The sequence below is a fragment of the Clytia hemisphaerica genome, unplaced genomic scaffold (assembly GCF_902728285.1).
Source record: "Clytia hemisphaerica strain Z4C2 unplaced genomic scaffold, Clytia hemisphaerica genome assembly, whole genome shotgun sequence".
Classification (NCBI taxonomy): domain Eukaryota; kingdom Metazoa; phylum Cnidaria; class Hydrozoa; order Leptothecata; family Clytiidae; genus Clytia; species Clytia hemisphaerica.
Window position 1 is genome coordinate 64,604 of NW_027103602.1, and position 71,521 is coordinate 136,124.

At 34.9% G+C, this 71,521-nt stretch overlaps 6 protein-coding genes across 10 annotated transcripts in view; 4 read left to right on the top strand and 2 right to left on the bottom strand.

The window, feature by feature from the left end:
* The first annotated feature begins 2,902 nt into the window (after positions 1-2,902).
* LOC136802036 (flagellar attachment zone protein 1-like) lies at positions 2,903-14,170 on the top strand. 3 transcript variants are annotated; one of them, XM_067058737.1, is made up of 8 exons: positions 2,903-2,960; positions 7,996-8,191; positions 8,389-8,772; positions 8,993-9,715; positions 11,000-11,215; positions 11,491-11,706; positions 11,959-12,076; positions 13,223-14,170. In XM_067058737.1, exons 2-8 carry the CDS (start codon positions 8,012-8,014, stop codon positions 13,426-13,428), a joined length of 2,043 nt encoding a protein of 680 aa, XP_066914838.1. In that variant the 5' UTR covers positions 2,903-2,960; positions 7,996-8,011; the 3' UTR covers positions 13,429-14,170. The 3 variants fall into 3 exon arrangements, with proteins under 3 accessions (XP_066914838.1, XP_066914839.1, XP_066914840.1); XM_067058738.1 differs by lacking the exon at positions 2,903-2,960 and adding an exon at positions 2,967-3,224; XM_067058739.1 differs by lacking the exon at positions 2,903-2,960 and adding an exon at positions 3,148-3,228.
* A 2,920-nt stretch (positions 14,171-17,090) lies between these two features.
* LOC136802035 (flagellar attachment zone protein 1-like) lies at positions 17,091-31,060 on the top strand. 2 transcript variants are annotated; one of them, XM_067058736.1, is made up of 8 exons: positions 17,091-17,294; positions 19,651-19,810; positions 20,364-20,563; positions 20,810-21,511; positions 22,145-22,360; positions 29,020-29,235; positions 29,430-29,547; positions 30,337-31,060. In XM_067058736.1, exons 1-8 carry the CDS (start codon positions 17,130-17,132, stop codon positions 30,534-30,536), a joined length of 1,977 nt encoding a protein of 658 aa, XP_066914837.1. In that variant the 5' UTR covers positions 17,091-17,129; the 3' UTR covers positions 30,537-31,060. The 2 variants fall into 2 exon arrangements, with proteins under 2 accessions (XP_066914837.1, XP_066914836.1); XM_067058735.1 differs by lacking the exon at positions 17,091-17,294 and adding an exon at positions 18,628-19,102.
* A 4,323-nt stretch (positions 31,061-35,383) lies between these two features.
* LOC136802034 (uncharacterized) lies at positions 35,384-55,011 on the top strand. 2 transcript variants are annotated; one of them, XM_067058734.1, is made up of 15 exons: positions 35,384-35,494; positions 35,882-36,091; positions 39,879-39,995; positions 40,833-40,961; positions 41,381-41,489; positions 46,218-46,255; positions 46,437-46,510; positions 47,096-47,184; positions 47,376-47,548; positions 47,852-48,073; positions 48,379-48,479; positions 49,261-49,482; positions 49,807-50,023; positions 50,991-52,701; positions 52,941-55,011. In XM_067058734.1, exons 2-15 carry the CDS (start codon positions 35,909-35,911, stop codon positions 54,932-54,934), a joined length of 5,379 nt encoding a protein of 1,792 aa, XP_066914835.1. In that variant the 5' UTR covers positions 35,384-35,494; positions 35,882-35,908; the 3' UTR covers positions 54,935-55,011. The 2 variants fall into 2 exon arrangements, with proteins under 2 accessions (XP_066914835.1, XP_066914834.1); XM_067058733.1 differs by having other exon boundaries at positions 35,384-35,489.
* LOC136802038 (clytin-like) lies at positions 37,440-38,827 on the bottom strand. Its single transcript, XM_067058740.1, has 2 exons — positions 38,744-38,827; positions 37,440-38,249 (listed from the first exon to the last, which is right to left on the bottom strand). Exon 2 carries the CDS (start codon positions 38,236-38,238, stop codon positions 37,531-37,533), a length of 708 nt encoding a protein of 235 aa, XP_066914841.1. The 5' UTR covers positions 38,239-38,249; positions 38,744-38,827; the 3' UTR covers positions 37,440-37,530.
* On the bottom strand, positions 42,561-44,433 carry LOC136802040 (uncharacterized). Its single transcript, XM_067058742.1, has 2 exons — positions 44,309-44,433; positions 42,561-43,681 (listed from the first exon to the last, which is right to left on the bottom strand). The coding sequence occupies exons 1-2, from the start codon at positions 44,313-44,315 to the stop codon at positions 42,939-42,941; spliced, it is 750 nt and encodes a 249-aa protein (XP_066914843.1). The 5' UTR covers positions 44,316-44,433; the 3' UTR covers positions 42,561-42,938.
* A 12,205-nt stretch (positions 55,012-67,216) lies between the features above and the next one.
* Positions 67,217-71,521, top strand: part of LOC136802039 (uncharacterized skeletal organic matrix protein 7-like) — a 6,707-nt gene continuing 2,402 nt past the window's right edge. The window contains exons 1-2 of the mRNA XM_067058741.1: positions 67,217-67,379; positions 67,760-68,015. Of these exons, the coding sequence (XP_066914842.1) occupies positions 67,292-67,379; positions 67,760-68,015 (344 nt within the window). The 5' untranslated portion in view covers positions 67,217-67,291. The remainder of the gene's footprint in view (positions 67,380-67,759; positions 68,016-71,521) is intronic.

The window sequence follows — 71,521 nt, forward strand, 5'->3', positions numbered from 1 at the left end:
ACTGGACCCTTTTTAAACTTTTGGATCATCAGATCCTAAGGTCTAAGGTCTAAAGGTTCTAAAGTCTTAAGTCTAGCGTTAAAACTCTACCTTTCGAACCTACTTTAGAGCACTTACAAATCGATTGTGGTTTCAAAACACCCCGGTGAATTTCCCTTTTGTGCCAAGTATTTTGTCCCTGATTGTAACTCAAAAAAAGGTTTTGTGAAAAAAAATCCGAGTTAGCCAACTCGAGAATTTTTTTTGCGAAAAAAAAGATTCCAGTTAATTCTAACTCGAAAAATCTTTTTTGGAAAAGAAAAATCCAGTTAGAATTGAGTATACGTCATAATTTTCATTTTTATGACGTCATAATTTAGCTAACTCGAAAATTGCTAACTCGAACTTTTCTAACTCGAATATACGGGCCTCCCTTCAGAGCTTTACCGTGTCGGAAGAGAATTTCTGCATCTGGGAGCCAGATAAGGGCAAACCGTAGGCTACGATTTTATGTGAAATATACTTTGGTACAGGGTAATGTACAAACTGTCGACCATCTACAATGTCGAACAACTGGGCTGTCGATTATGTGAACGATCACTTGTTCGACGCCCACTTGTTCGACAATTAATGTCGAACAAGTGGGCGTCGAACAAGTGGGTGTCGAACAACTATAGATTGTCGAACAAGTGGGTTGTCGATCAAGTGGGTTGTCGATCAAGTGGGCGCCCATTTGTTCGACAACCCACTTGTTCGACAATTTTACGAATTTGTCGAACAAGTGAGTTGTCGAACAAATGGGTTGTCGAACATGTACTACTGATGGTGATAAATGCAACGTCAGAGAGCCATCTGGATCAAACGAAAGCTGAAGCCTACGCTGACGATTTTTCTGCTGCAGGCAAGATCAGTGGTATCAGATGTTGGTGGAATAATCTGTGCAGACTCGGTCCATTGTTCGGATACTATCCCGAAGAAAAGAAATCTTGGCTGATCGTCAAACCAGGTCAACGTTCGAAAGCTGAAGTCGAATTTCGTGATACCAACATCAACATTACTACAGAAGGCAAACGTCACCTTGGTGCTGCTCTCGGGCCAAATTCATTCCGAGATACATACGTTGACGAAAAGATCAAAACTCTATGTGATGAGCTCCTTATACTTTCGAAAATAGCTCTCATAGAACCACAATGTGCGTACGCCTGTTTTGTAAGTGGATTCAAGAGCAAGCTTACATTCTTGATGAGAACAATACCAGACATATCTGATAACATGGTTCCGCTGGACAACATAATCACAACAAAATTCATTCCAGCAATCACTGGTGGCATTTCAGTCAACGAGGAAGAGAGATTACTGCTATCGTTGCCAGCGAGAGATGGGGGTCTTGCGATTCCGATCTTCAGTGAACTGTGTTAGCATGAATATAAGAACTCTAAACTCATCACATCCAATCTATCCGAGACAATCATAAGCCAAGAATATGCGTATAAACTTGATCCTCGACTGCCTACAAAGAAAAACGAAATCAAGAAAGAAAAGAGGGAACGAAATAGCAACATCGTTCTTCACCTCACAACGACCCTCCAAAGAAATCAAGTCCAGCTGATGGAGCTCAATCGACAACACGGAGCCTCAGCATGGCTCACGACTTTACCTGTTCAAAACGAAGGATACACTCTCAACAAGCAATGTTTCGTTGACTTAATTCGAATCCGTTACGGGTGGGCACTACAACGTACGCCTTCCCATTGCGAATGTGGAACTCCGTTCTCGCTCGAACATGCCATGACGTGCAAAAAAGGGGGTTTCGTATCAATGAGGCACAACGAGATCCGCGACTTCATAGCAAACCAGCTATCAAAGGTTTGTCGAGATGTCCAGAAAGAACCAACCCTACAGCCGTTAGTAGGTACTGAAACTCTACCGAAATCTACCAACACATCTCGTGAAGCCAGACTCGATGTATCAGCAAGAGGATTTTGGGTGACCGGCCAGAAAGCATTTTTTGATGTAAGGGTTTTCAACCCATTAGCGAAGAGGTACGCCACTCAAGATCCGACGCGAAGTTACGTCGTAAATGAAAATGACAAAAAACGAGAGTACAACGAACGAGTTCTTCAAATTGAGCACGGCTCATTCACTCCCCTCGTATTTGCAGCAACCGGTGGAACTGGTCGAGAATGTCTAAAATTTATTAAGAGACTCTCAGATATGATTTCAAACAAAGAACGATCACGATATTCAGAGACTGTTTCGTGGTTTTTTCGCAAACTGAACTTTATGCTCATTAGAGCAATACATACGTGTTTTCGTGGTAGTAGAACCACACAGAACTTTTCTTCGGCGATTTATGATGTCGGTGTCACTGAGGCATTGACAAATATTCGTCAATAATTTTGAACATTTTCTATATGACTAATTGATTTATTTATATATATATAAAAAAAAAAAAAATAGGGCAACCTAGATTTGTTTTATAGCGTGCCGGGAAAGCCTCCGGAGTTATTTGATTGTAATAGGCTAATGCTACATTTGAAAAATAACGTATACTTTACAAAAATAAAAAAAAATTTTAAGCAAACATGGTGGGAAAATTCAAAAGATAGCCGGTACTGGTATAAGCGCTAAAACTGCTGAATCAGCTAAAATAAAAAATTGCTTCTGCATGCATGCAAAAAGTGCAAAAATGGCAAAAAGACACAGTGATCTTATTCTTTGCTATGCATCTTGAAAGTAGGATTTTTTCTAAACTATAGGATATTCAGGTTGAAAACGAAATAAAAAGCAAAATTACAAAATCTGATTAAATTTTATAAACCGCCCATCCACCCGTTTACCGCCTAAATTTGGCGCGAAAATCATCCATGCGTTGAAAGCTTAACACCACGTGGTCAATAAAGCTGCAATTTCCGTATAAAATCGAAAGTGAAAGAACACCACCTCTAAAAGTTTCCTCTCGTCAAGAAAAAAGCAAAAGGGTAAGCAGTTGATTTCTAAACTGAGTAAATTGATTTGATGACTTTGATTGGTATTGCCTTCCAAGCCAAAAAGGAATTCAATTAAAAATACATTTCTCTTGTTGCATAATTGGAAAGAAAAAATTAAAATTCATGGTCTTCCTCGATGAGATGTAATATAAACAAAACCACACGTCAGATCGTCAGATAATCTAAAGTGATCAAATTCGTTTTGTCATTATTATCATTGTCAAGGTCATAGACGGATGTGTTTTGCATATAAATGTAGGTGTGTTTCATATCATATTTCTCTTATTTGAAGAGGAAAGTCAAATCAGTTACATATAGACATTATAGCTACCAAATCAAAACAAAATGGAAAAAAATGATAGCTATAAGTATTTTATAGGGTCCAGTGAAAAGCAAATATGCTTTTACAACTTTGTTAACTTTAACTAGTTTGATATCCCTATATATAAAGAAATGTTGAAACAATTGATTTATAAAAAGGAATGTAGATTTATTATTACTTAAAGAAAGGGAAAAGCGAGAAGGCGAATAAGGAAGTTTGATGGTGCTAGATGAATTGAGTTATATGAGTTATATTTCAAATCGAGAGATAAAATTCCAAAATGCTCTCAAAAAAGAAAGTTGTGAAGAAAACAATAAGATGACATTTTCATTAAAACATTTCCACTGGAGTAATTAGTTATTCAAAAGATCGTTCTCCCAAACAACTATTATCAACATGACATTGTGTCTTGCAAAAGGTCTATGAATATATGTTAAGTGGGAAGGTTTTAATGAAAATGTCATCTTATTGTTTTCTTTACAACACAGCAACCTAGGAACAAGATAATTTATCCCGTTTGTACTAGCTTAGGGAAAGTAATGTATCTGGAGTAATTTGTTATTCAATAGACTGTTGCTTAAAAGACTATTAAAAACTCCATCATTAAAGGGGTTGGTCTAAGAAGCAGGGTAGCAAATTCGCTAGCCCCTTTATTACCCAAATATTTGAAGTCTAATATTTTAATTTGTGAAAGTATATACAATATTAGAACCTTTAACAGTCATTTAAAGAAATCGGGTTTAAATTGACTCCGTAACTTTAGCTATATACTGTAGTCATTTTTGTAAAAAGTGAGAAATAAAACCTACTTCTGTTCTAGTTCTAATTCTAGTTTTATTAAGTGATCACATAATACGCTAACGTACATTATCATGATATTGAAAATAAAAAGTTATTAAAAATACCTAATAAAATGAAAACAACTAAAGCTAAAATTGGCTGCAAGAAGAAGTAGTGAGATAGCGAAGTAGCGAGATATGACTGAAGCTGAAAGACCACCACAAGGGTTTAGAATAGTACACTGGTTTAGTGAGTCGCAATCTTGTCTTCCTTCCTCTCACACTTTGAAGAATTGCAGACCAGACCATTTTTATTGTTAAAAGTATATACAGAATATATTTAGATCCCCAATATTCTAATGATAATTTACCTTACACCTATGGTCAGTTAGGGATTCACACCTTCTGAGGAAATTACATTTCATAGTTATTTGTAATCTAAGTTCAAATAGTGGAGAAAACAAGCTCTGACCATGTGTTAAGGTAAATCTTTGAATATCTTCTGCATCATAAATGAATATATAATTTTAATAATGTTGTGATTAGCTAAATTAGATATTGAAAAAAGGGTTAAAACAAGAAAAAAAAGACTGATTTTGCTTGAAACACAATGCATTACATGCAAAACTAGTATAAAATTGTAGCAAAATGGTTACAAAAATAGTAAAGTATAATATGTAAAAAAAATTTTGGGCTATTTTGAAATTTTTTTGCGCGTATTTGATTTTGCGTACCTGTGCGTACTAGAAAGATTAAGCAAAAAAAATGACTTTTAGCTTTTTAATAATTTCTGCTGACGTCATCATTAAATGGTCGAATTGAATGAGATACTGAAAGTTTGAAGACAATTGGATAAACAATTCATGAGAAATTCAATTTTTATTTTTTATGACATAATCAGTTTTTGCAGTTTTTCGCAAAAATTGACAAAAAAACATTAGGTTACATATCAAGTTAGAAACTAGATCATAGTACCCTTCATGTTCAGTCATTTGTTTTGTCATTTTCTGTCTGCTAATGCGATTTAAAAAATCATGGTAATTCTAAGACCTGCCATAATTTACCTGAGAAAATTAAGTATATTCACACAAAAATTTAGTACCCTGCAAAAATATATATACTTGCTTTTAATTACTCACATTTTTTCCAATTTTTTTTTTTTCTCAATAAATTTGTTACTTTCTTTTTACTTGTATGATAACTGATGATGGCGTAAGCCGAAAAGCTTTTTATTCAATTTTTCAAATATATTTTACTTCACAACTTAACATGGCGAAAATTCACTTATATACACTTGAGTTATATAATGAAAAATCCTTAAAACTCATGATCTTCATCTCTCTTAGAATGAGTGAAATAAGATTGAAATTCTCTTTTCAATCAATAGATATGCAAGATGATTGAGTAGATTTTTAAGATTGAATCATTAAAACGTAGTCGTCTCAGCCCTGTGAATCCAGGTCGGCATTCGGCAATGCCGACCTGAAAGCCGACGTAACTTGGGCTGAAGTCGGCTTTTATTTGCCGACGTAATTTACACTCTAGGTCGGCGTGCAGACAAAAGAATTGTTTTGGGTCGGCAAAGCTGACCTAAAGAGGAAAAATATTATTTGTTATGTTAATCTAATTGTGTTATCATTTGATAACACATGATAATCGAGCCTCATTCCATTCTCTTTATAAAACATAAAACTTATTAACACAATTATTAAGGATAGTTAAACTAACTGTAGGAAATTTATTGTCTTTGCCGACCTAAACAAGCTGCTTAGGACGGCTTTGCCGACCTAAAATGACCTCTAGGTCGGCAAAATTTTGCCGGCCTACGGCCCGTTTTGGTCGGCACTTCCGTGCCGATATAATTTTGTTTGAATTCACAGGGCTGTCGTCTAAAAAAACGGCTATTCTTTTTTAGAATCAACCTTACAATCTAGTTTTTATATTTATAAAAACTAGATTGCTGACGTGTGGAAAGGAATGTCGGCGTGACTGATCCCTTTGTTTCGATAATAAAATCAAAGCGGGAACTAATTTTCTTCTCGTTTCTTTCTTTCCTTTTTCTTTCTAATAAATTCAAGCTTTCCCTCGTACTCTCCAAGCGTGGTTAGCTCAAGCGGTTAGAGCGTCTGTCTCGAAAGCATGGGTTTCCGAGTTCGATCCCGCTGGGTGTCAAATTTTTCAATTCTTCAAATTTCTTCTTTTAATTCTCTTTCTATTATAATGAAGGTCAATCAAACAAGTAACTAGTATATATTACCTCCGCTCTCTGTGTAAGGTTTAGATAAGCTATGATAGCATCACTTAATAAGAACTTCTTTAAGTTTTTTTTTTCTTCAATCTTACCACAAGCGATTATTCAAGGCTGAGATATAGAAGAACGGGTATAGGCATTTGCGCCTGCGTTTGCTGACTGACAATTTCAGTTTCACTTTCACTACTTTCACTACTTTCACTTTCACTTTCAGCTAGCGGTGAGCGAGCGATTCTTTGTAAGAGAACGGTCCCCAAATAACTTCTTTCAGAATCATTATCGTTTTATACTTTAAAGACAGAATGATAATTGATTTCCGGGTCAAAATGTTTGACACTTGATACAATCGTTTGCTTATCTTTCTTGCGTGGTCGTCATTTGAATTTCAGTATTCAATGCTTATAAAATACGGTTGTTATAAGGATATTAAACTCCTCACTAGGAAGGAACAGATCGTAGATTCGAATTGAACGTGTAATTACTAATAGCAATTAACATTACATAACGCGTCAATATTTCTTCACTCTCATGAAATGTGATTCAAAATTAAAGTGATGAGCACAAAAACAAAATCAAGAATTGGAAAATTTGTCACCCAGCGGGATCGAACTCGGAAACCCATGCTTATGAGACAGACGCTCTAACCGCTTGAGCTAACCACGCTTGGAGAGTACGAGGGAAAGGGTGAAGTTACGAGAAAGAAAAAGGAAAGAAAGAAACGAGAAGAAAATTAGTTTCCGCTTTGATGTTATTATCGAAACAAAAGGATCAGTCACGCCGACATTCCTTTCCACACGTCAGCAATCTAGTTTTTATAAATATAAAAACTAGATTGTAAGGTTGATTCTAAAAAAGAATAGCCGTTTTTTTAGACGACTACGTTTTAAGTAAACAAGTCAAAAGATAAAAATGTGTCTGCTTTTTACATGAAACAAAGCATATTCAAATGCATATCGACCTGATTGCTGTGTAGAAACAGATTTTTGACACTCAAAAAGTTATTAAATCAAAACCTGCTATTTGATAAAAAATAAAGACCTTTTTAAGTTAAAACTGATATTCCACTTTAACTTGATTGATTTTAATTTTTGGACATCTGCTCCCTATAATTTAGAGCTATTGTCTTTATTAGGTCATTGTCCTGACACATTTACTGTGCAAGTGAAATTTTTAATTATCTTTGAACTTGGGAATTGAGAATCAAAAAGTTTTTATGTAGATTAATTTTGCGAGGCATCCTCTATTTCACCCGATTTTGGGATTTTTTAAGTTTTCAGGATGATTACTTTTTGCAGAAATAACCGATTTTTGTAAAAATATGAAAATTCAATCATTTTGAGTCAAATTATTTGGAAGAAAAAAATTTAGATAGCAATCAATATTGTTGACATTGTTGGCAGGAAACAGAAATACTCTTAGGTTCTAATGAATTCATACATCTTCTAAACTTTTCTCAGTTTAAAACTTTTCACCAAATGAAGAATTTCTTTCTATTTCTTTTAGTTAAACACTGATTTTTTAAAGAACAATTTAAAACTAATAAAGGCTCAAATTTTTCTCATTGTTTACTCAGTTTGCCAGGCTGCTTTGTAGAAACACTTTTCCTTTTTTATAGCCATTCTTTTTTACAAAGATTGTGGTAAAAAATCCATTACTTTATATTGTCTTTTTCAGGCTCCTTTAGAATGATATGCAAAAACAGACTCTGCTGAATATTGCAAAAGGACCTCCACCCACTTCATCAACAACTGAATCAAACTTATCTTCTACCAACAAATCAATAAACCAGATTCCTTCTGAAGATAACAACACTAAACCACAAGTTGTATCAGAAGTTGATAAGAATACAGTCTCCTCTAGCAAAGACGAGGTGAGTTATTTTTCTTTCTTTTCTCTTGTTGAGGTATCAAGGTTAGTCATCTTTTCATATGTTGATCAGTAGGTCAATTAGGTCATCTATCCTGTGAGTGCAATATATTTTTGCCAGACAAATCATTGTAAAGTTTTAATTGGCTGGTTCTAATTCGTGTCTTGTTTCATTTTCCTTTCATCATGGCTTGTATAAAGGCTCCTTTCACAAGATCATCCTACAAAAAGAAATCAAAACAACAATCAAACAGTGATATTGATCTAGCACAACCAGCAATAATGGGTTCAGGTGGCAAACTTAAAGTTAAAGTGTTGAACGGACGAAAGCTACAAAACAAGGAAACCTTCCAAACAAGTGATCCCTACTGTATGTTGGAGATTGGTGAGAAGAGTGCCAAAACAAAACATGTCTCAAGTAATTTGAACCCTGATTGGAATGAAGATTTTGAATTTGACGTCACCCCAAATAATGATTTTTTGACACTTTCGATTTGGGATAAGAATACCATAAAGAAGGATGTCTTCATGGGCTATGCTTTCGTATCTGTTCATGATTGCAAAACAGGAGAAAACACACCAAAGGTATATTAATCTACAAGATTTTTTATCAGAATTTTAAAAATATTGCTGTCAGCTATTGCAAGGTACAAAATTAAACTAGAGCTGTACGAAGACAGATCTATTGGTCTCAACATTTTGCGGTCGTTTAATTATCAAGAAAATGCTCTTCTTTAAGTAAATTGTCTTCTTTTAAAAATATTATAATTCAATATTGCATCTGTCTCTTACTCTTCTCTTTCAGAGTGCAGATATGCTTGGAGGATGTTCCGGTACCATAAATTTGATTGTCTCTCCACAATATGAAACATCAGCTTCACAAATTGAAAGACTCCAAAACCAACTCAAACAACTAGAAGGACAAAATCAACAAAGCATGGCTGATAATGCTAAAGGTCAAGGTGAGATTGCACGTCTCAACTCAGAAGTCAACAGAATGGGTGCAGAAAATGACCGCTTCTCTGCCAATAACCAAAAACTCGAGGAAGAAAACAAGAAATTTGAGGAAAACAATAACCGTTTAGAAGCATCTGTCAATAAATTAGAAGGAGAAAATAAGAAATTCGAAGAAAATAACAACCGACTTGAATCCTCTGTCAACAAGTTAGAAGGTGAAAATCAAAAGTTTGAAGAAAACAATAAGAAGCTTGAAGAAGAAAACAATAAATTCCAGGAAAACAATGCCAAATTAGAAGCTGAAGTGAACCGCCTTGGAACTGAAGTAAACCGAATGACCGAAGAGAATAACAAATTTGCTGAAAACAACAAGAAACTTGAAGAAAATGTCGGACGCCTGGAAGGAGAAGTAGACAAAATGGAGCAACTCAACAAAGAGTTTGAAGAAAACAATAATCAATTGAAGGAAAATGTCAACAAACTTGAAGGAGAAGTCAACAAGATGACTGAAGAAAACAACAAATTCGCTGAAAACAACAAAGCTCTCGAAACACAAGTTAATGGACTTAAGGTAAGGAGTTATATTTGAAATAAATAAGGTTGCTAATTTGCTAGAAATAGGTATTCTTGAAAATGGCCTAAAAATGTTAATACTTTATATCTGAACCCGATGTAATTCATTTAGAATAATTTTAAAGACATCATATAATATGAGTGTGGCTTAGGCCCATGTGCAATGCAGAATTGTGCATGCCTCGGAACAGGCTCCATTTTCCAAATTACCTATTTAAAAAATTGCTCTGACATGACATATTATACAGTCAGGAACTATTGCAAATTAGGCTATGTTCGCCGATTCTGGCCTAACTTGGATACGATGGCTTAATTAAGCCAGAAATTGTAGCCTAATTAGGCTGGAAGGAACAAAATTCCAATTTTTGACTTGGATTTCAAAATCTGCGTCAATATTTAGCATAAAATGTCAAATTCTTATTCATTTGAATGAGTTCCAAATGTTTTTTGGGTAAAATTTGGGTGGACTGAGAAAATATTCACTTTTTAAATATTATGCTGTTTCAGCAAAATTATGTTTACATATATACAGCAGTACAGTCGAAATTATTTCAAGATTAATGTAAACAAACGCAATCCAAACTTTGCTTTAGAAACATGTCTTATCTATCTATTTTTTATCTTCATAATAAACTTGTTTTGTACACTTTTAGATTTTATGAACAAGCTCAGCTATAATATATAGAAAAACGTAAAAAAGACCTTCCTCAATTTAAATATTTAATCAATCTATCAAGTGTAAATTTAATATCTTATAACATATCTTTAAGATCAGCAAAACCAAAAAACTATACTTTTAAAGCCCACGATAACAACAATATATTATGATCTACTAAAGTATTTTTCATTTTTCAGACAAAAAATGGCGCGCTGCATGTAGAACTTAAATCGGCTTAATTTGGCTATCATGGCCAAATTAAGCTAAATTTTAATAAGATAATCACATCTTTTCACTCCGCTCTAAAAAGAGAAATGTTTTTCGCTTTAAATACTCTTCTTAGTACAAGTAACAAGTCCATGTAGTAAGATTGACGCGGATTTTACTTGTTCTCAAGATATTTAGGTTTGAATATTTCATATATCCAAATTAAGCCATTAATATCCTAACTAGGATATAAATTCTAGCCTAATTAGGCGAACATCCTAGTTTGGCCATAGCCTAATTTGCAATAGTTCCTGACTGTTATATTTTGTTCTAAAATGATTGAGATTTCGTCACTTACAAGTTTCAAGAATTAAATTTCAAAAATAAATTTATCTGTATAATTTCTTGGAATTTTAGGATGAAGTTAACAAGATGAGTGAAGAGAACAACAAATTTTCCGCAAACAACGAAAAATTGAGCCAAGAAGTTTCCAAAATGGGAGAGGAAAACAACAAACTGGCTGAAAATAATCAAAATTTGGCAGATGAGATCAATCGATTGAAAGCTGAAATTGACAGAATGGCAGCAGAAAATGCCAAATTTGCTGAAAACAATGAAAATCTTAAGAAAGAGGTAATTAGGTTAAAGTCTGATGATTTTTGAACCATTAGAAAAGATCTTATTTTTCAATTTTGAAAAATCTTTTTTATTCATTCTTCTTGGAAATTTTCCAATAATGTAAAAGATTAAATGATAAATAGCATTAATACATGCTGAGAAATTGGTCGAAAAAGTAAAGTGCCTATTCATGATATGCACCATTGCATTGTCTTCCACGGACCCAGATTCACATAGAAGTTTTTCATGGGACATCCTGTAGTAAGTCTTTCTTGAAATTCACGTTGCAGGTTGACCGAATCACTGGTGAAAATGAGAAATTTGCAGAAAACAACAAGGTCTTGCAAGAACAGAACACCATATTCATTGAGAATAACAAACAACTTACGAATACTGTCACCGAACTCAAAGAACAAGCTGACAAATTCAGAGAAATCTATCAAAAATTGTTAGCAGAAAATGAGAAGTTGGCAAGAATCAGAGATGGTCTACAAGAACAACTTGACGTAAGATATTTAGAATTTCTTTATAAGGTAAGAGAGTCAAAGGATCCTAGATAAGAACTTCATAGACTCTTAAGATTTCGATCTAGATATTTTAAATGAAAATGCCTGAAATAATTTGGAATTGAAGATTCTATTGTATTGGTGGAAGACCCGATTCATTCATTTATATGAATCTTAGATATTACATCTTTTCCTCTTTAGATTTAAAAAGAAGTGTTTCTCAAACTTTGTACTTTTCTTAATCATTTCCAGGGTTTCGCGAAATTACAAGAGATGATTTTCAAACAATTGAATGAAAAAATGCGAGCTATGGATCGTTCATTGTTGGAAAAAGTTGCTGCTGATATTGAAATGCTGGATCAAGATCAAGGTGAGAAAAAACGCTATTTCTTTTGAGAAGCTTAGTTACACTAATATAAAAAGAGTTTTCGAGGATTTTTTTGCATTTTGCATACTACCACCTGGTGTTTTGACAGAGTGACTATCCTACTCTTAACATTTCAGAAAATTTGTCTCTTCGGAACCATTTTCTCTCAAAAGTAGCAATAATGAGTAGTCTGAATAAAAGACCTTTTTGGTATTGGACTTTTCCAGAAAAAAACCGTACACCCCCTGTTGAGGAGCTCCAACCTTTTGTGAACTACCCCCTTGGAATTCCAGGCAATTTTAGGATCATACCCCCTCTGGAATTCCGAATTTTTACAGATTTTCATTCATTACCCGCCCCATAGAATTCCACTTATTTTTGACGGATTTTTGTCTACTGCTATGGAATTCCACTGCATTTCAAACCATACCCCCTTGGAATGGAAATGGACTCCTCAACAGGGGGTGCACGGTTTTTTCTGGAAAAGCCCATTTTAGTACTCTATGATACTAAAAGGATTTTCAAGTTTTTCGTGGGTTTATATGATGTTAGATTTCAGTTCCGACCCTCCCCTCCCCCGTTGATTAAAACATAAAATAAAAAACATTTTTTTCTCAGTCTATATACCACCTTATCTGTTAACTTGTGGTTTTAAATCTGACTCCGTGATACTTTTATATTGCGGCTGTATTAAAATAATTCAATTGTATATCTTAAAGTTTTATCAGTGTGCAGGGGTGTTTTAAGGGTCTTGAATTATAATTTGTAATTTAAGTTTAGTAATATCTGTGCTGATATGCCAGGAACCTCTGGGGTTAAGGGTTTTATTGTCTCATTAGAGAATTTGTGTCTGTTCTCCTGATTTTAACAATTTGTTATCTTTTGTATCCTTCGATAAAACAAGAATTAACTTTCACTTTTATATCCAGGGCCAGGAGCACCTAAAATTATCTAATTTTGAAAATTTGCACAACTTATTTTGAGTGAATAATCTAAGGTTTTATTTTTTCCTTGAGTCATTTTTTTTGTGTTTGTAATTTTTTGCAAGATCTAAAATGGAGCGTCTGGCTATCAACTGAAATTGAATGCGGTTTGCAACATCGATAGCACATATAATATAACATATTTAATCTTTTTTTTTATTTTCAGGTCTTTCTCAAGACGAATGGGGCAAATTCATGAAACGCGTTCCGACTCATCTCAAAGAGAAGTTTGAAGGCATTAAGGATGACTTTACCTCATTCGACGAAAATAAAGACAATGTGATTGATTCAGATGAATTCGGTAAAATGTTGGATGAGGTCATGAAGGAGACAGAGCCATCAGCATCCAGCTCTGGTGATGAGCAACGTTAGATTCTGGAAATCGAAACTATTCGTATTGACCATCTACTTGACAAGTGACTTTTCCAGAAGGTAGACGATTTAAAAGACTTTGTTTTTAGAATATGGTTTTGATATACTCAAATGAACTTCAGAACGTTGGATTGAGTTAAATATTCAACTATCAAAAGATGAAGTCTGTCATGTCAACGACGAAATGACTACTAATTGGATTTTGTTTAAATTCTGTTGAGACATGACAATTTTTAATGTGTTTTAAGGTTCAATAAATCTCCAATAAAAAAATGATATTTTTATTTTATTTTGAAAACTATGAAAGAGCTTTTCTATTACAGTATGAATAATATTTTGTCCGAAGCCTTCTGTTAAATATAAATTTCTTTGTTAATATTTTTCGTATCAAAGTTATCGTCGTGGTGATTTTAAAATTCTGATTCGGCACCTAAATTATATACTCTAATCATTATGGACCTAATTTGGGGTTGGGGAATTGGGATGAGTCTTGTATGTATTTAACTGTCATATTATTTTCATAATCTTAAATTATTTTTGTACTACAATTCTTATATTTTTGCTAAATATTTCTTACAATTTCTATATTTCTGTTTTATCCATATACATTCAAATTTTGATAAAAAATTTAAAATGATCTTCTTTTTTATAAGTGGTAACTTTTTTGTATATTTCATAACTACCTTTTTGTTGATAATACGTTTTTCTTTACTTTTAAAATATTTTTCCATAAAATTTTAAATGATTGAAATTTCTCTAAATATATGCCATGTTCCCTTGAGTTGAAATTGACAAAAAGTTACCTTATTCATGATATGCACCACTGGCACCACTGCAATGACTTCACGAAATTATGCAGCTTTTCTGTTTTTGTTCCACCCAATACGTCACTTTTTCTATTGTTTAAGTGATGTATTGGGTGGAAATATTTAAAAGTTCTCAGAAGACTCTCCAGTGGTGCATATCATGAATATGTATTAAAGAAATTACCTCTTAGTCAATCACAAAGTCTACCAGCAAATCTTGATAAAAAATCTCAGTTATGTATTCCCATCAGTGCACCTCGAAAACTTCTGTGTAGAGAAAAGTGATCGAACTTTAGACTTCTATGAAACCCAACACTATTTGTAGGACTTTCGATTGATACTGCAGAGATGTCTTTGATGAAGAGATTTCTTTTACTTAGTCAAATCAAATACGACAAACTTCACCTCACTTTTAATGCCTACTTAATCTTTGCAGCTTGCACGAAAAACCTCAAAACTTGCAAGACAAAACTACTTATATAGCAGGACACAAAATACAAACAATAACTCTTTATGTAATAAGCTGTTTTCTAGAGTGACAAAAATGATACAAACCTCTTTTTTTGCAGTTAAAGACATTTTACTAAAGTAGTATATAAGGAATCAACACAAAGTTGAAAAGAAAGGTCGACAGAATACTTGTAAATTAATAACATAGTCTTGTAATAATAAGTTTTGATGCTTTTCGATTATTGAAATGTCTGTTCAAAAACGACTCAAAATAAGTGGTTCTATTTTATTAGCTCAGTCGTAAGGTATTAGAATGTTTTAATATACGTTTCTTAGGTTACAAATATGAAGCATTTTGTGTTTAAACAGCGCTTATTAAAAGGTTTTCCTCTTTCCTCTTTTAAAGAGCGAAATACCTGAATTATTGCATTTTTTATTGGGTATGTGGGGTGATATTTTGTAGTTGAGTTCAGAGAGAAATATTTTTGATGTTATTGACAAGGGTATTTGCTATGGGGAGGTGTAGTTTTACATGTTATAAAGAAAACTTGCTGACAGCATTTTTTGTTGTAATATGACGAAATATAATATCTCCCATTTGTTGAATCGTCTCATACGAGTTTACAGTAAAAAAAAATTTTCTTGTTAGAAGGTAATGACGTTGTGTGAAATGCTGTTGTTTTGCTATGATTTTGACACAAGAAATGGGTTTAAATGTTTGTTTAGATTTACTTTAGGACCATAACGTTTCCTTCTGATAATTTTTGTGCTTTTGGTAAAACGAATATTAAAAAAAAAAGTTCATTTCGTTTCATTTGATTGATAGAAAAGAGGATAATTGAGATTCAAAAAGTGGGTGTGGCAAAAAAGGTCATATTCAGACAGTCAGAATATTGATATTGCATATCTTTACATTCCTATCAACATAAAAATGATACAAGATTTTTCGGTTATTTATCTGGGATAAACTCTTAATAAAGCACCTTTTTCACACCATTTTAAGTTTTTTTATTTGAAGCTGTTACGTTTTATGAAACTGGCATTGAAGTGTGAAATCGAAAATTGTAATGAATTTGAAGATTTGATAAAAAAATAAGAAGTTTTGTATTTTGTTGTTGAAAATCAATGGAAAGGGTGTATGCAAGAAGTGTACAAAACATGTTTAGAAACAGTCCCCCGGGGAAATAGTCTTCCGATCCATTCGTTGTCTTTATTACACCCCTGTCTCACAGCCCTGGTGGAACTTTTTCCTCAGTGGGGATATTTTTCCTCAGTGGGGATAAAAATTCCTATTGAAATCTCAATGGGGATAGAAATTTATTGTTCCAAGGTTAAAAAATCCAGTGGGGATGGTTTTTGAGTGCAATTTTTAAACATTGGATCTCAAATGGGGATGAAATCTAAGCGGGTCTGTGACACATGGGTGTTTTATTATTTTCGAAGTATCACGATAAGGACTACTCGGCTTGTTTATAACGCTGTTAGAACGACCATTTAGCGTACATATCAAACGTACAACGCTAGTAGGGTTAGAGATTTATGTCACATTGCTTATCAGCTAGAAACCACAAAAGATTGATAACTGGACCTTATTTGAATTTCCTGCATCTAAAACATGGTACAATCATGGTCAAAATCTATCGAAAATTATTTCCTCGGTTTTCGAAATTTGGAGTTCGGGCGAGAAAGTCGCTTTTGGGCTAATTTATAAATTTATTCGAGTAATTCAATTCGGGAGGGGTTTATTGACTTTCAGGCTATATTCTGAGCCCTATTGGACCATTTTTGAACTTTTTTTCCTTAGATCTTAAGTCTAGCGTTAAAACTCAGAATTTAAACTCTACCCTTCCGACCTAATTTAGAGCGCTTCCAAATCGTTTGTGGTTATAAGATTTCGTAGCGGATTTCCCTTTATATTTCTCAAATATTACGACCATGATTGTAGATCAAGGTTAATTATTTGGCAAATTTTAACTTCGAAAGAGATACTGTATTTATAAGCATTGCACTCATAATCATAGCTAGGCTCAGATATGGCAAAATATAGTATATGCTAAGCATTGAGCCTGCATTTCCCGATCTAGGCTGTTTTTGGCTGAGACTTTACGGATTTTCGGAATTTCCCTTAATTTTTGCTTATCATAAGTATCCTTCAAGCGTCTTTTAGCCATCTCTCAATCTAAGCATCTCCGAGCCAGTTTTTGGATTTTTGTAATGCTTATAAAAAACATGTATGTAGGAACGGTGATGAAAATGTGTAATTTCACCTAAACTTTCTAAGATTTACTTTTCTCAGCTTATCTATGAAAAAAGTTATATTCGTCCACTAAAATGATTCGTCGGTTTTCGCACTTTATGCCAACAAATTTTCTACCCCTAAGTGTTTCTTGCTTCTAACCGCCTTTTTTAGAGCTTCCAAAATAAAACGAGTTATGTTGTCTTACAATGCCAGCGCCAACATTGCTTAGTTTAGTAAAAGGACCTCCACAACAACAACGAGCAACAGAAGATACAACAATCCAGCAACAAGATACAACAGACAACAGACAAACATTAGCTGCAGCACCAGAACAAATAGCTCCTCACACTGAACAAGCAGTTGCATCTACAGTAAGTTTTTCTTAGTCACTCTTTGAACCAACAAGCACACCCCTGTCTCAGTAACTGCCGAAGGGATTTCATTTTCTTCAAAAATCCAGTTGAGATTATAAAGACAACGTCTTTTCAAGTACCTTATCGGCTAAAACTTAGTCGGCCCTAATTGACTAAATTTTGGCTTGATGACTAAAATTAGTGCCGACTAAAATTAAGGCCGACTCAAAATTTGGGCCAAATTAAAAGTTTATAAATAAACTTTCCTTATTTTCCAGTATTTTAAGCTTTCTCCTATTTTCCATCTGCTTGTAAATTTAGAAATGGCCCAAATTTTTAGTCGGTCTTAATTATTAGTCGGCACTTAGTGACTAAATTTTGACAAGGTGACTAAAATTAGGGCCGACTAATAATTGAGGCCGACTAACTTTTGGCCGATAAGGTATAGCGATGACCCGGGGGGGGGTACTTAGGCAAATGGAGCGTACGGTATGTGCCGCCCTTAAGGGTATCTTTTTTGGACTTCCAAAGTCCCGCTAAGGGTCGGAAAAATCAGAAAATCAAAGTTCAGTCCCACTAAGGGTCGGAAAAATAGGAAAATTTCAACTTTTTACCCCCTGAACGATCGAAATTTGGTCAAAATTGGTCAAATTTGTCCCGCTAAGGGTCGCAAAATTCGCAAAATTTTCCTTTATTTTCTCCTTTTTAGTCCCGGTAAGGGTCCAAAGTTCGAAAGTCGGGCGGCACCCCCCCCCGTCAGCTCGGAACCCTATACCCCCCCCCCCCGGCGACGATGAAAGCTCGATGTAGTTTTCTAACAGGATTTGTAGCACTAAGGGTTGAGGATTTGGGCCTACCCTGTCTCTTCACTTCTAACTTTCACCACCAGTGCTATAGCCCCAAAGCTTACCAAAGAATTCTACCGAAACTGGAGTCAGGAATCATACCCCGAATTCAACAGAGATGGAGTTTTTATAAGATACTTTATAATAATCGGTCATTTGAAGTAATAAAAATGACGCGTTCTTTTGAAACAGTAACAAAATTGGTTTATTACTGGTTAACGACCGACCAAATAAAAAAGAGCTTGTAAAAACTCCATCTCGTTTCCCGAATTTAATAGAACCAAAGACTTAAAGTTTTGATATGCTTTTGCGATCGCAAAGATGTTCACTCAGAAGAGAATTTAGCACTTGACAAAGGAAACCGCAATCATGTTTTATTACAAAATCACCAAAATCAATCAAAAAGTGCATCATGCCACTAATTATGCACATCTCGCCCATTAAAATGAATCCCTTGACAACAAAAACAATTCCAAAAGCCTTGCATATGAAACGAAAATATCAACAGATAATTCAGTGACTGTTTTAAGAGATCGTACAAGAAAACTATAAACGTAAGTGGGCGAAGTGAATTGTGTATGAAAATCAATATTGAAAGTTTGACGCAGATTTTGTGGTGATTTGTGGTAGTTTTAAACTGGAAAACCGTGAAAAAGACGTTTTGACTTTTTGAGTTGAGTTATATATCACGTTGTTAAGATGGAAGTGGCTCTCGTTGGATGTCTTTATAAAGGGTTAGGTCGTTCTGGTGGTAAGAAACAACACACAATTTCACCAACAAAAACAATGGCACACGAGGATGAAATTTTAACAGAGGAAATTATAAGTGTTGAACATTCAAATGATTCTTTTAACAGAGGATCACCTGTGAAATTGAATAAGAGACAAATTGTTGAAGAAGATTTAGTTGAGACTTTGGATGATAATGTTTTGAATTGCGAATGTCCGCCTGTTCCTGATTGGAGCCCAGATGGGGAGAAAGTATGGTGATTGTTTCATTTCAGATGTCAGATGAAAGATTGAGAAATATTAGGAAATTTAAGGAAAATAACTTTCACTTTCGAATCGAGTGATTGTTTTCTTTCTGTCCAACAAGGGTGACACATTTTAAGCCATGAGACCAGCTACTCCCATTCCGTAACTTCATGTAATGCCGACATACCTTGTCTAATTCCGTCATAGCAACTATCTGGTCTTGAAAATGTTTATAGATAAACCTTCTGAATTTAAGCTGTTTAAAATACCACTCTAATTACTTGTAACTACTTTACAGACCAGATAGTTGCTATGGCGGAGTTAGACAAGGCATGTCGACATTACACGAAGCTACAGTACGTGTCAGAGTCAGAACAGTGTTTAAATTTTAAACCAACAACTAGTCGCAGCTAGTTTCTCGGCGAAATTGCTTCAAAAGTTCCATCAGACATGTCCATTTCCAGTAAAATCAAAAAGCGTTAGGTTTGCTCTAGATAGGGTCTGGATTGAATTTTATACGCTTTTTAATTCCAATCTTGTTACATCTCTTTCAGCCTCAGTCCACATACAACAATAACTCACCACCTCCAAAAGACATCACAAAGACTTCAAAAATGGGCGGCGGAAAATTAAACGTCAAAATTGTTAATGGAAGGGGACTTCAGAATAAAGATACGTTTAGCAAGAGCGATCCTTACTGTATGGTCGAATTAGGTAAGATATTAGGTTATACATCTAACAGATAGCGCTATTTCTTGAATCAAACGTCATATGAATGTTTTGTACCACATATGATAGTCTAAATTGCAGATATGTACTTCCAAAATATAAAAACTCTTCAGAGGATGAGTAAAAACCTACACACATGGTGTTGTATTTTAATTGCTTGAATCAAAGACCCAGCGTCAAATTATTTTATCGGAGTATTATCGCGTCAAGGGTTAAAGTGGACACCTAGATGAGCTAAAATCTTAAGCTAATTTGGGGATTGGACTAGTTATTAATTAACACTCTTCTCGTATTCACCACTTTGGTTGACAGTACAATGGAATCTCCATAACTCGAAACTCGAATGTCTACTTAACTTATAACATATACAAAACACAAATTTTCATCACTCGAAAAAATTTGTGTTCCCATGGGATTTCGAGCTAGGGAGACTGTAGTGATACTTTGAAACTGCGGACCGAAAAGATTGCGGGGGAGGTAAGGAAGAATATGGGAGATTCTGCTTTTCATACCTATTTCAACTTATTTTCCACTACAGGCAACAAATCGTTCAGCACGAAACATATGAGTGACAATTTGGATCCTGATTGGAACGAACAGTTCAGTTTTGACGTAACCGAAGGACAAGATGTTTTAGCATTATCTGTCTGGGATAAAAACAAGATCTCCAAAGATGTTTTTATGGGATACAGTTTTGTTTCTTTTGATAACTGCAAGAAGGACCAACCCACAACTAAGGTAAGTCTAAGTCAAATACCAGAAAAGAAAAAATAACTCGGAGAAAAACTCCAGTATGGCAAGAATTAATGATTTAAGAAATAGGAATAGTTGTCTTTCGACAACTTTAAAAGTTTAAGCTATTTCAATATCATGGATATGGGAGACGGGACATGGGTTTATCGAATCCGAGACTTCTTAACGAACAAATGAATGGCACAATTAATCGAAACGTATATACTAGAATCCTCATTTTCTTTATCTTAGAGTGCACAAATGATGGGTGGTTGCAAAGGAACAATCAATCTTATCATCACAGCATCATTCGAGACAAGTGCAAGTGCTATTGATCGATTAGGTGGACAACTTCAACAAACAACAGCTGATGCTGATAAATACAAGTGTGATTCTGAACGTCTTGGAGCTGAAGTAAACCTTATGTCAGCCGAAAATGATCGATTCTCTGCCAATAACAAAAAACTCGAGGAAGAAAATAAGAAATTTGAGGAAAACAATAACCGTTTAGAAGCATCTGTCAATAAATTGGAAGGAGAGAATAAGAAGTTTGAAGAAAATAACAACCGCCTTGAATCCTCTGTCAACAAATTAGAAGGCGAAAATCAAAAGTTTGAAGAAAACAATAAGAAGCTTGAAGAAGAAAACAATAAATTTCAGGAAAACAATGCCAAATTAGAAGCTGAAGTGAACCGCCTTGGAACTGAAGTAAACCGAATGACCGAGGAGAATAACAAATTTGCTGAAAACAACAAGAAACTTGAGGAAAATGTTGGACGTCTGGAAGGAGAAGTAGACAAAATGGGGCAACTCAACAAAGAGTTTGAGGAAAACAATAATCAATTGAAGGAAAATGTCAACAAACTTGAAGGAGAAGTCAACAAGATGACTGAAGAAAACAACAAATTCGCTGAAAACAACAAAGCTCTCGAAACACAAGTTAATGGACTTAAGGTGAGCTCTGATTATTGATTCTTAGGCTACCATGCAAGCATTTGAGAGACTCCAGCAGAGCTATTTGAGAGTAAGATGCTGGCCTAAAGCCCCCTCCCTCCTAAAGCCAACGAGATGGATTCAGGGTTCTTACGAAGGTCAAAACGAAGTTAAAATTAAGGGAGAAGGATGCATTATTAGGGTCTCGATTAGGGTGATTTTAAAGAGGGCTTTTAAAGTATTGCTAAATGTAAGCAATGCAAATTTTATGCCGTTAAGAGGATACACCCCCTTCTAACAGACCCGGTAGGATTTTTTCAGCAATTTGGGGTAAAAATAACGGACTGAAACTCGATGTGGATTGATATTCCCATATCATCTATGGCTGGGGAGTTAAATTCCATTTTTTTCAAGTCAGAAAATTCAGAGGGGATCAGGAAAATAGTATAATGTTTTGCAGTGATGGTTAGTTTATTTGATTACTGCCAGTGGGGATGAAAATTGAAGTATAATTTTCCACTGGGAGGATATTTTTGCCAATTTTTCTAGTGGGAAGCGAACCCAGTGGGTCTGTGAGAATAAAGGCCCCGTATGAACAATACCACATCCAATAAGATTGATCAAAATCTAAATTACACTTTCTTGGAATTTTAGGATGAGGTTAACAAGATGAGTGAAGAGAACAACAAATTTTCTGCAAACAACGAAAAACTGAGCCAAGAAGTTTCCAAAATGGGAGAGGAAAACAACAAACTGGCCGAAAATAATCAAAATTTGGCAGATGAGATCAATCGATTGAAAGCTGAAATTGACAGAATGGCTGCAGAAAATGCCAAATTTGCTGAAAACAACGAGAATCTGAAGAAAGAGGTGATGTTCATAAAAAGGGGATCTCCATTTGAAACACAGCGTGAAAAGGTCGAATATCCTGTAGTATTTAAATATGGATATTTTTGCGTATGCATGAATATCCGTAAAAATATCCATTAATAAGTATCCGTTACAGTAGATACGTACGGATATTACCATTATTATTCCCTGAGATACGCACGATACTAGTATGTATTAGAATCTTTAGAATGTATTGTTTACATCGAGGATCTTATGTACTTTATGAATATCCGTCAGAATACCTGGATACGTTTAAGAAAATATCCAATTCACATTCTGCATATTCGCGATCAACCCCTGCTTCGGAGAAGTGCTTCTGGAGAAATTGCCTCGGGCAGATACCTTCTTCGGGAGAAGTGCTTTGGAGACTTCTGGAGAAAGTTGCCGGAGAAACTTTTTCGGGGCGTTTGCTTCGGGAGAATGTTTATTGTTAATGGAGAAAGTGCATTGGGAGGTCTTGGTTTCGGGAGGATATTTGCGGAGAAATGCGCTTTCCATTTTCAACCTTGATTTCAAGGGAGGGAAGTTCTTTTTCAGATTGCTTATACTACTCAATATTATTTACTAGCCCCCTTTTCAAAACTTTCACTTCCAGAGGGTCTGCCCCTGATTTCCAGGGATAATGGTATTCATAATTTCCGGGGCGTGTGAAAAAGTTCGTCATACCCATGTTAAAAAGTTTTTCGAAGCCCCTTGAGGTTGGCTCGAAAGATGTTGTTGTTTACACGTTTTTTTTATAAGAACCGTATAAGGAACTCGAGCTGAGAATGGTTCAAAAATAGGAATGTAAGGACTGTCAGGCGAGATAAGTTTGAAGACATGTCCTTATCGGGACTATTGACCAAATTTGATCTTTCAAGGGTGCAAAATTCAAATTCCTATGTATAGGAACTCGTAAGGAACTTGAGGCTGAATTCTCTGGAAAATTAGAAACTCCAGAGCAAGTTAAGGTCTTATAAAAAAAAAAACGTGATTAGAATACTGCTTCTGATACAGAATTTTGCCTGGGAATGTTGCATCGCGCGGCGTGACTCGGAGTATTTTGTTGTAAATCGAATGGGTTTTCGGATAAAGTTGCTTCTAAGGAGGTACTAGAGAAAAAATGCTATAATTTAGCAGAAGAATTCCATAATAATATCAAACGGAACTTTTAAACCGCTTGTAATGTTTGAAGATCGACACCTTCCGTATTGCAGCACACGATTTGTTGAAATGCTAATAGAAAAGGGTGTAAGTAGCAATAATTGGGTCTATGACTAAACTTCGAAAAATGTCAGCCGCTTCACGCCCCTGTAGAATTTCATCGACTTATCCTCGCTTAAAATTTTGCCCGATTTTTCATACTCACCCAAAACCCGATATTTTAGCCCCATCTGCCTGATTTTTGTTAATCTCAAATTGAGTCTTTATATCGACGTTGTTTATGATAATCATCACTAATTGACAGCATGATCGACAGTATCAACAGTGTCTAATATTATAAGGCAAGTCCTTACTTTTTAAAAAGAATTTCGTGGATCGAAATTTCCTTGCTAAAAATAGCGCACATACAGAATCTATGTAGAACAAAACAAGCGGTTTTTAGCCATTTGTTAAAAGTCAAAATCGAAATTTTCTCTCGTGGTGCAAAACCATGTTCGCGCACATCCTCCGATGGAAAGGAAAAGACTTTTTGGGTGAATTCGCGGTGAAAATGGCATTTTTACACCCTTTTTTGTAGAGCGTGGAAATTCACGGATTGTTTTCACGGATCATTTCATAAAAGGGGAAACTGCACTGATAGTTTTCATGGAAAATTTTATGACGTACTTCACGGAGAAATCGAAATAATGCACTGGTAGCTTTTACGGTTCAATATTTGAAATAATGCGGATAGTTCTTACCAGGTAAATTAAATGAAAATTGCAGCTTACCGGGGGTCACCTAGTCTCACTTTCTTGCTAACTACACCGGGAATATAATGGTGCCAGAGTGCAAATCGCCCCGGCTTTTCAAGATCAAAATTAGTAATGGTACGGGGGAAATTCAAATCACGCGAAAAAAACGCGAGTTTTGGGCCACGTAGATCACGCGTTAGCTATTGTAAAAACGCCTAATTCGGCTTAAATTTTCATTGTATGCATGATCACTGCCGAGGGGTAAATTACTCGAAAAAATCTCGTACACTTCTTAGAAAAATCACAAAAAAAATCAAAAATCACAAAAAAATCAAAAAAATCACACAAATCACAAAAAAATCACAAAAAAAAAAAACAAAAAAAAACAAATCAAACAAAAAAAAAGATCACAAAAAAATACACAAAAAGAAAAAAAAAAAAAAAAAAAGCAAAAAAAAATCACAAAAAAAAAAAATCACACAAAAGCACAAAAAAATCACATCATAAAAACAAAAAAACAAAAAAATCAAAAAAAACAAAAAAAACAACAAAAAAAAAAAAAAAAAGAAAAAAAAGAACAAAAAAAATCAAAAAATCAAAAAATATCAAAAAATCACAAAAAAAATCAAAAAAAATCAAAAAAAAAACAGAAAAACAGAAAAATAAAAAACTCAAAAAAAAAAAAAATCACAAAAAATCCACAAAAAAATCACAAAAAAATCAAAAAATCACAGAAAAAATCACAAAAAATCAAAAAATCACAAAAAAATCACAAAAAAATCAAAAAATCACAGAAAAAAAAATCAAAAATCAAAAAAAAAAAAATCAAAAAATCATTCTACGCTTTTTCGAAGTGATTTACCCCTCATCACTGCATATAATTTTGCAAAGACCCAACACTCAACAACTATATAGTGGTTGCATTTGAGTGATGTATATCAATATCATATGAAAAAGCATTGTCAGCTAAAAACCTTGAAAATTTCTCGCTTCCTGCCCATTGAGTTTCAAGCCCGAAGGGCTAGAGGTCAATCTCTTTGGTAGGATTTGAAGCCAACAAATCCTACCAAAGTTGCGCGGCCTTGAGCGACCCGCCTGGTTTTTACACAAATGACAGATTGAAACTAAAATTTACCGCTTAATTTCGAAAAATATATCACTCGAAAACAAAGGAAATGCTAGATTCAATCCGTCATCAAAAATACGGCGCATATTTTAAGGCTTCAATTTTTCTTGCCTGAGAAAGGTTAGAGATTGACCTCTAGCCCTTCGGGCTTGAAACTCAATGTTCCTGCCCCTCTTCAACCGACTTAAACCAGTCGAGCCTTTTGCATTGGAGGACCTTGGAGTGATCTACGAGGTATAGGACTAATGCAAGTAAACCCATTAAATAAGCTTCCAGTACAGCCTTTTAGGTTTTTAATGTATTAAACCCCTTCGGTTTTTGAGACATAACCCCGTATATCATCCAAGATCCCAGTGACTTTCATCCTGAGTATCAGAGGCCTAGTTTTCAAAAAATATAGCATTTTTCCATTTTGTAATGTCGAAAAAGATGCTTCCAGAGGAAGAAAGTTCAAACTCCAACGCCCCTTACTTGCTTTTTTATAATTCTTCCGGCGGGGGGGCCCTAGTCTTTTCGTCAAAGGCCATGAGCGGGACCGCAGGTTGGCGTCTTGATAATTCAAACGAAGTTGCTGGCGTTTGGAGCATTTCTTTGTATGATGGGGTTTGGGGTAAGTGAAAAAATGTCAGACTTCAAAACACTGTCGGCTGAACTTACAACATCAGTGCTTTCTAGAATTCTATAAATTCGCACAATTAGGATGAATAATTATTTGAGATGAATCCTAATGACTTAATCATAGAAGTGATTTCAAGATTTACTGTGTTGATACAAAGATATTTTCGATTTGGTGTGGAATTTGGGCTACAGAGTTTTGAGATTTTTATTTTTAGACGAATCCACTCGATCAGTTATGCAATTCAAGTGAGATATTTTTTTAGGCTTATTTTGTAGAAATCTTGTATTTTCAATTTATAATATCTGTTGCAAATTGAACTTAGTGCTCCTGACATAGTGTGAAGTGGATTTGTACATTTTTATTTTTTGAAGCAGGCTGTGATAGGCGATAGATACAATTTTCATTTCATCTTCTGACTTGGTTCAGTGTGGACTGTAAATTATAATATTGCCATTGGATGTATTTTTATTTAAGAGATTGGGTGCCTTTCAATCTTAAATCTACCTTCTTTTTAGGAGATCACAAGTATGTAATTGATTTCAAGATTGGAGAAGAAGCGATAAAGCCAAAGACACCAAGACACCCACCTGGACACACATGGTACGTTGAATTTTCCGATAAAGTTTTGATTACAGCTTTTAAAAAGTCTAAGTTTGACAAAGATCTAAACTTCCACCATCTTGAAATTATGATTTTGCATGATTTTTTACTATCCAATGACACCATGTATTTACCGGCGATTCACCGTTTGACAAGTAACTTCCAAAAAATGATCGCATGTGAAACATATTCTTACCTTTGGTTTTCTTGAAATCATGATTTTGCAAGATTTTTTACTATCCAATGACACTATTTATTTACTGGCGATTCACCGTTTGACAAGTAACTTGCCAAAAATGATCGCATGTGAAAGTATTCTTAAATCTTACATTTGGTTTTCTTGAAATATCATGATTTTGCAAGATTTTTTACTATCCAATGACACTATTTATTTACTGGCGATTCACCGTTTGACAAGTAACTTGCCAAAAATGATTGCATGTGAAAAGTATCCTTACATTTGGTTTTCTTGAAATATCATGATTTTGCAAGAGTTTTTACTATCCAATGACACTTATCGGCAATTCACCGGTTGACAAGTAACTTGCCAAAAACGATCGCACGTCCTGGCACGTCAAACATATTCTTACATTTGGTTTTGAAATTTTGCTGCTTTAGTCAGGCCAGGCACTTCAGAGTTTCCCTCCACTGTAAGTTACCAGTTCTGATGGTACATAATCAGAAAATTATAACAAACTTCGCACATTTTCAGGTGCAGCAGGACCGAGGACAGAGTAGACATCACAAACAAAGTTAACCGAATCGTCTAGAAAAACTTCACCCATCAAATGAAATTCCATACATGCAACATGACATAGGTTTGTATGTTATATTTGTTTTATTCTTATGTTTTCATTTAAATATTGTTGCATTGATCCTGGTGAACCTGTCAGACTATGTTATCTTTCAAACATTCAGTTTTCGGGCATAGAGGTTGTCAAGAATCTGGTGTGTCCTTCTTTTCCTTCCAGAGGATACTTCCCTACTTTTCCAATGGCCTTTTCATATGAATAATTTATGCTTGGCCTACTTCTCCAGCAGTTCCAAGTTTTTCCATTATGTCACTCTTAAAGATTTAAAAGGAGCTAGTTCCAAGATTGCAAGTCAAATTGATTTTCTGTATTTTTTAGCATTGTAATGACCAACAGAAGGATGGAACATAAGTGCCAAGAGAATCTGGTCAATGAAATGAAACGTTTGCCCGAACATACAATCAGATTTATACGATCAACAAAACTAGTTATGTCAACGGCATCAGACAAAAAGTATACCAGTTAGAGGAAAGGAACTTTTTTCATGGAATATCTTAAAGTCTGTAATGAAGTCACAAGGACTACCGCTTTTGATCAAGATAGAGATGAGTTTGGATTTTATTTGCCGTACAAGTATTACCAGATTCCAACCGAGAATCAAGCGATTTATATTGTTTTAAATGTTTGAGCAGAATTTTAAACCTTTAAATAACTTTTCTAATTTTATCTTGAAAGTCTGTAAAGAATTATAAAGAGTATTTTTTTGTAAAGAGTTTTGTCCACTTTTATTTTTGGAAATATTTTTGTCATAAAAAACATCGGATTTTTTATCATATTTATTGTTTCAATTTTTTTCCAATGTTATTTTTCTAAATTTTTGTTTTTATTTTTTCCCAAGCATAAGTTGAAATTTTGTAGTACACATTTATTCTTAAAAATAACATAACTATGAATATGCATTTTGTTCTCTTTTTACTTTCAAACGACAAAAAGCCTAAGAAATTTTAGAAGCATTTCTTTCGACCAGTCTTTCCACAATTATGAGAAAAAACAACTAGTGTCAAATTAAAAGATATTTTGGATTCTCGAGTAGACAAGTTCGGATATTTTCTATTTTTCCTTTCAGAATTTCCCCTAAATATCCTCCAATATGTACTGTCAAATACTCGTTATATTGGTGTGTAGTTGTGAATATTGACGGATATTTTTCTCAATATTCGTAAGAATCCGACCCTTCATATAGGAATCCTCGGGATTTACTACACGGATATTGATATCGTATGCATACGAATACAAAACGTGCATACGGGTATGCATCTGTCTGTATACGTATGTATTCGTATTCTGTAGTATCCTAACCTGTATTTTTCCCAAAATCCAGTATCCTCGGCATAGGATATTAATATGCGTTACTCAAGGATACGCAAGGATATTTCCCAATATCCTTGCGTATCCGAAGCTTTAAAGTACACGGATATTCGACCTTTTCACGCTGTGAAAAGTATATAGTTTCGAATAATCAACGAATGCAAACATGACCTTTGACCAGAGAATTTTTTCATAATTACTTGCAATACATCTAATTCTCGAATTAGCTTTAAAACCCAGAACTCTTAAGAATCCAAAGCCTTCTAGGTTAACAGTTTCTCACCTTTTTGCCAAAGGTTGACCGCATCACTGGCGAAAACGAGAAATTTGCAGAAAACAACAAAGTCTTGCAAGAACAAAACACAGTCTTCAGTGAAAACAATGCTAAACTGAGCACCAGCTTGAAGGAGTTGGAGGAGCAAGCCAGCCGCTTCAAAGAAATTTATCAAAAATTGTTGAAAGAAAATGAGAAATTGGCAAGAATCAGAGACGGTCTACAAGAACAACTCGATGTAAGTAATCTAATATAGAAGGCGATCAAACTTTTCTATAAAAGATGTACATACATTTTGTGGATGTCAATTCTTTTAAAGCTAACTCATTGTGAAAAACGGGATTCCCCTGCATATTCCCACCTTTTTGGCATCTTTAAAAATCTGTTGTGTTTTTTGAATTACTGGTAACGCATTCTTTTTTTCCTTTCCAGGGTTTCTCGAAATTACAAGAGATGATTTTTAAACAATTGAATGAAAAGATGCGAGCTATGGATCGTTCATTGTTGGAAAAAGTTGCTGCTGATATTGAAATGCTGGATCAAGATCAAGGTAAGAAAGAAAAGCACAAGTGTAGAAGATTTTGAAATATTTTGATTATCCAAGCACATTATGATTGATGAAATTCAAATAAGAATTTGATTGCTATTTAATTAAATTTTTATTTGAACTTCATCAATCAAAAGTTATAGTTTTTGTCTCCACTGCAGGTTATGTTAAGCGGGTACTTAGTCAATAGCTTTTTCATACGTGCTGTACAGCGTAAATAGCCAGAGGGTCATATGGCTTTTAGCCCGGTTATTAGGTAATAAAAGTTGGTCGATTAGTAAAATACAGTAAACTGACTCACTAATTAAAATCTCTATATTGTTCGACTTTCACTGTAAAACACCTTTTTTACCGTAGCCGCTTATTGCTGCGCGGGCATTTTTTCCCGCTTTATCCTACTAAAACCGTCCCAGTCCTTTTTTCCCGCCTATAGACAATAGGAAAACGTGTCAAGAAAGGACTGGGACGGTTTTAGTAGGATAAAGCGGATAAAAAATGCCCGCGCGGCAATTGCCGCCTACGGTCGAAAAGGTGTATTCCAACTAAAATACTGGTCCCCTCAGCTGGAAAATGGCTCAAATTACTCTCTGTAATTCGAATAGAATTTTGGTCCCATGAAGATCGAATTGGAAAGAAATCAACTGCATTGAGCAATAGAAATAAACGAAAATCGATCTGTTTAGCTCTTATTTCCGGACACCATATCAATAACAATACAATTGTACTTAAATGTACTATGAAATAATTTCAAATCTTATGAAAAGTTAATTTCAAAATCATTTTCATTCACAGGTCTCTCACCAGAAGAATGGGGCAAATTCATGAAACGTGTGCCAACACATTTGAAAGAGAAATTCGAAGGTATCAAAAATGATTTTTCAAAATTCGACGAAAATAAAGACAATGTGATTGATTCAGATGAATTCGGCAAAATGTTGGATGTGGTCATGAAGGAGACAGAACCGGTCTCATCTGGTGATGAACAACGATAAATATACAACTTGAACCATCATAGTCCGTTTACCAAACTCCTGCCTGGAAGCTTATTGTCCGTTCTATTTCCGGGGAAAAGGGGTGTATTTAGGCAAATATTAGGTGCTGACGACTGACGTTATTTTTCGAAAACCGTGTCTGTAAAAGGTCACTTCTAAGGGTCCAGACTACACATGCCCGACATTCTCAAGTTGAAACAATAAATTTCTAGACCAGAGTTTTTATACGGACTATGTTTGAACTTCATGTTTTTGTTGTGAATACATGTGAACTTAATCAATCTTCATCTTTGTGGAAACATATGTATAAAATAGTATTTTTATCTATCTATTGTGCTTTTTGTACACGGTACATAATGACGATAGTAAAGTCATATTTGTCTATTACAATGTATCGATTATTTTTCTTTAATTAAAAAAATACTTTTGTTTAAATCTTTAAAAATAATTATCTTAGGAATTTCTTTTGAAATAATATTATGTAAAAATTTTGAATTGAAAATAGATAAATTCACCATTCGAAATTCGTGGTTGTTAATACAATAATACACGGCATCACGAAAAACGCTGGGGGGGGGGTTCCAATCAACACACGCCTGACACATTGTAGCCATTGTATGTTTAAGAACCTTCAAAGGGAAACAAACTTGTTCTGAAAAATGAGAAAAAATCAAATGAATATCGAGAAATCAAGAACTAACTTACCTTTGCTACACGGTTTTGCATGTTGGTGCAATGTTCAGACAATGCAGTGTATAGTAGATTTCATTTCAATTTTTTGAATTTTCTAAAAATTTGATAATGAAAAAAAATGATGAGGAAATCAGTGGGGCTAAGAACGTATTTGGTAGTTAATACGTATTTGGTTGCAATTTTAAAGAGATTTTGTCTGAGACCCGAAAAACACAAAAGCTGTGAGTTTTTATCATTTGTAACATTCATATCCCGAATGAGCACTCTCAAATCAACAATGGCAAAAATCATGATTATTATTAGCACTGTCTCGATTATTAATCGGTAAAAATTTGGTTTACTTTTGTGTGAAGAATAGGGCAAGTGAGAGGCAATGTTGATCATTTATCTCACGAACTATTACTAATCATTTAAAAAATTTAAAAGTTGAGTTGTGTGTTATGAGTAGATATCTTTAAATTTTTATTAAGCTAAAGCAAAGAAGAAAAAAATAAACCCATATTAATATTGTTCTTTTCTGAAAAGAATTACAGTGTATATCTATAATCTTCATTTATTTTTGAATCAACTAGGCCGAATAAAAACAGTAAAACCTTTCCTCTTGCAGTACAATTCTATTCAGTAAATTGAAAGCATATGCATGACCATATTCTCAGAAAATAAATAAGAATATTTCAAAACATTTTTCTTCATTCAAATGAAATCATTAAAAAAATGACTTGAACATAATATACCTTATCGGGGAAAACTTCGTCGGGGAAAAGTGACGAAATTTTGGACAAGTGACAAATTTTTCCCCGACGAAGTTTTCCCCGATAAGGTACTACTGCATATATACTAATAATTTACAAAAATAAATGTACAAATTGCTAAAAAGAAAATGAAATATAATTACTGAAATTACGCCAGGTCAAATTAAATGACAGCAAAAAATTGCTTTTGAGTAACAAGATAAAATAAAAAAGCGGAAATATAGTTTGATCGAAAGAAAAATGCTCTTAATTTAAAATACCATTTACAATAAATGGTCTTGATTTCAGTAAATAAAATTCCATCTCTGTTCATCACTGAAAAAGTTGAACAACCTCAAAATAAAGTACATCTTAGAGTGCAAGAAAACACTGATTTTTCATGATAAAGCCAGTATTTTTTCTTAAAAAACTTATCTTAACAATTCGAGTTTGAAAAAATACCATCAGTTATCTAAACTTGGAAAGTGTTTTAATCTGGAGTGTCAAAATAAAGCCTATTTAGCCGAAATCTCAAGTCTTTATTTACAAAGAATAACTGTTTTTTATTGTAAAAATCTCACTGTCAAGTATAGTATTACTTAACACAGGAAAAAATTTTCCAAGGTTGGAAATTCAATATTTTTGGGTTGGAAATTTTGGTTTTATACTTGAAGGTTGGGAATTTTAGCGATTACCTTAAGCTGATTTGGAAAACGTAAATTACCCATAGGTTTTGTAGAATAAACCAATGCCCTTGCAAAATCAATTGAAAAAAACCATGTAGAAATGACAATTTTCCAAGGCTGGTTGGAAAACATGACTTTTTGGGTGGGAAATTTTTATTTTCCAAACAGTTTGTGAATTGAAAAAAAGGTCAAAAATCGATGTAAAAATACATATTTTTGTAAATTTGATACCTCGGGTTGAAAAACTTGACTTATTGGGTCGGAAATTTGTGTTTCTCCCAAACAGTTTGGAAAACGTTAAAAATCCATGTTGAAATTACATTTTTGTGAAATTGAAACTCTTTCGATTGGAAAACTAGACTTTTTGGGTTGGAAATTTCTGTTTCTCCGAACAGTTTGGAAAACGTTAAAAATCCATGTGGAAATTATGTTTTTGTAACCATTTTCTGCGCATGTCCTTTGAGAAAACCACAAGCTATTTTTCGCTCAAAACTGTTTTGATGTTTGATGTATAGCTAACCTAGATATTAGGTTATAATTTGAGCAGTCAAGCTGTAAGTTTCCGTCATGTGAGGCGTCCCTTCGGAGCGGCCTCGGTCAATCGCAGTGAGTTCGCACAGTGAAGCACATAGGGTACTTGTGTCATAGTTTCAAATAGTGCCCTGCTGAGCTGTGTGAGTGATCTAAGATCAACCACGTATCTGTGCGAACAATAACGAGAGATTGACCGGGAGCCATCGAGCCTAGGCTAGCGAGTGACTGTTCACAAAAACAAAAAGCTTGTTTAAGATCTCTTTTTTCACATATCTGCCATCACTTTTTGGATTTTGGCTTTTTTCAACCTGAATTTTCGAAAATTCCAACCTTGTTAAATTTGGATTTTGGCTTTTTTCAACCTGGATTTTCGAAAATTCCAACCTTGTTTAGCTTGGATTTTGGCTTTTTTCCAATTGAATTTTAAGAAATTCCAACCTTGTTAAATTTGGATTTTGGCTTTTTCCAACTGAATTTTACAAAATTCCAACCTTGTTAAATTTGGATTTTGGCTTTTTTTCAACCCGGATTTTTGAAAATTCCAAGCCATGGAAAATTCAAAATTTCCATCCTTGGAGAATGTCCCACATTTCCAGGTTGGATTTTCTATTGGATTTTATTTCATCTTTTTTTTCCAACTAAGAAAACTTGAAATTTCCAACCTTGGAAATCGAAAATTTTTTCCTGTGTAAGATGGCTTATTATCATAATGATGCGTTTTCTTATTAAACTTATACTGGACAGTAAAATTTTAAAGATAAAACATTCATATTTGAAAGAAACTCCAAAATTTGCAATCTAGTATCTACCATGACACAAGTTGAATATTTGAAGAGTCTTGAAAGGTGATGAAAGCAGCCCTTGTTTATGTAATATGATTCTTGAGTAATGCAACAACAGCCTCAACAAAAGGGTTTAAAAATTGCACAAATTACTTTCATCTATTTTGATTTGAAATGAAATATTTGCGCGCAAAAAAACAGTACAGGGAAGAAAACAAGAGAATATTTACTGAAAACTAAAGTTACATATATTTTGATCGGCCATGGTCCTCTTGAGTGACTTAAGATTCAATTTTTTAAAAGTTTAATATCAAATTATGTGAGTATCAACTGTATCGAGAAACATTAATGTACAGGCCAACTAAAAATTCATAATGGAATCTCTGAGAATGGGTTCTTAAACCATTTGAACATAACATACACTTTCATCAAAGATATCGTCTATACATAAATCTTCTGGAAGCACAACAAATGATGGATACAAAAACTGTTTCCAACTATTCTTTCGTGATTTCACAAGAACGTTGAATTTCATTCTTCGTTGTTTACGAAAAGATTTTCTAAAAATTGTTTTTAAAAGGTGAAACTTAGAGTTTGATTCTTTTAAATTACTCATGAATGTGTTAAAAGGTAAGTCGGCAGCCAGCAACATGCAGTGAAGAAATAATATTGATCCATGTATGATTAATGCCACAAGAATGATAACAAAAAGTAACGGTAATTCACCAAGAGTATTACAAATTTGTTGGCTCAAAGCAGGATATTCTAACGATACTTTTGACAGTTCATGGTCATGTATATAGCAAGCGTGGAATGGGCCATAAGTCATATAAAATGAGTATGAAAGCCCAACAAATCCAAAAACGAGAAACGAGAAATAGTAGACAAAATTCGTTATTCCAATACAGTTATTTGTTATATAACTATGGTGGCAAAGCATTCTAAAACATTCATTGCATTTCTTACAGTGTTCAGTGCCATACGTTTTTAAGCGATCACAATGTTCACAAAATTCTAATTCTTGAATAGACTCTGCTGATAGCTGTGGAAAGTTCTCATTTACGTCTGACAAAAGTTCTGTCCTTTTTGGAGGTCTTCCAGGTTTCGATATGAATGTAGCAAAGTAATTGAAAGTAACATTGATCCAAATATAAATCGCAAAAATAGAATGAAAATATGGTTCCCATGTTTTCCAGGATTTGAAATTCAAGTGAATTATTTTGACAAAATAAAGCACAATTGATGCAATGATAAAAGTCAAAATAGGAAGACAGTATGAAACCTTCTTTGCTTGTTTGTACCAAGTGCGATTCTTGAGTTGTGGATTGATCTTAATTAGCAACTTAAACAAAATATAAGCTTGAAAAATGACAAAAATTGTCACGATTACAGCAATGAACGCCATTTATTTACATTGCTTCCAGGGAATTTGTTTTCGTCTAGAATGGAATGTTCTTTAATTACTACGGCAAACGAAACAAAGCTAACAAACGCGTTCAGCAAAACTGAAACATGTTTTTAAAAACGGTACCGTAAGTTTAACAAATTTTCATGTTAGTTTACACGGAGAATGTCAACAAAACATGGTAGATTTGTTTTACCAGATTCAAAACAGCGTGTGATTTTTGAGCATGAAAAGTGCATCGAAGTGTGCGATTTTTGGAGAGACTAATTGCAGCTAAAACTGTTTTGCAAATCGTCTTGTAGTATATACTTTCTGTATGAAAAATCTTAATTAAATGGAGCTATATTTTTTCTGATTTTTTCCTGATTTAATTGTCCTTATTGTTCAAATTCGATTTTTTTTTTCGGCTTTTGACTTATGCTGGAAATATTCCCATAACTCATATTTTCAGGTTCTGTCATACTTTCATAATTTTAGTTACTCTTTGTATTTTTTCGTAAATTTTCATTTACAGAATATAGTATGTGCAATTTGGTGCACTATGAGATCTGTTACTGGAACTCTTCAAATACTGGCTAGCTTTTACTTGATTATCAACATTGTTAAAACTGAAGATTTTGATAAGGTGCATATGACCAACTCATGGGCTGTGCATATTGAAAATGGAAACAACGAAATAGCTGATCAGGTTGCCGAAAAGCATGGGTTTTCAAATGTTGGACAGGTAATAATTCATTTTTGACTTTGACCCGGCCGGACTTTGACTTTCCAAAGATTTGCCTTATGAAGGGCTACAAACATGTGAATGGATGCATGGTGGGCGGTTCTAGTTAGTCCGTTAATCCCCTGTGGACAACATAGATTTGCCATAACAATTCACTTTTGAAGAACTTCTGGATTACCGTAACACTCAAGAATTTTTAAGGAAATAGCAAAAAATGGCACAAATTTTCTGGATTTTCCAATACAGATGACCAAATAATTAGAAAATCCTGCATTTTCCGCCGGAACCTTTTTCAAAATTATTCAGGATTTAATCAAGTTTGTTTTAAGATGTATGCCTGCATAGCTTAAAAATATTTGGGTTTCAAAAATTTGCACAGTAAAGTAAACTTTTTAAAAATTTATTCCATATTTACTGAAAAACCTGTAAGCGAATACTGCCAAGAAAATTCTGTGAATAAATGAAATGAAAATTGCCCTGGGTATTATCACAAGTTATAGCTTGTTCAAAAAGATTTAAGCCTTTGATGCAATATTAAATGCTCCATCCCACCAACCTGGTACTCTTTCTTGTATCTCCACCTCGTTTTTCTTTCTACCAATAAAAGTGTCCCCAAGCCTTTACTTAATTCCTATTCTTGCTAAATTTTGAATGGGTTTCTATATGGTCACTTAAGCAATTTAAGCAGAAACATTGAAATAAAATAGCAATTTCTTGTTTCGATATCAAGACTAAAAATTACGTTTTTTATAAGAACATTCACAATTTATGATGCCTGTGGATGTTTTCAACTGTGCCAGTTTTAAGCCTAAAAATGTTCTGAACATGTTCTTAATTTCACCATTTTGTGAGTGTTTTTTTTCATTTTTTAACTCCGTGAAGTCTTGAAATGCTCTGAACGTGGGAGGCGTATGTTATTTCGGAACCCTTTTTTCTTCGAAATTTCGGAAATCAGGTAAAATTCCTTCGGTATTTCGGAATACTGAAATTGTTTTGGTATCAGAAAACCATGAATTTTTGCTTCGGAATTTCGGTATTATTAAGTTCTTATCCCCTTTTTCGGAATTTATTTAAAAAATAAAATTTATTTGAAAAATCAAATTTGATGAAAAATTAGTCAAAACGAGGGAAAATACCCAAAAAACAATCGGTTTCGGAATTGCAAGTATTTTTTTACGGAATCTCTGAAATTTTTGCAAATTTATTCGGTAATTCGGAAATCGCAAACCCCGTGCGCCCCTTTAACTTGTTCTTAATAGTTTGGTCATCAAAGCCTTATGTTCTTATATAGTTTGTTCTCATAAAGACGTGTATTAGGATATAAGGAGAATTCGAGAAAGAAAGTAGATTCCGATTGTTCTCAAGGACAATGTATTAACAAATTTCAGAATAAATACTAAATTAATTAAACAGAAACAATTGCAAAATATTCAAAAAGTTTAGGGAACAAAATTACCATATAGACCATCAGCGTTTGGATCCAAGGTGTACCAGAATCCCAAATGTTGTCTTGTCATTTCATCAACGTCAAGCTTCCCACTATTATCCAAATCACAAATTTCAAAGGTTCGCTCAGCGTCTTCGTCTGAAGGAACGATTCCAGAGATTCGTCCGTAAGTTTTCCATTCGTCCAAACTAATCGACCCACTTCCGTCTTTATCAAAAATATCGAACACAGCATCTCCCCAATCACGAATTAAAGTGCGTTTGTTTTGCGACCAAAGTTTTAAATCATGCTTTGCTAATTCCTCCCACCCTTTGACAAAATCTGGAAATTCAACCTCTTTGCCGTAATCCATACCCATTTTCTTGAAAAAATTCTCAACAGCTTCTTGATGGCGTTGAGTTTGTTCTGGTGTTGCCTCAAGTTTAGCGCAAATATCATCTGATGCCTTAGAAACAATTTCATCCAATGTGATTTTTCCATCACCGTTTTTGTCCAAGAAGTTAAACATGAACTGATGTCTATTGATCCATTTTGGGTTGGCAAAATCAGGTTTAAGCTTAATAGCGTATTTGGAGCCAGTATCTGAAGCCAATAAGATGTTTGTATGGAAATTTGATTTCAGCTGTAAATTTGAATAATTTGATCTTCGAACTGAAGATGCAGTAATTGAAAAGACACGTCTCGAGATTGCTTGCATCATCTTTCTTTTATCTAAAAAGGAGACGAAAATAGATGTGAAAATTCGAGAGTAAAAATTGAACTATTTCAAGTTCCTTCTAAAGTTTCCGCCAAATGTTACTACTAGTCTTCGAATTTTATCAGAGATTAAAGAAAATTAAGATGGATGATCATTCAGGCTTGGGGACACGAGAAATTTTTTTCGCGTTGGTGCAATGCAACATGCTCCTTCCCACTAACACAAGAGTGTTAGTCCCATGGTTTCTTTTTGTTTCATGGGACAAAAAGTGAGAAAAATACCCAAAAGACACGCTGATTTTGTTCCTGGGACAAAAGTGAGAGAAATGTTATTTAATAAATGTTGTCAATGGAGACACGAGAAAACGTTTCAAGTTGGTGGGATAGATGGAGCATGTTACATTGCACCAACGTGAAAAAAACTTCTCGTCTCCGCAAGCCTTTAGAATGTACGAGATAAAAAATCTAGACTTTCCAAAATAATAATTTTCAATTCGTAAAACACTCACCTGTAGGCTTTTCACAATGGAAGTTTTCTCTTCACAGCTCTTGTCTTTTTCTGTGTCTCTGCTTGAAAATGGAAGGACTTTTAAACACTGCAATGGTTTCCCTAGAGAATCTCTACTAATTTTATGATAAAACTGAAACGAAAATACACCAATCTATCAGTTTATTCTCAAGAGAGGTTCTTTGTTATAATAATTTCGCTGAATTCCCAGATGAATTATATATTTCCTTCGTTGGAAACATTTTTATGTATTGGCATTATCATATGATTGGTTGCAAGAGAATAAAGGAACGTGTAATATAACGCTGAATAGCCCAAAATTATCATATAATTTGTGGATGAAAAAAAATGGTTACACGTTTATATTTTCTTTTGAAAAAAATTTCACTTCCCACAGTAAAACAGGAGAAAATAGAAAAATGTTTTTTATTTCCTGATCCGCTCATCCTCGCTCTTTTGTTCTGTCAAACATGCCCACATTAATCCTGTTAGCTTAAGCCATCAGTGGAAAAACACCCTTGAATGATAGTATTTTTCTCATTGAGTTTAAAGCCCGAGGGGGCAGAGTAGAATCTCTCAGGCAAGAAAAAGTGAAGCTACTCATTTCCCATCCAGAACGCGCCTAGAACGCGCTGCAATCATGACGACGAATTGTAGTAGACATCTTCTGTTTTTGAGGACAGCAGTTTTTGAAATCTAGCGATAGATTTTACTTTCAATCCGGCGTTTGTGTAAAAACCACGTGCGGGTGTTCTGGATGGGAAATTAAGTAGCTTCATTTCCCATCCAAAAGCTTCTACTCTAGCCCCTTCGGGCTTGAAACTCAATGATTTTTCTAGATCTAGCAAAAAAAGACTAGGTACACTTTGCCAAGAGGACCTGTTATTTTATTGACTAAATATTTCACCCCTTGAGCAAGATTGACTGTCCACCAGCCGGCCTCATTCTAATCTGCACTCATTAGATTGAAGAAAAAAATGATTTAATTTTGCAAGTCAAATAGATCTTTTCATAAATTACGTAATTCAAAACGAGGTAAGTGATGTTCGTAACGTCTTTTGTCGTAAAGAGGTACCTTTCGCGTTACGATTTAAGGTCAGATTCCCGTCAAAAGCTTTCACTAATTCATGTTTTAGATCGGAAGTTTACCGGGCTATTTTCATTTCGTCCATAAAAAGACTGGGAAAAGATCACGCCGTAAAAGAAGAGACGTCACTGAAAACAAAACGTTCACACTTCTTGAAGATGACAAGGTGAGTTGAGATTCTAAAATGCGTAAGGAGCTACTGGGCTACATAAGAGTGATGTACGTCTCTAAATACAACCTTTAAAGCACGGGAAAACTGGGTTCGAGTTTATCAAGAAGGATGGCGTCAAAATGTCTGAAGTCGTTGTACTGACATCCTCAAACATGAAAACGAATTTTGACGTTATTTGTTTGTAATTTCATTACCAGACCCCTCAAAAACTGACCGTGCCAATAAGGTTAATACGAAGTTTATGTATTTGTGTTTTTCTGCGACGGAGACAGTAAGGTTCTAATTTGACTAGATCATGACCAACTGAGGACAACGGTAAATCAGCACTTTTACCGTCTTCAATTTTGCGGGTAAGAATAGACGATGTTATCGTCCGTTACAGTGATAATAAAGGCGGGAAAAATGGCGGTATGGCGTTATGGCGGTATACGGAAAAAAATCGGCGGGAGAGTTTGATGCATATGGTTTTCTCCCAGCACTGTTTCGTTTAAAGTCTTTTACGAATAACCATAGGCTGCGCGCGTCTCCTCTGATTATCCCAAACTTGACCTGCTTCAATTTTCTTAAAGAGCTTTGGCAATCCAATGATTGTTATAACCTCTAGCCGTTCAAATTTTTAATTCAAATTGAATGAAATTCAAAGATCTCTCATATAAAACTTATTAATCAATTTTCATAAACTCAAAAATAAAAGTACGGGGTTATTCTCAGACGGGAATTTTATACACGATTCGCATCCCCTATATCATAACATATCAGAGGGGATGCGTGCAGCCTAGAATAACCCAAGGTGAGACTGACTTCACTTAAAGTATTTGTTTTTCATTACAGGTGAAATGGGTAGAACGGCAACATGTTTTGGAACGCGATAAAAGAGGTGTTGTGCCCGAATATATCCCAACAACTCATGCAGAGGGATACATCATACGAGATCCGTTATTCAGTGAACAATGGTATCTAGTAAGTGGTGCTTATAAAGACACCCCTGTCTCACAGCCCCGGTGAAACTTTTTTCCTCAGTAGGGATAAAAATTCCTATTGAAATCACAAAGGGGATAGAAATTCTATTGTTAAAGGTTAAAAAAACCAGTGGGAATGGTTTGGGAGTGCAATTTTTAAACATTTAATTTCGAGTGGGGATGAAATATAAGTCAATTTCCCAGTGGGGCTAAAATTCCAGGGTGTTTTTCTACTGGGGACGAAATTTTTGTCAGATTTTCCAGCATGGGACTGGGGTCCCAGCGGGTCTGTGACACAGGGGTGTATAAAGTATCCGACTCTTTTCATATCTTTATCCATCTATATACAGCAAGCTTACGTAATTTCGAAACTAGTAAGGTACTAGCCCTAAAATCTCACTGATTTATTTTTCGTTCCAGAATAATGTTGGGCAGTCTAATGGTCCATCTACACTTGATATCAATGTTCTTCCAGTGTGGAGTCGTGGAATTTCTGGTAAAAACGTTGTAGTGGCTATCCTAGATGATGGTAAGTCAAAATAAATTTGGTTTTAAATTCAGACAGATTTAAAAATGAAATAGTAACTTTACCCTTAAAACGGCAAGAAAAACAAAAACATTGAGCTCTCCAGCCTCTATAACTTGAATGTCCCCTCGAAAAGGTTTGATGGTTCCTTAAGTGAACAATGCCTTAAAAACCTTACTCCATAACTGGAAATTTCCTTATAAACTTTCCTTTCCTTATTAACTCAGACAAATCTATGTTCTCCGTGAGTGTTTGAGTTATAGAGACAACATTGTATGGTAGTTCAAAGCCTTTTTGGCATTTTTTTTCAGTATACCCATAGGAATAAAAGGGAGTTGAAATGCCCATACCAATTCTATGCTCTCTAGATTTTCTTTTATACTTTAGTAAGGTACAAAACATTGAGCTTCAAGCCGAATGCTAGAAGCGAATCTTCAACTTTTTCGAAGCAGAATAAAGTGAACCCTTAAAATTTGCGCCGCATTTCGGATTACAGATTGGATGCAACACTTTCTTTGTTTTTGCGTTTTACATTTATCATCTTTTTGCGGTAAATGTTCCAATCCAGCATTTGTCTGAAAGCAACGCGGGCCACACAACTTATATAGGAAATAAATATGTTGCTTCAGGATCTTCATGGAAGGTTCGACTCTACAATCATTTCCCTGCGAAATTTTAAACACCACAAATGATTTTTAAGCGTGTTAAACTAAAGTTGGAAAGTACCTTATTACATGAATATAAGTATGGAAGTATTTAACGGCCTTGAAATTAACACGACATCAGATTAACACGAAATTTTCTGCTTTTTCAAGGTAACAGCGGCTGATTTTAATCAATGGGGTTTTTATTAACACGAAAATTTTCCATTCATGTTAATTACACGTCTCTTAATATTCGTGTAATAAGGTAGATTTTTAACTCTGAATTTTAACACGGGACTTTAGGATCTTCAAGATTTGCTCCAATAAGGCTAGGAATATAGCCTAGAAGCCACCGAACCCCTCCAAAATCAAAATATTCAATGAAAGAAAGTTGGAGTGCTAACTTTGAATTCTGAAAAACGTTCAAATGTACTAAAATCTCAATATATTTCGGCCATGATTGTAGTCTTCGGTTAAACCTTTTTGTTATATAAAACTTTATCTACATTATTTACATCAATACTAAGTCCATGTTTAGAGGTTACAGTTCCGTACATCTTTCCGAAACAAAACGGTTCCGAAACACTGTGTGAACGTCAAAATTCGAAACGTCAAAAAAGAAGACGTTACAAAAGCAAAACAGATTGAAACAGTTTCGCTCCACTATTTTCATCGGAACGGAACTGCTCCGTTTTTATGCACCGAAACGTTCCGAAACTAATATGAACACTCTCGATCCGTAACGGAAACCATACCGGAGTGGCACAAAACCGTAACACCCAAACATGGTCTAAGTGTCGTCTTTTCATTATTTATAAGGATAAATATCATACGACATAGGTACGTATGGTTTATACTTTGGAATATAACCAGGAGGGTCTTGTCTAGAGTCATCGGTTTTATTACAGTCAAACAGAAATTCTTTAATTTCAATATTATTCCTTTTTAAACATTCGTCATCAATCCGATCAGAATCAAGGCTTTCTATATCGTCCGAAAATTGTACATTGTCCGAATTTTGAATATCATCGTTCTCATTGCTATATGGTTGGACTTCGATAACTCTTGGTAAAAAAGCTACGATTTTCTTTGGTTCAGTTGAGGGTAAATTGACCTCTGGTGAAGATTGTATAGGTGTTTTGATGCGTTCTGGTATCTTACAGCTAGAGGTAGAGGGTAGAACTTGTAAAAGTTCAACCAGGCTTGTCTTCTCAGCCTCTAGATCATCTACCCGTTTCATAGCTTCTTCATCATTGTTGATACTTTTCGTTGAAATATTCCCATCCGGAGTATTTTCACTTTTACTTGAAGGTTGGACTTGTATTTTCCTTGTTTTAATGACCAATGAATTTCGTTTCTTTTCTGTAGGCTTTATTTCATCTTTAGCTGTAGGGACGACATGTTTGTTTTTGCCAGTCATCTGATACCAATAATAAGCCTTTTGACTTCCACCTTTTCCCAAATCTGGGTGATCGAGTCTAATTTTCTGTTTTCCACCATTTTGATTTTTCTTCGGTTTGTTTTGACCATGGTATGTTGAAGGTAGGGCAGCTGGAATAAAAATATCCATGTATGTTAGATTAGTTGCTGTTGAGTGGATAAATTTTTTGATTTTCTCCTTTTTATTGCTCTTTACGTTTGCCATAATCCATAAAAAAATTATAGCGTTTTACCAAGACTGCTATCCCAAAAACAAGGGAAAAAGGACTAGCAACAGACTAGCAGATGCTTTTGACAAACGTTCCTATCAATCAATCAAGTATATTACTTTATCACAAAGATATAATCAAAATACAAAATAGAATCCCCCTTTATAGACACTTGTTGGTTAGAAACATTATATTGTGTTATTTTTATCGACCAAGTTTGTTTTTGCATTATGTAAATAACTTCTCGATAGAAAGATGGAATTTCAACTCAAAATTGATATTTTCAAACTTGTGAAGTAGAATCTAGACATTCCTTAGTTACTATAGCTACCCTTGAACCCTTTTGCAAACAAAGTCACTTTAGGCTCCTAACAGTATTTTAATGGTATTCTGAAAATGTTACGTTCAAAGTTTCAAATAAATATATACGTTTCAGAAATCAGAAAAAAGGTTATCATAATTTCAATATTCTTTTTTCCCTTTTCGTTTAAAATAAAAATTTCCAAATTTTGTAGCAAAGCCAACTTACCTATCATCTTTCTTAAGTCCTCTATAAAATTGGAATAATGTTACGACCATATGCAAATAAATGTTCATACAATTTTGAACCTAAATATAAAGGATTAAGTTGGTTTTCCGATGCTCAAACCTATGAACCTTTATGCATCTAAATAGGAATATTCTTATCCATATTGAGAAATTTTTTAATCGTCTTATGCTACACTAATTATTTTTGACTGTTATATTAATTATATCAATCTTTTTGAAAGAAATCCCGATAAATTGATTCATTCTTATATCTAATAATCATTTGGTTTTTAACCTTCCGAATAGTAGACTTGAGAAGTTTTCCCGCTATCTCCCAGTGGAGTCGGTATCAACGAATGCCAATTGAAATGAAAACCTGGCCTGGATATCGGGGTCTTTTGAATTATAGGGTCGAAATATATTTTGTCCCTTGTTTTTTCATCGTATAAAAAACAAAAGACGCTCAATAGCACACCGCGGTGAATCTAAAATAGTAACAAATCTGCACAAATCTATTCGTGGCCCCCTACTTTCAATTTCATAACGTGGGCCCTGTATACTCCACGCCGGTCTCAAATTGAAATTTCAGGGTTTTCTTTCCAACTTCAGTGCCGTAGGAAGCATTTTCATATTGAGGGGGCTGAAGTTTAGTGACACCGCGAAGGCCAACCATGGTTTGGCCCGAGGGGGGAAATTTTGAAAATTTGAGCTCTAGATTGCTTGAAAATGCACTCAATTGTGACAATTATGACAAATTAAAAAAGAAAAACTTTGCATTTAGCAAAATAACCATTTTTGAAAAAATTATTGGGGGGGCATAGCCCCCCCTTGTCCCCCCAGTTGCTACGGCACTGAACTTAGAGACGCTTTCTTAGCGTATCTTTCAGAAGGAAAAAAGAAGAGCATAATGCCGCAAAGTTACGAAACCAATTATTTCAAAATTGGACATGATGTCAAAGACCAAGCAGAATGTAACAAGTTTCTGAATTAATATAGAATATATTTTTGCAAATATTCAAAGGTGAATACAATTTATAGCGTTTTAAACAATTTTTCAAACTAAATTTTCTAAGAATAAGACTGATTGGATTCTTGAGTCACTAAAACCCTCAATTTTTTTTCCGGAGAATTTTAATCTCATCTTTTCTTTTTTCATTCTCTCTACAAAGTCTCCTATTCTTTTCTTCTAATTCCAAAAAAGCTTGATGCCATTGTTCGGTCTTCTTCCTCAAATTACCCTTCTCCAATCTTAGTTTATTTTTTAAATGAGCTATTTCACGGTCCATTGCAAGAAATGCATGATTATTTGTCATTTTCAAATTTAATGGTTTACACATATCCAAATATTTATCCTCCATGATTCTTTCTAGTTTCTCGGCTTTTGGTGAAACCATCATTTTACCATAGTTGGTCGAATATACTACATTAGTGCTTAAAGCTTCTTCACTGTTGGCAATCACAAAAAACGCTGAGTTTATACTTGACATTTTGAAATCATATCCTGCCCTCACGTACATCAATGGTTTTCAACTTTTTTTTTTGTATCAATATGATGGACAATTTCTATTTGACGTCAATTTTTTTTTGTGTGTGGAAATAGCGTCGTCAATTTAATCAGATTAATAGACTACATTGATTTTAAGAATTGGTGTAAATATGTTACGGGCCAGCTCCCAGCGTCTGCGAACCCTGTTACATGAGCCTTTATTTAAATGAGCTATTTGTCCGAGAAAATTTCTTAGATATTTTCCATCTCGCGCTATAACAAAGAAATCTATATTTTTTAATAATCATATTATGAACAGTTGACAGGTGCGAACGATAAAATTTCTTATTAAAAAGTTTTTCACCGTGAAATAGGGAATTACAGAAATCTTAATTTTGCATATTTGTTGTTTTTTATTCTTTAGGTGTTGACCATACTCACCCAGATCTCAAAGCCAATTATGTGAGTACTTTCTTTAAACTTTACTATTAATTTTATCTCTTAATTGCCTATTTTGACAGTAATAGTAGAATTTTAACCCTTCAAGATTGCCACAAGTTTTTAAAAGTTTTAAAGTAGTTATCAGAGTTAGATCATGTCTTAAAAGACCTTCAAGACAAAAAAACTTTTTTTGACACTTTAGGATCCACGTGCATCGTACGATTTTGTTGATTACGATAACGATCCACGACCACGAGATTCCGATCCGAATAACTGGTAAGGCTATCAAATTAACAAAAGATTTATATTGAAATCTCGAGGAAACTTGTAGAGTTTCATGGGATTGGCCATTAAATACTTGAAGGATTTCAACAAAGGAGTTTGATCATTAAATTGACTAGAATTCATATAGATAATGATAATATCTCCGTTCTAAATTCAAAGGGGGTGTACACCTTTCTCGAAAAGGAGTGACAGATGTTTTGCAATAACAAAAAGGGTTACCGAAGATAAAGAATGGCCATGTCTCACAACCCCAGTTGAACTTCTTCCCACAGTGTGGATAAAAATTCGAATGCTCCAAGCTTGAAAAAACCAGCATGGATGGTTTTGGGGTGCAACTTTTTCCATAGAATTTCAATTGGGGTCGAAATCAAAGTCATTTCCCAGTGGAAAATGTTGTGTGTTTTACCTTACCGGGACAAAATTGTTGTTAATTCTCCACTGGGGCGGGGTCCGAAAAAAAGCCATGTTTTAAACGAGTCTCCACTGGGGTGTGGTTCTTTCTGGCTCTGTAACAGGGAATAAAAAAAGCTAATTTAAACGACTGGAGTATTATTTGTGGTGTCTTCTGTTTTCAAGCCATGGTACAAAATGTGCAGGAGAAGTTGCAGCAGAAGCAGGCAATGATATTTGCGGAGTTGGCGTCGCTTTCAATTCGAGTATCGCTGGTACATATTTCTATTTGACGATATGTCTGTTTATGTTCTCGATATAATTGTAATTTTATAGAATCGTTCTTTTGGCACTTCGTAGTCACGTATTTTCTATTCGTAGTCTCGTAGATTCTTTTTTGAGCCAAAGAGACACCCAAGCCCACAAAATCCTACTAAACTAAAACAAAATGACACTTTTTTTACAGGGATCCGAATGCTAGATGGAAACGTAACAGATACGATCGAAGGTAGCGCACTGAGCTACAAAAAAGACTATATTGACATCTACAGTTGTGCATGGGGTCCTAAAGATGATGGCAAGAGATTTGGAAGGCCTGGCACTCTAGCTAGCAAAGCTTTAGAACTAGGTGTTAAAGAGGTTAGTTTTGCGAAAGGTATTCTGCTTTAACCTATGAAAATTATTTATAAACTTTTTCAAGGTTTTCTCTGTTTGTTTCACTATTGGTAACAAAAAGTAGGTCATTATATAGGTTGGATGTATTCTGTATTCATTTTTTCTTTATTCGATCGATTCCTGTCAAAATGCGATAAAGACCCTGACTGCCCACAGCCTCATCTTTCTTAGTTTTTAGACCGCTGTTTCTTTTTCCGCGAGACCCTCTCTGATTAAAGTACTTGGGTTCTTTTCGAACTATGCAATATTCCTATTTTCCTTTTACAGGGAAGACAAGGCCTTGGTAGTATTTTTGTTTGGGCCACCGGTAACGGTGGCTTAACCGACGACGATTGCAACTGTGATGGGTACACAACATCTGTATACACAATTTCTATTGGTGCTATCAGTGACCATGGGTTGTCTACTTATTACACAGAGAGTTGTTCGTCGACCCTGGGTGTAACATTCAGTGGTGGATCACATCGAGAAAAGAAAGAGAATAAAATAGTATGTTTTGTTATTGTGGATAATATAGAGTGACAAATTACGGAACGAATATTAGCAGGTTGATATTAGAAAGGAAGTTGGACCAAAGCTTTCAAAGGTCAACTTTATCGGTGGTTCGTGAATACTCAAACCTGAAACTTTGAATTTCAACTTCTCTGAACGACAAACTTATGCACTGGTTTTAATAAGTGTGACAGTTTCAAAAAATGTAGCTCTTCGACAAATGATATAATCAACTCTTCTTGATTCTCTTTTTTATACTCTTTTTCAAGCAATAAAGCATGATCTACACTTTTTCTTTCTAGATCACAACCACATTACATCATGAATGTACAGATGAGTTTAAAGGGACATCTTCAGCCGCTCCTCTTGCTGCAGGCATGATAGCATTGATGCTTGAAGCTAAGTAAGACTTCTTTTATCAGATTCATAGTAGTGTAGTGGTTATCAGTCCTGACTTCCGTATAGGAGGCCAGGGTTCGATTGTCACTCGGTGCTATGATTCACTTGGAGAGATATGCCTGACTCTGTGGTTTGGTTGCTAATACTTGTTAAGTTCGACCATGCAAGGATTCACTGTCCTCCAGAGTCGTTCGAGTATAGTTATTCTTGTCTCCCGAATAGACGCTCCCCCCCGCTTATTGTTAAGAGAAAAAAAAATCCATCCCCCGTTCTTATTAGCCCCCCCCCCCCGCTAATTAAATTCGAATAATTCAACATTTTATTACAGTGTAGATAGACCTTAAACTTGTTTAAATTTTCCATTTTGTTAGTATTGGTTCTTATTTTACGTGTTTATTTGTTAAAGTTTCTTTTTTGTTGTTAAAATTGATATCAGTTTGAAAAAAATTCTGTCTTCAAATTACCCCCCCCCTCTTATTCCACCCCTCCCCGCTTATTAGAATTTAGAAAAATTTCCTACTCCCTGCTTATTCGGACCCCCCCCCGTCTATTTGGGAGACAAGAGTACTATACATTATCAGCTTCTGTTTGTCGTGAGCATGAGTCAGGTAAGCGTGGTTTCTCTATCATAGGATAGTTATTGCTTTCCAGGATAGGGCCTGTTTCGTTCATCTCTCCCTACCCCCCTCTTTTATCAGTCTGAGTCCAGTATTTACCTTGCTTTTCATCTACTTGCAGATGATATTAAATTTCCAAAATCTTTTATCTTCATTTTCTGCAAACAGTTCAAGACTTGGATGGCGCGATGTGCAACACATCATTGTTGAAACAGCACTAATGACCAGTCCCCTTGATGAAGGCTGGAGACGAAATGGTGCGGGCAAATGGTTCAATCAAAAATTTGGATTTGGAAGACTTGACGCAGCTGCGATGGTGGATCGTGCAAATAACTGGAGAAACGTCGGTGAACAGAGAGCATGTTGGGGCGACACCAGTGTTGGTCCATGGTTAGTATATATAATCGAATTTTGACTTTGTTTTGTTTATGTAGCCGTTACACAGAGACTTTCTCTCTATCATCGAATCATCAATTGGCCCGACATTGGGCCTTTCATTAGCATGTCTCTATTTGTGGTGCTGTATGTTCGTTTTTGAAGAAGCAGCGCTTTGTCAATTCAAGTTTATTTTGGAAGAAACGGCTCCTTGCGAAAATTATATAAGTAAAATTTAACTAACTTTGATATTAGAAGCTCTGTTTATAAAACAAAGAACAAAGTCAAATTTTCAAATAACCATTCTAATTTAACATTCTTATCTGTTTTTTTCATCAGGGATATTCCAGATTCTGGAACACTTCTCACATCATCTAACGCAACAGCATGCGAGGGATCCAATTCTGCTGTCAAAACACTCGAACACGTGCAAGTTATCATAACATTACGTCATCGACACCGTGGTCACGTCAGCATTGAATTAATATCTCCATCTGGCACCAGAACGAGGCTACTCAAAACAAGAAGAAACGACAAGTCCACCAAAGGTCTTAAGGTAAGAAAACACTTTAGTTTCTCAGGAGTGTAAAGTCGTACACCGCAAGAGTTTGTAGCTGTAAAAAATTTTCGTACACCTGGAAAGTATAGTTGATTCCCAAAGACGCAAACTTTTTTTTAGCTTGACTCTGGATTTCTGGACTTCTTTGCCTGTTACCAAAGTCCATTTTCTTCATGTAAGAGCACTTACCTTTTTGCTATCATGTGGAAGCCGCTCTCAAGGAAATTGCTCTAAAACGGTGATATTGTTTCCACACGGTAGTAAAAGAAAGTGCACACTTAAAGTGAGTAGACTGGAGTCGTTTATAATGCGTGTAATACTAATAATACCAATACTACTAATAATAATAATAATAATAATACGGGATTTAGTTTGTATAAACGACTGGAAGAATCCGGTGTTCCAGCCTTATAGATACAGGGGCTAGCTACGCAGAAACTTGCGTAGCGAGAAAACAATTTATCAAGCAACAACAAACTCTCAAAACGAAATCAACTCAAATGAAAAACTTTCAATACACAAATCCACACATATTCTTTTTTCTCAAGAATTATTTTGAGCAGGAAAGAATTATAATTGCAATATTGACACTTTTCTTTTGTTTGGAGTTAGTGCACAAAGGTTTCTAGACGACTAAAATTGTTCCATTCATTACTTTTTGCTTTATTTCTACTATGTATAAATTAGTCGTCTAGCTTGCTAGACTAAAAGTGAGTGGATTTTAACAGTCTAATCTGAAGTTGATAATTCTTTTTACATATTATCCTTACCCAGCTGACACACAACGTTGTTCCAACGTTCATCTAACGTTATATGGACGTTGTGAACGTTAAAAAAACGTTGAAACAACGTTGTGTGCCATCTGGGTATCCAATAAAGGAACATGTCTTAGTATAGGAGAAAAGGCTTCCAAAGCTGTGTTCAATTCATAGATTGATTATTTTCCTTATCTCTCGTTCACCAGGACTGGATATTTATGAGCGTCCATTTCTGGGGTGAAGACCCACATGGTATATGGACATTAGCAATCACTGATAACTCACATAACAATCGGCAGCATCATCGATATAAGAGTAGATTCGGTGATACAGAAGATGCTACTGAGATACTACACGATGAAATGAATGGTGAAGCACATGGTGAAGATTTCAATACAGCTGAGCAGTTTGAAGATAGTGTATTCAAAGATGATTCGTTTAAAAAGAAAAGAAAGGATACACCACCAAAGACTATGAATATCCTGAATGCATTGAAACAAGCTAAAGCTAAACGTATTCATGAAAGAAATTCAAAGAAGATCCATAAGGAACATCATAAAATGAAAATCAAGGGGCCTTCACATGCCAAAATTGTGACAAACGAGAATAACAATGATGCTACGGAAAACGACGTCGAAGCGAAAATTCTTGAAGAAATATTAGGATCTACGCAAACCAGAGACTCTTCGAATCCATCTTCTGGTATAATGAATTCCACATTGAGTATGCCAAGTCAGAAACCTTCAAACACAACCCTCTCTGGTTCACATTCTCATAATGATACTTTAAACAGTATGGTAAATACTACTCAGGAAAGTCCACCACACGAGGAAACTTCAACTTCTAGCCAAGGCCAAGAATCCACTGGTGGAGACAGCGAGACCAAAATGCTCGAATCACTTCTACGTAATGTTATTTCTCAAGTTTTCAGTAACTTTCTTAACACTAATAATGAAGGATCCAAGTCATTTGAAGAGCGGATTTCTCTTCTTGAAAAACTTCTTGGTAAAAAGCCTGAGGAGGAGGATGATCCAATCATATCTGGTCTTATGAATGCATTTAAAAAAGGCAAAGCTATTGATCGTGTCAACAACGTTTTAAACATTTTACAAGATAGTAAAAATATTACCAAATTTACTAATACAAGTTTTGAACGTAACGCTGATGTTGTTGTGGATGTATTAAGAGTTTTAAAAGATGTATTAAATACTGGTAAAGGTGACAAACATATGAAGAACTATAAAGAAAGAGTTTCGGATTTACTTGAAAAACAATCAGGAAATACACAGAAACTAACCAAGAAATTACTCACAGACTTGAAACAGAGTGGTACTGATAGCAGTGACGTCGTTAATGACGCATTAGCGCTTATCAGTCGAATATTTCAATCTGAGAAAATGAAAAGTAACAAACGTAATAAACATCCAAAGATCACTAAAAACGCTGGTAAAACACCTCATAAATATCGAATCATGTTTGAAGGACCTAACAGTGAAATCGAATTACCATATTCGTCGATTAAGAATATGTTTGCTGCAGCTAATGGTAATAACCAGAAGGAAATCACCAAAACCAAACAGACGAAAGAAATACAACATGATGCTAATGATGTTGAGAAAATCACAGTCGAAAGAGTTAAAGTTAAAGACCATCCCCCCAGTTCTTCAAGTGGGAAGCGACATCCAACATACTCTACAACGGTTAGAAACTCAATGCAAAATACGGATTCTAGCCTAGAGATGCCGTTCCCAGACGAGGGTCGAGAAGCTCCAGTCAAATCTTCTGTCCCTGATGGATTTACGTTAACTATAGAGAAGAATGGGGAAACAGTTGGGGAACAGAAAGTAAATAATGAACAAGCTATACGAATGCTTCAATCGAAAGATTCAACTCAATCCATTGCTGATTTAGAAACAGGTAAGTCGACTTAAACATTTCAAAAAACCTATTTTTTCTATAGCTGTAGCCTTATACGTAAATGTAAGACATGCAAATACAATGGTTGAATCCCTGACATGACTCGATTATCTTAGCACGGTATTAAAAAGTGGCACTCGATGTCTCAAAACTTACTGAGATTTTAAAATTCTTCGGTCCTGTATCAGTTTTGTGTGAATTGAAATGTCATAGAATGACCCTTTCCCCATTTCTCTTAGGTGATAAGAAGCATTCGATCAAAAATAAAGCTGCCAACAACATCGATGTTGAAGTCATAGTGGATGGCCGAGAAGACCCTGCAAAGGCAAAAGCAAAAACAAAAGATAAGATAGACGACAAACCAAAGACTATTAAACTACAACTGGACAACAATCTTATCCCACAATCTGTTTCTTACGATGCCGCTAAAAAGAAAACACACGTTACAAACTCTTCGAAAGCAAAATCAAAGAAGAGTCATTCATCGGGCGCCAAAAAGAAAACTTTAGGTAAAAAAGGGAAACACGTGACACGAAACAATGCGACATTAGCAGCTGTTCAGGAGAGAAAACCTGAGGAAGAGGAGCCTATATTTCCATTCCTAACCTTTAACGAAAACGAACAAAATTTTCCGGGTAACCTTGGTGAAAATTTCGTACCGTCTTTTAATGCAAATGAATTCCCAAGTTTTGAGTATCCATATTTACCGATTCCACCAGTTTATAGCTCAAACGAAAAAGCTTCGTTTGCACAGCACCATAATAACGGTAATTTTGAAGCACCTGTACGTAACCCAAGTTTTTCTATCGATAAACGATCACGTCTAATGAGTTATGGCGATTACAACCGAACGCCATGGCCGTATTATCCTTTTGTTCAACCTTCGAGATCATCCTCGGTACCACTCGTGCGAAATTATCGTTCAACGAGAAATGTTGACGAGGATTTACCGAATAATAACGACAATTTTGATACCTTTGTTGACGAGTGGGAGGAAAATACTAAGCGAATGAAACGTCACTTGGACTATAATGACGAATTCGACTTTTTCGATAGCGATAATGAAAAATTTAAAGATCGACCTGTCGAAAATATGAGTCTAAACGGCAGACAAAAACGTCACGCCAACGACGAATTGTTTGAAGTTGACGGATATAGAAATGATATAAATCATGTATTTAGAAGTAGACGATCGAGCACAGAAGAACCTGCACATAACGAACCTGAACACGAAGATAACAAAGGCCTTCATTCGAGAAAGACGCGATCTCACCCTGGACAGTTGAGACACGACAAAGATATTTTGAGACAATTTAATCATAAGAACGAAAACACGAGACGACAAAAGAGAGAAACCTTGAGTGACGACGATGATGACGTATCAGAAGTCGTCAAACACGACGAAAGTGAATTAACGCAACTTCTGCATGATTCAACACCGACAGTAGAATCACACCATTCGAGAAGACACCGAAGAAGTCTTGATGATGAGAAAGCAGATACCAACAACGATGATAAAATTGACAAAAGTAAGGTGGCTCAGATACTACATGATTTTACTCGATCTGTCAAATCTACTGACATTAAAGATGAAGCTGGGCAATCAAGACAAAAGAGGAGTCTGGTAAATGACGATTCAAATGCTAGTCTAATTCGACAGAAAAGAAATGAGATTGATGACAATGATGATTATGATAATAATGATGACGATGACGATGAAGGCCAGGGACCACATGTTGTTAAAAGATCCGCCATCTTTGGTCAAACACAACCTGATTACGTAATGACAACCTCTGAAAAGAGATCAGCTATTCGTAAAGCATTAGCACTCGAAAAATCATTAAAAAAGAAACTATTTTCAATGAAAAAAGAAAGCTCTTCCGCATTAGATATTATTAAACGTGTACATACCGACATTTCGAATGCAGATGCTAAAGACTTAAGAATGCTCGAGAAAGAATTATCAAATATGGGTGTTTCAGCTACAGACAGTAACAATGAGGAAATGCATGATTCCTCAGTAGCATCTTCAGAGAGGAATGCGGAAGATTCTTCCGAACCTATAAACAATTTCATAAAACTTGTTGAACAGACTGAGAATTCTTCAACAAGAAAAACAATACCTCCTACTTCCGATGAGGGAAGGAAACAGTCTTCTGAGGAGTATTATAAATATGGAACTTCGGCTTCCGGTGTTCTTGTTAGTTGGACTATCCGATTTTACGGGACGTAAATAAATGTTTAGTTTTTTTCTGATAATTATTACAATGTATGATATCTTTTTGCCAATAATAAATTAATCTAATCTAATTTAATAAAACCCTTCAAATAAGGTCTTCCTCAAGTTTTAATGAGTTCATAAAAAAGTTTGAGTTTAGCCGTCTAGTAGCGTGGTGGCAGCTGCCCCCAGAGACCAATTTCTTTTGGGGGCGCCGAAAGACAAAGGGTGCAAAAAGGCGCCTCTGATTATTTTTTTTTTTAATTTTTTAATTTATTCTTTATTTAACGTTGGTACAAAAACAAAATAGTACAAAAGACTAATTCAAACCAACATGACAATCTAATATTTACTTAATAGTAAATAATATAGGATAAAAATTCTAAAAACATTAAAAGATTGAGCACAGTTTGCAAGAACAATATATTTTTGCTTTCAAAATTTTTGTTTTAAAGCATTCTAATGATTCAGATGTTTTGGTCTCATTAGGCAATCTATTCCAAGCCTGTCCTGCCCGATAGTTAAAAGAGTTCAAGCAAACTGCATTTTTTGGCAGTGGAAGTTTAATTTGAGCGCCTCTTCTAAGTTTTGGAAGACGTGGGGAATCGTTATCCTCATCATCACTCCCTGTTTCACGCTGGATAATTTCAAACTGGTCCCAGCCTAGTTTATTTCCGATATTATTGACGCTCTTATAAACTTCCACTAACATGAGTTGGAGGTTTTGAGTATGGATAGACGCACAATTTGCTTTAACCAAAAGCTCGTCATAATCAAGATTTAGAAGATTTTCTTTAGCTCTAAGAGCTCTGTAGTGAGCTTCAGTCAAAAGATTATGTGCCATCTTACTGCAAAACATCCAAATGAGAGGGCAATACTTAAAGGTAGATAATATAAAACTATTAAATAATAAGTCTGCCTGATCTTGGTTCAAATATGATCTCATTCTCAGGATAGATTTAGTTTTTTGAGAGGCTTTCTTACATAGATCCTGAATATGAGTATAAAATGATAAAGCACTGTCGATAGTTATACCAAGAAGAAGAGCATTCTCAGAAGATATTAGTGAAAAATTTCCTATGTCAATAGATATATTTGCATTTTTAATACCTGGAAATAACATCTGGAACTTCTCCGGATTGGCTACAAGAGAGTTATGTTCAAACCAAGCGAGAATAACTTGCAAGTCTAATTTTAAGGCTTCAATGACTTCTTGCAAGGAAGAAGCACATTTATTAAGAGTATTATCATCGGCGAAGTTACAGAGGTCATCTTCATTTACAAAATAAAATAAATCATTGATAAAAACATTGAAAAGGATTGGACCTAAAACAGATCCTTGAGGCACTCCAAATAGCAAAGGTAGCCAACTACTGTAAGATGAACCCACTCTGACCCTGTGTTTCCTATTTGAAAGATAGCTATGGATAAGAGCGAGGCTTTTATTTCCAAGTCCATACGCATGAAGTTTAGCGATTAGAAGATCATGAGGCAAGCAGTCAAAGGCTTTAGACAAATCCATCAGAATTGCTCCAATTTTCTCAGAATTAGAAAGCGACATCTGCCATTTTCGCAACATGTTAAGTAAAGCACTCTGTGTGCTATACTGTTTGCGAAAACCACAGAGTTTAGTAGAGAAGAAGGATTCGAGAAAAATGTTTAATTGTTTCGATATTAGTTTTTCAAAGATTTTTGCCGGGGAAGGGAGCAAACTGACGGGTCTGTAGTTATCCTTGTCGTGCTTGCTTTTCTTTTTATGGACTGGGATAATATCAGCCTGCTTCAAGCTATCAGGAAAATGTTGTGATTCAAGACTGTGGTTGAAGCACGATGTCAGTGTAGGAGCACAAACAAATTTGGCTAACTTTATGATCTTAGTAGGAATATCACCACTGACTGACTTAGAATCGTTCAGGCTATTTATAACCTTGAGTGTTTCTGAATTTGTTACTAGTGAAAGCTCAAACGCGTCAATATCTTGCCTATTTTCGCGAATTTTTATAATGCTTGGATGACAAGAGAATTTATCTATGGCTGAATTGACGTTGTCCGAGATTTCACCATTAACAGAATTCCAACGAGGAACGTCTAAGCGTTCAGTTACAGTGTGGTAGTGCTCATTGAAGGTTTCAGCAATATCTATATTTCGAGATAAAATGCTATCATCCTCAATGAGCTGAATTATCTCATCAACAAAATTGACCTTATTTGAAAAGAAAGGCTTGAATGTGTCCCAGAAGCCTTTAGGAGATTGTTTTGGGTCACTTTTACTGAAGAGAGATTTCTTGGCTTTCCTATTCATATTGACGACAAAATTTCTCTGACGCTTATAACGAGCAACATCTTCAGGATTTTTGGTATTATTTGCTATGTTTTTTAGTTTTGATCGGAGCATAATGGCTTTCCTGAGTTCTTTGGTTACATGCTGCTTATTATTAGCGCAGATTAACCTTGTCTTTGATGGTGCATGCTCATTTAATAAATTTACAAAAATTTTCTCAAATAAGCTATAATCTACAATATTTCTATTTTTAAGTTGACAATTTAGTTCGTTTAAAAATATAACAGAATTGAAATTTTTATAATCCCTAAACTTCCTTCGTACAGGGGGTAATTTTACATAGGTAGATTTCATCATAGTATGGATAAGAAGGTGATAGTCACTTGAGCCCGTTTCTAAGGCACCTGTAAATTGAAAGGAATGCTTCCTGTTTGTTAAAATTAAGTCAATGCAGGTGCCATTTTCTGACTTAAAACAGGTTTTTTGTTTGATCAGATTGTAGAGATCGTTAGCATTCATGAAATTTTTTAGTAATTCGTTATCAGGTTCCAAGTTAAAATCACCTACCACCATAAAATTTTTATAAGATCTACTATAAAAATCTAAGCCTGCAGAAAGAACTGATAAAAAATTTTGGATTTTTTCTTTAGATATGTGAATTGTAGGATTTCTATAAATCATAAAAACGCACCACTTAGTTTTCCTAAGATTGATTTCAAAAGGAATGACCTCGATACCTTTAGGGAAAACAAAAGATGTAAGCTGATGCATCAAAATATCAGATCTTGCATAAACCAACAGACCTCCACTTGAATCAGAAAGTCTAAGCGCAGGGGTGTTTTGTAACCTGGAAGAATAAGACGGCTGGTTGTAAAAGCGTCATCAAGCTTAGTTTCAGAGATAGCTAAAACATCTATATTATTTTCCAAAAAAGTATCAAGGCCTTTCAACTTATGGTGTACTGAATTTATATTTATATATCCTATTGTAAGATTTAAAGGGTATTTCAATTTTTGATTTCGGAGATTTGTAATGGGCGAACAATCAGTATCTTTGAGAATGACAAATTCATTTGGTGTACTATTGTTAGCTATGCTAGCGAATATCAACACACCTTGGGCATCATTATGCGCAAGGTTGTTGATATAGCTATCAGGTCCTAGAGATAATTTGATCTAGGGAAATAGAGTATATCGGAGTTCATAGAGTAAAGACATAAGAAAACCGTAGTTACAAATTCTTACATTTATCACACCCCCAGAACAACATTTTGTTAGCTCACAAGGCTAACAACTATCCAGTCACATCTTCCCAAGAAAAGATTTAAAATTTAATGCCAATCTTTTCAATCCCTTTGGATTCATGTGAAGTTTTCTTCTTGCTAAACATGAGTTATCTACATTACCATGCTCAACCAATCCAACGTTTCTATCACTACAAAACTTCCGCAGCTCTTCATCTTTCAACTTTACTTTACTAAAGCTTCCTTGAAAGCCATTTCGCAAACAAAGCTCAGAAAAATAAATTCGGGTTTCAGGACTTATTTCTTTAACAGTTTTGAAGAGAAGATCGAGATTTTCAGTTGTATTAGCGATTGATTTAGTAAGGTCGTTTGTCCCCACGTGAATGATCAACTTGTCCGGCTTTTTTCGAGCGTTAGGTTTAATATAGTCAACCATATCAAGAGAGGTTGACCCTCCAAAAGATTTTACCACGGTACAAAACTCTTTGCTCGATACCCCATCACCGTCGACTCCATGATTACCAATTTCGGCGCCCCTTGGCTTTTTTACACATTAGAATAAGCAGTTTCTAGCCAAACTAAAGATTTTTGTGCCGACTCAGGATTTTCTTAAGTTTTTTGAGTCTTCAGCCTAAAAATGTTTTTAACATGCTCTTATTTTCAACATTATTTGAGCCTTTTTCTTCATTTTTCGCAATTGTGTGTTTTAGAGTCCGCAAAGCCTTAAAATGTTCTTAACATTTTGGCCATCGAAGCCTTATGTTCTTATGTAGTTTGTTCTTGTAAAAAACGTGTAAAAGGGGGTGCCAAAATCAAGACTTTCAAAAATGACTCCCCAAGTTTGGTCGACCCACCACGCTACTGTAGCAGTCTCGAAATAGTCAAGTTTTAATTTTTACACCAAGATAATTTTTTAATTGCTTTGTCTTCTTCTCATCATATAAATAACAGTACAGTATGTGGCCCCCAAAACGGCGATCAAATTTGAAATTTCTCTCAAATCTAGAGGAAAAAAGATTTTACAAAAATTTTTGCTGCATGAAAACCTTTAACATCTCTACTTTATTTCCTGGAAGTTCTTTTTCAAAATTTTCAATTTCAATAATATTTTTCAATCGCTTAAAGATAGGTAGCTTTTTTCTAATGGCCCCCAAAACGGAGGTTTGAAATTTTGGCGATTTCTCAAGATATCTTTAAGATATGAACACAAAATTTTGACCATAGTTTTGAAATATGATTTAGAGGGTTTTGGGCATAAATTTATTTGATAAAATTTTTACAGTATACCCCTGGTTGTCAAAATGCAGGTTTGGGGCCCCCAAAACGGAGGTGTAGTTAAAATCAAATTATTAAGCCCAGTTGTAATAGGGAGGAAAACTATGAACATATTTGTGTTTTTCCTTAAATTTACGACCCGATGGATGTAAAATTTATGATTTTTATGAAATATTTCAAGATTTTCGATATTGCAAAGTCCAAACTGAAAATTTAGAAATTTTCAAAATGACAATTTTGATTTAACAACGTCTTAATCAAGTTTTTGAAAACAAATCTCTTTTGAAAATAGTTCCATTCATGTATGGAATAAGCTGTGAAAATTTTAGAAAAAAAGCATAACTGAAACTGAAAATATTAAGCTTTAAAGATATTTTTCTCCTATATTTTGCAAAAAAATGACAGAATTTGTCGTTTTTGCTGATTCAGCGAAAAAATTTATATGTAATGTTAATTTTTTGTTGTAAACTACTAACTCAAGGTGATAGGAATAGAATTCCAAGACTTTTTGCTTTTTCTCATATTTAGAATTTTCGGTTTTGTCAATGCTGATTCTAGGGCTCCAAAATACTGGTTGACCTTCAAGATGCTATATCTTTTACCCAGCCTCTAAAGTCACAGATGTATTTGCATTTTCTGAACGGCATTAGGTGTAGAAAGTTTCCTATACCCCGTTTTCATAACTTATTTTCAATATCCAAGGAGCTAGAGTGAGTTATATGCAATTTTTGTCTAATTTTGGTGTTGAAATATTTCCTTTAGACGCAAATATGTTATTTTGAATCCGTCTCAAACCAGCAAAAACATGCTCATTTTTTTAGTATAACCATCATTCTTTCAAAATAACCAAAAATCGTTTAATTCTGATAAATCTACAAGTCAGAATCTTAATCTTAATGAAAACCTCCGTTTTAGGGGCCGCCTCCGTTTTGGGGGCCATATACTGTAAGGTATTAAAGTCTGTTCACGATAAGTGTGCACTCTTTTTTCTTTTACCTATAACTTTTGAAGGAATTCTTCAATCTTTATCAATTTGGTATCATTGGAAAGATATTAGTGAGTGGAACAATTTGAAATAAAAAAATCTTTAAAAAAATTTTAAAAATAAAGATGAAAATGGAGAAGAAAAAAACGAACATCTTGTAGGAAAGTGTTATAACTATCATTTTCACCTTGATTATCGAATGTCATCACTGTGAAAAAATTTCTCAAAAATAATCATTCAGTCAAATGATATCAAGCAAAGTTATAAGCTGATTGAAGTCTAAAAACGTTGTTTTCTGCTGTATTTTGGGGTCAATCACTTATTAACTTTGTATCATAACTTTTATATTACATATTAATGACGCAAATAGGGAACCTTGGGGATAGCAAATATGTTTGCTGGTAGTTGGTACAAAATAAATAAACACTCATCTAAATAAACATTGCAACATTCACATGTAAACACTAAATATATTATCTTCCTCTTTCTAAGACTACGTCTGTTGCAAACTCGTATCCAGTCCCTATAGCTCGCTTTTTGATAATTCTGATAGCACTCACCAAAGGTTAGTACGTGATTGTATCACGTCCATCAGTAAAATCAAAAAATGGTACAAGTGATTGATGGCTCTGGGTACAAGATTGGGTGTGAAAAGGGGTGTCAATATGATTGTTTCCTAACTTGAATATCCTTATATGGATATAACACATTGTAATGCAAATTAGCTCCATTATCAGCTCTCATCAAAGCCTCACCAACTATCAGAATCATATATCAAATAATGTTAGATATATTCTATCCTCATTTGGTGAAGATATTTCCAGGTAATAGAAAGGTATGTGATCTTTATTACTTCTATGTCATGAAGATGTATTAAAGTTTAAGAATTAACTGGTCTCGATTCATTGTTTGAACTTTAGTTCTGGAGCGTTAGGATTGTTATGAGTGCTTTAAGGGTAAGATAATAGAACAGAATTAGGTTTTCGACACATAAAAGACTTCTTAAAAACTTCGACTCGCGACTACACGTTTTTTTATAAGAACATCCAAATTTTTTGAAGCCTTGGGATGTTCCTGACTTTTAGATTTTTAAGCCTAAAAATGTTCTTAACATGTTCTTATTTTCGCCATTTTTAGAGTATTTTTGTTAATTTTCCTATGAAATTCGGTGTTCTAGAGTCCGCAAAGCTTTAAAATGTTCTTAATTTGTTCTTAACATTTTGGCTATCGAAGCCTTATGTTCTTATATAATTTGCTCTTATGAAAACATGTATATAATAATCCGCTAGGTTGCATGTATTAGGTCTACAATGTCAACGGCCATTGAGTTTTAAACCGAAAGCTAGAGAGGAATCTTCAACCTTTCCCAAGAAACAAAATGTGAATTCTTGTGATTTTCGTTGCATTTGAAACGAAGGGTTGAATCTAGCCTTTTGTTTGTTTTCACATTTTTTGAAATCTCGTGGTGGGTTTTACTTCAATCTGGCCTGTTTGTGTAAAAACCATGCTGGTCACGATTTTGGACACTCCGTCTCCGTCTCCCCTTCCCACTTAAAAAGTTGGTGAAAATATCGACCCCAAAATTGTACACATTGTTTGTCTCCGCTAAAAATAATCAAGTAAACAAATTCTCGCTCCAAAATATTGTCTTATTATTTCCATCTCGACTGAATTTTCTGATTCGAAAATAATGGGATTTAAATCCCTAGCCATAAAAAATATGCGAATTTATATTAATTCCCATTGAGTTTCAAGCCGGATTTTTACCCCCCCCCCTAGCTGAAAGGATCCTACCGGTTGTGAGAAGGGGGTGTTCTTGGCAATAGTAGTAATTACTAATAATTTGAGCATGCATGATAATTTGATTGCAATCTCCTTCTTCCCACGTGCATTTACTGATTAAACATTCTTCATTATGACATAATAAGCTTCCATTCTCATGCATACTACTTTTGAAGCAAAACAACCTTCGGAAAAATAACTTAGTCATAAAAATGACTTTCCTCTTTCGCAAAACCACAGATCTGTAAAGCTCGAAGGGCTAGATAGGCAACTTTAAGCTTTCTCCAGCAAAAAAAAGTGAAGCAAAAATTTGACTTTTTAATTTTTTTAAATTTCCTGCCGATGGATAGGATCTAGCATTTTAATTGTTTTCGGAGCGCGAGATAAAAAAAAGTAGGCGGTAAACGATATTTCGCATCTCTCAAGCCAGTGAAATTGCTTTCTTTGATAGGAAAATCTTTCCAAAACTTGCTTCACTTTTCGATAAAGGCCGCGGATCTATCCTTTCGTGCTTTACAGACATGTGCGCAAAACACCTCCTTCTTTTCTACCACGTGGATAATTCCTGATTATTCATTTCTGGTTTCGACATAGCACGAAGCCTCAACTTTCATCAGTTTATATTCATTCCAATCAAGAAGGAAATATAACTTTATCTAATCACTAATTTTTATAATTAACCACCCTCGTTGATCGATTAACGATTGGCACATGTGAAAAATAATTTGGCACGTATATGGAGTTGATTTAGCTTCACTACTCACTATAAAAAGGAACCACCTTGATAGCTCAAAAATTAAGACTACAATGTTAGTCTTAATATGTTGGCATTTCTGGGTATTTTAGCGTTGTGCAGAAATTAAAGTTCAGGCGAAACTGACATTTTCAGGCTTTCTACTTCATCTAATTGGAAATGTCGATTTGTGTGGGGTATAATATGACTTGCAGGTTATATATTATCAGAGTCAACAATCATTTGCAAGCTTTTCAATCCTCAGATTCTAAGCTCCTCAAACTCTAAAACTCTGAATTAAAGCTCTACTCAAATGTGTTCAAAATACAAGAGTTTTATTCAGAGATTTACGGCTAAGCTTTTCTTTAATACTTTTGATTTAAATTTCACAGAAATTAAGAAGATGATTTTGATGTTTTATTTAAAGTCCCTTTTTTGCTGAAAGTAGGTTTCAAGATATCAAGCTGTGTTTGATCAGAAAACAAGATAATAATTAGTTTTTTTTTTTAATAAGAACATAAGGTTTTAGACCAGCGTCCGAGGTTCAAAAAAGGCCTTAAAAATGGTTTTCGTAGGGAACCCCTTAGATCAGGGCAAATTTTTGATATTATGCTCCTAATAGGATGTAGAATTGACAAAAAAAATTTGCCCTTCGAATCTCCTGCAGTTTTCGAGTGAATCGATTTTTAGTTAATCGATAAGGGTCCCCCCTTTACTAACGGTTTTTTCGAAGTCTGAAAATCAAATATCTGAGACCACCAACGGACTCAGCGTGAAAAGTAGATAAAGAAAATGGGGTTACTTGTTAAGTTTCGACCACCTGGTGCCGAGAAATGGCATTTTAAAGGCGAAAAATCGACGTTTTTGGCGTTTTCCGATGACGTCAGCATTTTCCTACGAGGATTTTCAGAAAAAAATCATTCCCACAGCTGGATAGCCTTGAATTAGTAGTATCCAAAAATGTTATGGTTTGCCCACTTTCAATGTATAGATCTCGAGATAATTCACTTTTAAGGTGGATAAATATGCTGAAAAACTGCTGACTCAGCAAAAAATATCGATAATTTTCAATATTTAAACCAAAATATCTCGAGATCTAGACATCGAAAGTTAACAAACCATACCATTTTTGGATACTACTAATTCAGGGCTATCCAGTTGTGGGAATGATTTTTTCTGAAAATGCTCCTAGGAAAATGCTGACGTCATCGGAAAACGACAAAAACGTCGATTTTTCGCCTTAAAAATGCCATTTCTCGGCACCAGGTGGTCGAAACTTAACAAATAACCCCATTTTCTTTATCTATTTTTCACGCTGAATCCGTTGGTAGTCTCAGATATTTGATTTACAGACTTCGAAAAAACCGTTAGTAAAGGGGGGACCCTTGTTAAGTTCTATCGATTAACTAAAAATCGATTCACTCGAAAACTGCAGGAGATTCGAAGGGCAAATTTTTTTTGTCAATTCTACACCCTATTAGGAGCATAATATCAAAAATTTGCCCTGATCTAAGGGGTGCCCTACGAAGTGACACAATCCACTGCCTCGGCCGCTGGTCTATTTCGAAATAATTGCCCCCGCAGGAGCGTAGCGACGAGGAGGCTCTCATAGTTTCACGCATAGATATTGGACTGGAATCTCAAAATTTTGCGAATTGTTTTGTTGTTGTTGTTGTCGCGTAAGCATATCCGTAGTTAGTCTCTTCCGTAAATGTTCGGTTTTTTTCCGGGACGGTAGTATACATATTTTCATATTACGTTATATGGTATTATCATTATTACATATTACAATTTGATTTAGCTTTGAAAAGCTGAAGCGAGTGTTATAAATGCAAATCAAAACAGTGTATGATATAACACGAATTACAATATTACTTGTGCAAATCAAAACAAACAAAATGGCAGACTGACTGGAAAAAGTGTTTTGTATGTCAAATTTTGTTTCTTGTCTTTGAAACTGAATACTAACTACTGTAATTTAGTCAGAAGTTCACTTCAGCAATGATTTCAATTCTTTTTCCAGAATCTTTAAAGAAATTTGCATAAGTTTTCAAATGTACATTTGATATTTTTGTTCAAACTGTAATTTATCTTTGTCTGATTGTTATTTTATTAATAACTACCTTTATTGTTTATAAGGCTTCTTGAGCTTTAAATACCATCATATGGTCGTAACTCGAGCAAGTCCTTCTTAACTAAACAACCGGCAAAGTACAAAAAAGATGAATGTACGCATATGTAAAGTTGAATCCAAACGTGGTCGACTTTTTCTTTTGGTCTTCAAAATAATTTACCTCACTTAGAGTGTTTTTACGTCTTTTCAGTGTGGTAAATCTTTTTCAAAAACCTGAAAAAAGTTTGTTTACTCGTTAAACTTTCCATGCGCACGTTAAACTTTTTCATGCAGTTGTGATAGCCTAAATAACTTATGCTCCAGTGGTTTGGAGAAATAGCTCCAAATTCTGGCTTTCTAAGTTAGGAGAGACCTTCCTGAAGGCATTTAACGGTGGTTAGACTAGGTACACAGACAGTCATACAGAAACACCATAAAGGGAAAGTATATCGCTAGCTATAAACTCAAAAAGTCTAGTTTCTTGAAGGCACGTCTCTTCATTGTCTGCGCTGCGATCAGCTTGGAGAAAAGATTGCATCATGAAAAAGGACTATGCACTTGAAAAGAAATTTAGGCGCATTTTAACTTTTCTCGACTGTACGTCTGAATGAACCACAATGGCATTCCTTTACTTTTCTTTTGACCAACAACATAGAAGATTTTGCTTGAGAAGTGCAATCACAGCGTACGCTAGTGGAGCCCGGGCCTTAACTAGGATAAGTGAGTTTCTATTTCACCCAACTTAAGATGGCGCAGAACTTTTTGATAAATTTTATACGCAGTATCCTCTTGACTATTGTTTATTAGGCAAAGTAGCAATAGAGAAATGTTGAAATATAGCAGCCAATGAAAAAAAAAACAAGCTATTTCTGATTGGTTACATTGTGGATTTATTCACTGCGTATGTCCATATATTTTGCCTACAATCTAAGATGTCTGCGACATTATTAGAAAAGGTCATATATCGTTATAAGAAAGAAACTAGGAGAGCTTTTCCTTAAATTTTATCAAGCTGCATGAATTCTTCAAGTATGTATTTTTTTATAATGGATAATTAAATCAATCAATTATTCCTGATTATTTTTTAATGTTTAATATTTAAAGCATTAAAGCTTTATAAGTGCATGACATGATCTTTACGTGGGGGCATTTAGTGAAAGCTATGACTAGTAGCTTTATATAGCCCGGTAGTACTAGGGCTGCGAGCTGACAGGTGTGCCACCCGACTTTCGACCCTCGGACCTTTAGTGGGACTAAAAAGGAGGAAAAAAAGAAAGATTCTTTGACCAAATTTTGATCTTTCTGTGCCAAAAGTTTTCCTATTTTACCGATCCTTAATGGAACTTAATTTGGATTTTCTGACTTTTCAAACCCTTACAAGGACTGTCAGGTTATAAAAAAGGCATCCATAAGGGCGGCACCCACCCGTACCCTTCACTTGCTTAAGTATCCGGGATGAGCTGGAGTATACTTCACTAATTGGTCATTTGAAGTGATAGAGATGACGTGTTCTTTAGAAAAAGAACGAGATTGTTTTTTTACATCTTAACGACCAACCAAATCACATAAGAGCTTGTAAAAACTCCAGCTTGTACCAAGTATCCACCCAATTTATATGGAATCTAAACATCCAATTTCTTAGTAAATTAGACCAATATACTCAAAAAATACTAGACTTAAGTAAAGTTAATAACTCCCGAAAGCTTTCCGAACACTTTAGGTTTTTTTAGTGTTTTCATAAGAAAACATGTAGATTAACTTCATTGATGAATATCAGAATGCACGCCCACAATGACGTACATTGTCATCGTTGCTGATTTTTGCTGCAAGAATATTTGATAGTACTCAATTTTGAGAAACATTATAATATTCCTTTTCCTACTTGGTAAAATAAATAGACGCCATAGAAGGTTGAACCTTTCTAGTATAAATTGAGAACAGAATCATAAGAAGTCATTGGATGAAAATGGCAGCTACAATGAAATTCATAGTAATCCTTGGTCTAGTATCAACTGCCCAGTCCTTTTTGGAACCTTCATGTAACAGAGGTAAGCTATTCTTCAAAAATTTCAATGAATTCTGAACAACAGATTCAAAAATCTCGTTTAATTATGGTCGAACATCAGATATTCGATTAAAAATAAAAAGGTCGTCGCCAGATGCTTCTGTAAGCAACAAGAAGTAGATTTCACTTTATGTGTAATCTATCAAGACCCATGTATTAAAGCTGAATCTATCCGGTTAAATCAACTCTCTAACGACGAAAAATCCCACGGGGTACCTTGATGAAATTTCCTCTCATCAGACGGGCCGAGGGGGGGGGGAGTTGCCAGTAAAAATTAATCAAAATTTCCACTTTTGTCATTTTTCATATCCGCAATATAATGTTATGTTTTCATCTTTTTTGTCTTTTATCGATTTGTATTAGATGTATCATGGACAGTCCAAAATTGTGCTGGATATTCTGAAATTGGGTCAGTTTTGAGGTTGCAAGGTTCTCCAACAGGTTCTGGTGTAACACCATGTTTTGCAGTACCCAAAAACCAGGTCGATAAGCCAGCTAAGTTGTACATAATGAAAATGAAGTTTAAGAACATTCAAGCATGGCAGGGCATCAATTCCGGACATATTGGCTTAATCTTCAATATGAAGGACAACAGTAACTATGATTTTCTCTATGCAAGGTGAGAAGATCTATATTCATTGAGTTACTTTATAGGTTTTGTGCCCGAGTTTATAGTAGAAGGGAATTAGGTGAATAAACGGCCTAACCGGAAAAAAATACATATAAAGCTGAAATTTTGCACAGAGTTAGGGGAAGGTCTTGGGAACCTCCCATTAAAACCCCCCACCTTCAGCACCTTGGCGTCACGAGCTATGACGTCATAATCCATAATGGCTGCGATAAAACTTGTCCAAATTTCAAGTTGTTCAAACATAGGAATATTATATACCGTTGGAAAGCTTATCGAATTCTGAACAACTTTTTTGCTTACGAAATTTTCTTAAAATGTACTGAATGTGAGTAAATTGGGCTTAAATGCCTATGACGTCATCAGGTCAAAAACTTCCGAAATCAAACTTCTTCAAACATAGGCATATTATATACCGTTGGAAAGCTTGCAGAAAACTGAACAACATTTTCGCTTACAAAAAACCCTGTAAATGCACCGAATAGCAGTAAATTGAGCCTAAAGCTATGACGTCATTATGTCCTAATTTCAAGAGAAATTTTGGTTGGTCCTTTATTTTGGTTATTTTCAATATTAATTATCGAAGGGTATAGTCCAATAAATTCAGACAGCGTTTTAGAATTTCAAAACTTTTTTCACTTAAAAATATCTTTGAAGACGTTTCGGTTTTCATCATCGTCATGTTGGGGATTGGTTTCGTTTGTTTCACCCTCGTCATATTGATCCACCAGCTGAAGAAGTTAACGAAAGGAAAGAATAATATATATCTTCACTATTTATTTGTCTCGTGTAGATTGTCTAGTCTGAGATTTTAGTCGTAAATTTCTGCAAGGTATATTACTTTGTCTTCTCTTTGATGGGTATAGTTAATACTTACTTTTTTGTTAGCGCAATCCTCTCCATGACAATCAGCTCCTTCAATCCATTAAAACTTGAGCTGTAGAACTCCATGATCGGTATAGATGACCCTGAAAGGTTATTTTGACTACGATGCTTCAAACGTCTGATTGCCTTTTGTTTCGATGTTTCGCCTGAACCAATTCTTATAATACCCATGCCATGAAAAGTTCCTTTACCAGTAAGAGTTCTTATATTGTTGTCCACATTATCTGCTACCCATTGGTCGAATTTCGAACTGTTAGTTGGTGCGGCGTCTTTGGTTGACAAGCTGCTGGTCGATGCGACGTCTTGGGTTGAAGGGATGCTGGCTGGTGCGACGTCTTGGGTTGACGGGATGCTGGCTGGTGCGACGTCTTGGGTTGACGAGCTGCTGGTCGATGCGACGTCTTGGGTTGACGGGATGCTGGCTGGTGCGACGTCTTGGGTTGACGGGATGCTGGCTGGTGCGACGTCTTGGGTTGACGAGCTGCTGGTCGATGCGACGTCTTGGGTTGACGGGATGCTGGCTGGTGCGACGTCTTGGGTTGACGAGCTGCTGGTCGATGCGACGTCTTGGGTTGACGGGATACTGGCTGGTGCGACGTCTTGGGTTGACGAACTATTAGTTGGTACGAATCTTTGAGTTGACGAATTGTTGGTCGGTGGATCATTACTGTGTCTAACCGAGGCTATCGCTGATTCTTTGAACAGTTTAACTTCATCTGATGTTACGGAGAAACCAAACTTTGCGAGATGATCGACGAACCATCTAGTAGCGAAAGACTTATCGAGGTCTACACCAATTCCAAAGGGTATAGGTGATATCAAAGATCGTGGTCTCGAAGCTTGGGTAATACATTGTCCAATGCTGATTTGTTTTAGCTTTGAAGGAAAAAGTTGGTCCAGGAACATCTGCAAACTTTCAGGAACCCAATCGCTTTGGTACTCTAAATTCCTCATCTCGAATAGCGATGGATAAAGTGTCTTATCAAGTGGCATTTCTCTGATATCACTTTTGACAATTTTTGCTGCAGCTACAATCATGTCAATTGGAGTTCGCTCTTTCATTTTCATGAATTCTTCCATGAAGAATTTGCTCATATGTCTAAATCCGATGATGTCGCCACGTCCTTCAGATTGAAAGAAATATATATGTTCCTTGTAGTTTTCGATAAGTTTTGTTTTTAAATACTTTTTATGATAACAGTCAGTCCCTTCACTCAGTTCAATTATCTTATCGTAAATCTCAGTCAGCGTATACAATTCCCCATCTCCTTCATCTAACCACTGGCACACTTTCAGAAAATTTTCCATCAAAGAGGTATCGACTGGTCTACCTGAGGATTTATCGTTAGTAGGCTTCATTAAACGGAATCGATTCATACAAACGATATGGTAAACCGCTTCCTCAGCCGGTAAGTCGATTATGGAGTTTAAACGAGCCTCTACCTTTCCTCCCCACTCATCATCTCTCTCTCGTGAACATTTCAACAACTGCTTCTTGATCGGTAGAGTTTCTATGGCAATAACGGTCGAATATTTACGGTTAGCTTTTTCGTCGCATAGAAAGCAGTTTTTCTTCCAATTAAAAACAGGTTTTGCAGCATACGATGATCGTAAGCGCTTTGGTTGTGGAGTTGGAAGGTTATCTGGAACTGGAAGGGTACGCTTATCGATTGTCTTTTTCCTACATGATTCATGCACTGCGATACTAATGGACTCTGAATTCGATGCATCCTTCAGCTCCCTTTACACAATAAGTGAAATGAAAATAAACTTAAAATAGAAATCAACAACAATCAAATATTTCTAGCAATTACAGTATCACAAACTCAACACCTATAAGCTCCTATAGAACTTTAATTTAGATCAGACTTGGCTTTTAAACTTGTCAACATTCTTTCTAGCTTCTCTTCTAGTCCAATATTAAAAGGAAATACAGGTCCACATTTAAACTAAAATTCTTAAGCTTACCCGAGCAAGGTATCCAAACCACGATCATTGCACGCTCTGATTAAAGTATTTAGACCTTTTCTTTTGACGGTAACTTTCTTGGCATCACTGAAATCTTTCTTACATATAATGCAATATTCCATAATTTTATTTTAGTTTTTCATAATTTCATCACATATAATTTCTCCTTCTTCTTACTCTAAATGAAAACGAAGTAAGACTATAATGATATTCCAATACTAAATATAACCGAAACTCAATATCAAGAGTCTACTTTATACACCAAAAGCTTTTTACTAACAACAAAGATCTAACAAAACTTCGTGTAGGAACTGGAATAAATTCAGATATTCGCACATGGCCTATAATTATAAAGAAAATACGAAAATCAAACACTATTAATTAATATAAGAAAAACAAAATGAAAATGTTTTATTATAATTAGAATATAAAAACAAAAGCAGCTGACATAATAGTAGATTTATTGACTTTTTTTCGACTTGCTATAAGCTCTAGCTTAAGGGCTCTGACCATAGTGAATTTTTCATAATAGCCGTGTTTAAAATATGTTTTCTGACTGATGTAACCAACAAAACTATGGCATGTTATACATTTTCTGTTAAACAAACTATTCCTGAATCTGAAAATTCAAAAATTGCATTGAA

Bases quoted from the DNA above. Each gene is read 5' to 3' on its own strand.
- LOC136802035 (XM_067058735.1), top strand. From the start codon at position 18,821: ATGGAAGTGGCTCTCGTTGGATGTCTTTATAAAGGGTTAGGTCGTTCT. The intron at 19,103-19,650 runs GTATGGTGATTG...CATCTCTTTCAG, and splicing joins GGAGCCCAGATGGGGAGAAA to CCTCAGTCCACATACAACAA. The intron at 21,512-22,144 runs GTGAGCTCTGAT...TTGGAATTTTAG, and splicing joins CACAAGTTAATGGACTTAAG to GATGAGGTTAACAAGATGAG.
- LOC136802036 (XM_067058737.1), top strand. From the start codon at position 8,012: ATGCAAAAACAGACTCTGCTGAATATTGCAAAAGGACCTCCACCCACT. The intron at 8,192-8,388 runs GTGAGTTATTTT...GCTTGTATAAAG, and splicing joins TCTCCTCTAGCAAAGACGAG to GCTCCTTTCACAAGATCATC. The intron at 11,216-11,490 runs GTAATTAGGTTA...TTCACGTTGCAG, and splicing joins ATGAAAATCTTAAGAAAGAG to GTTGACCGAATCACTGGTGA.
- LOC136802034 (XM_067058733.1), top strand. The intron at 46,511-47,095 runs GTAAGGCTATCA...TCTGTTTTCAAG, and splicing joins GATTCCGATCCGAATAACTG to CCATGGTACAAAATGTGCAG. The intron at 48,480-49,260 runs GTAAGACTTCTT...TTCTGCAAACAG, and splicing joins GCATTGATGCTTGAAGCTAA to TTCAAGACTTGGATGGCGCG.
- LOC136802038 (XM_067058740.1), bottom strand. From the start codon at position 38,238: ATGATGCAAGCAATCTCGAGACGTGTCTTTTCAATTACTGCATCTTCA.